Below are 72089 nucleotides of genomic sequence, written 5' to 3' on the forward strand. Positions count from 1 at the left end.
GAGTCTCCAAACTACAGAAAACAAAATAAGTATGTGTTGTGGCGAAACACCAAAGGCTGAATCAATATTTTCCCACTGACAGTAGCTGATAACCATCTCAGCAACAATGTGACTTCATTAGGATTAACAGTGAAACTGTGGCCAGTTGTATACTCTGTGTCTGTATCCACCCCCTGATGTAAGCTGTGTTAGTATTTTCTCTTGAGTGAATGTTACTTACGAAGTGCATAAGGAATGCCAAATACCATTTTGTCTTATGCTAGTTATAAGCAACCCTGCTCTAGGAAAACTGCAGGACAACCAGATGTATGTAGTTTCCCAATAGGATTCACACCTGCACCCAGATATCCACTTACAAGCACACACACACTAACATACAGAGAGAGAGAGAGAGAGAGAGATAAACCACACCGACAGTGTGGATTAGGAACTGGATTTCCTAACCATTTCTGCTGTCATTCTCACACACTTTATGTAATTTCTATGTAAAATTATATTATGTTGTCCTACTGAGACAATAATTACTTTTTGCTCGTCTTTAATTTGAACTAAATTGCCAGCACAAATTACTTCATGTAGGGCTATTTCTGCAGGTCAAAGGTGTTTTTTAAAAGTAATATGTTATGGCACAAGCAATCAGAAAATAGTTGTGCTCATATGTCTTTTTCTACTGTAAACAGCAAATGTAACAAGAAATACATTTTTTTTTGAATGTCTGTGATAAGAGTGGCCATTGTAAACATGTTGTAAATATGACAACTTGAAGGCTCCAGATTCTTGCTTGCCAATTGTCCAAGGAGAGGGTTGACCGCTACACTGGCTAGGTCTAGTGGTTCAGAAAAAAACACTGCACATGGCAGATTTATCAGCATAGTACATTTGACACCCATTGATAGACCAGAAAACAACAGTGGTGACATCCTCCAATAGACCAGAATAAATCCACAGTCCCACCCATTTGAACAGAAAAGTGAATGTATCAGCCAGGGATTTTGAAAGCCACATATAAAGATGTGTTGTTTCCTGTATGACTCAAGAAAGATCGAAACTACCTCAAACTAAATTCATTTAGCAATGTCGAGTATTTTACATATGATGTTTAAGGGTCTACTATATCACAGCCATGTATGAAGAAGTAATTATGGCCAGATCGGTGAAACTGCTGCGTCTGGGCTGACAATATTAGTTTGTATAATCTTTAAAAAAAAAAAGAAGAAGAAAACCTGAATACTGAATACTCATAATGACATATGCAACTGATTGAAATGTTGAAATGGCCAGCAACAGTGTTCTACTCTAAAGTGTATGATGCCTTTCTTTTTTGTAGAAATCTGCAGCAAAACCACCTTTCTATGTACAGTACCTGTATATTTTGGATGAACCTGTTTGATGACACATACCGCATAGCACAGTGCATGCCCTGCTTGTTGAAATGTGTGCTGAAGTAATCTGAATGTGTTTGATAAAAAGGATCTGTGTATGAAGTCTGTGAAGCTTCATTTGGACGCAGGTCTTGGATAGACTACAGACTTGTATATAGTGTGTTTTTCCTTTCTATTCTAGCTTGGGTTCTAATGTGTTCTATGTAAATGGGTTTTCCATTTTTATCCTAGCTTTTGTTCTAATATGTTCTATGTATAAGCTTCTATAAGGATTCTGTACTCTATTAATGATGTTCATGGAACAGAAGAGGGACAGTGCTTTGTTTAACTCACCGACTACGTTGACTGTTTCTGTAGATTGTGGCATCTTTGTACTGTGTGTGAGTGTGTGTGTGTGTGTGTGTGCGTGTGCGTGTGCGTGTGCGTGTGTGTGTGTGTGTGTGTGTGTGTGTGTGTGTGAGCGAGTGAGTGAGTATATTTGTGTGTGTGTGTGTGTCTTGAAATATATGGCCACGTACTGTATGTCTGTGTATATGTGCATCTGTGCATTTGTCTTTTTATATGTGTGAATGTATGAAGTGTGTGTGTGCCTTAGAACATATTTGTGAGAAGGGTCCCTGCTGGCCATTTGGGTGCCCCGAGCGGAGTTTGCCTCCTCCAGCATTACACATTATAATAGTTATCATATTTTTAATAATATTGAAGCTCTTCGCCTAATCAATATAAACCAATAACACAAAAACAAATCACACAAATGTGAATGCAAAAAACAACAAAGGCAAATAAATATATGAGGCCTGTACCTTACAGGTAATATATATTCTCTACTTTATTCACTTGAAATTGTCTGTTTTTAAATATTCAAATAAAAAGAAATGTCGCCACCCTGCTGCAGTATGATGGTGTATTAATTAATGATGTATTGTCACTTTAAGATATTTGGTTTAGGCCATGTTCTCATGCTGTGTTTGATTGGGACATAGTTGAAGTGATGTGAATATCATACCAAAAAAGAGCGTTTGCACTAAACGAAATTGAGCGAAATTAAATCTGAAGCAGGGTAGACTGATGTGTGGGCTTGCAAACGGACTAACTTAAATGCTAGATAGCGTTAGCTTTTTGCCCAAAAGACTAGGCTTGTAACATTAAATGTAGCCTATAAAATCTTCTAATGTAAGTTTTCTAACATTAGCATAATTACTTTTTTTCTCATTGTGCGTCACTGTGCGGGTTGGCAGGTGCAATCAAAACAAACCACAGGGGATCGAGGGGGGGGGAACCAAGATCCTTCATGTTATTATTTCAGTGAAATATTTAGTGTATAGCCTAGAGTCGTTGAATGGTGTTATAGTTTGAAAAGTAGATAGAAGCATATGGTTACTCATTTACATTTTTATATATTTTTTTTGTGCCCCTTACTGCACCTGGTGTCCTACGCACAGCACGTGCTCTGCCTCCCTGTTTGTGTGTGTGTGTTAATTTGTGTAAATGTGTATGTATGTGTGTGTGTGTGTGTGTGTGTAATGTCACAGAAAAGCTGCCAGAGTCCAGGGATATCTGAAATGGGTTGCAGTTCAATAAAGCTCTGAAGGAAGCAATTTTATTTTCAGATGAGTAATGTTTTTTTATCCCGCCGTGTTGCATTTAGATCTGCTCTCCTCCATGGTCAAATCAGCAGCCACACAGCCTACAGTGAAGGAAAAAACCTTGGACTGGATTATTTGTGTGATGAAAATTCTGCCCTCTTTTGTCAGCGTTCCCCTTAGGGCATTAAATCACCTGGCTGCATTCACTCACTCTTCATGCTAACATATGCCTCTCTGCGCAGCTACATCTTTCATTTTCTGTCAATACGCTTACCAAGAGAATCCCACCTGGCCATCACTAATTAAAAAGACAACAACCGGTCATTTACAGAAACAGTGACCTGGGTTTTTGTAATATCCGGATTCAATTTTGAGGTCGCTGACCCCACCCTACCGTCCCCATAGGTCCTGAGATAAGGTATGCCTAGAAAATCTAACTGATGGCCTCCTGCATTGTCTTCTCTCACAGGGGAAAGGAGCTAATTAAACGTCTGAGTGGTTAGAAGGAGTTCCTATCTCCCAGAGGGACTCCTTCTAGATTGAGATCCAAATGCTCCCTTTGTCAGACAATGAAGTCATTATTGGCAGCACTGAAGAAGCATGCAGCTGTGTTGATAAACCCCTGTGCTGCTGTTAGAACTAAATGAGTTCCTGTGTCATCATTGATTTTTTTGACCCTCTCTCTCTCTTTCTCTAACACAAAGAGGTTTCGAGGACATCTTCCAACCATTTTGTTTATGAAAACAGAGGGCAAGAGGGCAATCTTTGAAGCAACAAAGGTGTTGAGCGCAGGTCTATACAAACTACGTCAGCACAGAGACCTTGAGTGTACCCTTTTTTATTCTATTATTCACAGGTCAATGCTGACTCTAGACATGAACGGATTAAGAAACCACGGGCCCCTGGGCCTGGACATGTTAAATGGCCCCCTCCCTTCGCGAAAAATAATAATTGTGCGCTCGCAAAACACGCACGCACACACAAACACCATTAGGCGTATATATATATTTTACCAACAATGTGTTGGATTTAACGGTCGAATTAGATACTTTGGCTATTGTATTGGGAAAGTAAACAGGTCAAAGTTTACCTTCGGTGCACTGCCCTGCTATTGTTTCTGACATTGCATGTGACAGGGCAACAGCCGAGTGATTCTTTTCCAAATTGAAACTGATTAAGACCTACCTGAGCAGCATGGGCAGGAGAGGCTGAATGGGCTGGCTATCCTGTCCATTGAAAGAGCAAATCATGCATTACCACTTTTATGTTTGAAAGGCGTCGTTCGGCAAGTGTACCGTACTGTGCTCAGTCAGTTTGTAGGTCTTGACGTTCAGATTCTGCGCCTAAAAAAGCTATATATCGTATCGTCTCGTCACATGATCAAATAGAGACTTGACATTGACGAACAAGATACATATTACCCAGCAATCATCATTGCATATCTGTATATGACAAAAATAACAAATTAAATACGAAATTATTCATTGAATTGAATCGACTTTTTAATAGTTTCTAAAATGTATGCACGATAAGCATATAATTGTGTTATAGATTGCTACTGACGATTTCCCCATAAAAATTATGAAATCCATGACAGAGACAAGTTTGCCATTTTGAGGGAATATATACCATAAGGGATTAGTGCTTGACAATAAAATAAAGTATCCTTGATCACTGTCGCATTAAACTTGCAACACTTTGAACTTCCAAATGTTCGGAAAAATTTACAAAGCAGTGTCTGCTTTTTGCCTACGAACCTTCCACGCTGGCTGCATTGTCTATAGTTACGCCCCTGGCGCACATGCATATTTTCTAACACAGCACAGGTACACTCAAATGAACAAAATACACATTTTTCAACCACAAATAAGAGATACATAACAGCGACTTCACGCAGAGGGTCTGGCTTAGGGGCCCCCTGAGCTCATGGGCCCCTGGGCCTGGGCCCGGTAGGCCCGTTCGTTAATCCATCCCTGACTCTAGATGATGATGTACTTTTCTCACTGGTTAGGTACTGCTCTTATAATGTAATTGTCACAACCTCTGCTGCACGCTCCTCTGTTCTTGAGTTTAGTTCTCACTTGTAGCCAATGTGTTAATTAAGTTTAGTTCTCACCTGTAGCCATTGTATTCACTGAGCTCCTACTATGTAAGTCTTGGGCTTTTCCTTTGTCTTTGTGTGTAATTGCTTGTGATCAGCAAGACGTTCTGTGTTCTCCAGTCCTGTGAACTTTGCCTTGTTTGCCCATCGTGGCACTTTGATTTATCTCAGTAAAACACGCCTTGAGCGTTTGCATCCTATTTCTTGTTTCAAGTCTCCAGTTTGTGACAGTAATATGCGTTTCTCCCTGGTAAGGTACTGCTCCTATAATCTAATATGCGTTTCTCCCTGGTAAGGTACTGCTCCTATAATCTAATATGCGTTTCTCCCTGGTTAGGTACTGCTCCTATAATCTAATATGCGTTTCTCACTGGTTAGGTACTGCTCCTATAATCTAATATGCGTTTCTCACTGGTTAGGTACTGCTCTTATAATCTAATATGCGTTTCTCACTGGTTAGGTACTGCTTCTACTGGTTAGGTACCGCTCTTATAATTTAACACGTGGGAGACCAAGGCCTGTTAGACTCTTTACTGGAAGGTAGTCTGACATGCCTTGATTTTTTTTGTATATTTCACCTACGTAACTAAAAACATTGACGCAAAAGTGGCATATATGATTTTATTCAAGAAGACGTCAGCAATAACATGAGAGTAAAAGGAATGTAGTAAAATCTTTTTCTATTTTAAATCGAATGTAAACATGCCCTTACAAAAACCTACTTTCAGAGGTGCTCAGACTTTGTACAAAAAGACATTGTAAAGATTTCGGGCCAAGACTTTTGAACATACATAGCTATACATAGGCGATTTTAGCAATCTGAAAGTGTGTGTGGTTTCACTACTAAATATTAGTGATTTCAGAGTTACCTTTTCTTCTCCAAAACCAGTGTCCCTACACAAATAATATTGATGAGGTCGGTGTAAGCACACCTGGGACTGCTTATGGCCCATCTGTCAAAGATAATGGCTAACAGGTAATGGCCCTGGAATGTATTTGTGGCTATCTGCCCCCCACAGGTTTTCTTGCCACGTCATGACCCAATAGCGATCGCTGAATTACCATTCCCTTATCATATAAATAGCCCTCATTTACTTATGGGTGGGTCATTAGGAGCTGAAACCTCACTCAGAGACTGAAATGTGCAATAGTATAGTTATATTCTCCTTACAAAGTGCTAATTTCTTACTGTATATATTTCACAAGTAGAAGATTCAAGGTTTCTTGGGGTGGTCTATAGGACAAAAACGCATAGAGCTTTAAAGGCAATTCCCTACAAGACCACAATATTGGCGTCCTCCAAGGACTAATATGCTACACTACAATATCATGCTATCATGAAACAGACTCAGGTCTTTTAGTGCTGTACAATAAGACTCATACTGGCAGTAAATTCTTTATTGAACAATGCAGAAGGCTGAATATCTTTCTTGCTTTTTTTTAAGGCAGCATGAGCTTCTAGAAAACAGTACTAACACATATAATTAAGACCTTTGTCAGGTTTTTAATGGCACACACACGACACCCTGGAACACACACGTGCATATATAGAGGCGACACAGGACACACACACACACGTAGGTAGGCCTGAGGTCGCGGTGAATTTATTTTCTGCATTTTTCCCATCCTGGACCGTCCTTTCTCAAGGATCCCCCAGGAGCAGTGGGCAGCTTGTAGCGCCCGGGGACCAAGTGAAGTGAACTGTCCATCTTTGGTCAGGGATGGACATGTGTTCTGTTATTTTGCATGTTTTTTCTGTTGGGGTTCTTAGTGGAGGAAACCCCTTGTGAACACGGGGAGAACATGCAAACTCCACACAGAAAGGCCCGGGAGATAGCCCACCTGAGCTCTGAAGGTCTGGGGAGGACCTGCCCCCCAGAGCCAACAGCGCCCCATGCGGGAATCGAACCCATGACCTTCTTGCTGTGAGGCGGCAGTGCAAGCAACTTAGCCACCGTGCCACATATCTGTCTGTGTAGTGGCATGGTAGGTCACCCTTTGATCCATGTGCACAGGTTTTGGCTCATTTGGCCGCCATGGCCTGGTTCAGACAGCACCTAGATGACCAGACAGTCCAGTCTTCCACACCATCACTATGACACTTCAGTAATATGGCCACTTCAACAACAGCCAACTCATTGGTGCACTTGTCAAGGAAAACGACATCAAACGAACTCGCACAGTAGCCACACAATAGTGGTGCAACAAAATGGATATTTTGACTGTGCCCTCTGTAGAAAGTATGGTTATGAAGGATGAGTGTGTCATTTTGATAATGTGTCAGCCATTGGAAACCTACTGTATTGAGGAAAGAAAGACGAAATCAGAGGTCTTCTGCTCCAGTAAACTCCTCACTGCCTCCTATACGATTACCTCACTGCCTCCTACACGATTTTTAATAGCAGGACACACAGTGTGCTACTGAACAGTAATGCCAATCTACGGAGGTGAATTGAAAAGTTTTATCTTGATCAAGTATCAAAAATAGGAAAGGAGTGAACCTATGTGGCTTTTTAAATGTCAAGAGGCACAGGAGGGGGCTCCTCTTGTGGGACGTGCCTTCCTTGAAGATCTTCTGGTGTCTATATTTGTCGGCTCGTTAGAGCATGGTACAGATGTGACCTGATACTGTCCACTCGACCTCATTTCAAAGACTGTCCACTTGGCATGGCTTTTGATATGGAAAGTGTGTCATAAACTTCTACTTGACTACTGTGTGTTCAGAGATGGGCATTTCAGTTTAGGGCTATTTGACATCTTGTATGTATTTTATCTCGTTGTGTATGTTATAAAAATAAGATGTGATATGTATTAACATACTTTTGGATCCGTATTTCTGTATTTTACATTATCACATATTATTATATTTTACTTTTTTTTTTTTTTTTTTAAAGGTCTAATCTGATGGATTTTACTGCCATTATTTGCTAGCATGTATTATCACTACATATCAAAACAGGTTACAGGTGTATATTAGTACACACACACACACATGCACACACACACACACACACACACACAGACACACAGAAAAAAAATTCCTTTGGTGTATTATAAACTTTACCTTCTTGATAAGTATGTGTGTGTGTGTGTGTGTGTGTGTGTGTATGTCCATGTGTGTGTGGTGATGGACCTGTGAAGCCTTAACTTTCATCTCCGGGCTGCCCTCGATAGTCAATGTCTGACTTTTGATGTGGCTAAGCAACCTTGACTAATTGTTGGCAAACCTAGCCAGCTAAGTTGGCAGACCCCTGCCAGAGCTTCACTGTGAACAGAGTGTATGTCCGTGTGTGTGTGTGTGTGTGTGTGTGTGTGTGTGTGTGTGTGTGTGTGTGTGTGTGTGTGTGTGTGTGTGTGTGTGTGTGTGTGTGTGTGTGTGTGTATGTCCGTGTGTGTGTGTGTGTGTGTGTGTATGTCCGTGTGTGTGTGTGTGTGTGTGTGTGTGTGTGTGTGTGTGTGTGTGTGTGGGTGTGTGTGTGAGCAAGATGACAGAGCAAGATGAGACACTTGGGCCATGTGAACATCTGGCAGGGGTTTAGCCTGTTGGAGACTGAGGCCATGTAATCAGTACTGTCTAAACCATGCTATGGGATCTCTGATGAAGGCTATTCATCTTCAGAGCCATTAGATCTGGATGAACAGGTTTTTAAGCCCCAGTGACACCACAGTCTGGTTCTGGCCCAAATCAGTTAGGCCTTACCAAGCATACAAAATAGAAGCAAAATTAAAACCATTATTTACTTAGTCTTCTTGCTGACCACTATAATGGGCCTGGAAACCGAAATGCTCCAGTAGGGAGTTGTTGGTAGGGTATGCTCATTGTCAAGGCAACTTTAATATCTCTATTCTGTGGCCTTGGAGCTGCCATTAAAATGTCCCTATAAATTCCAATCATTTCAACTATAAATGCAAGGGCGACCAAGGTAACTTTTCTTTGCATATTTGCACAGAAATGGAATAACAGTGGCAGACCGTGTCTTTATCTGAAGGTTTGCCTTTTTGATGTATGCCCTGGGTAGTGGTGATCATCTTTAGTTATACACTGGGAAATATATTAACCTCCTCATGCTATTGGTTGGGGACTTTCCACAGCAGCCAAACCTCTCTCACTGTCACATGTACAAGTACTCATACCCAACAACCTAGCCAAAGTATTATAACAACAGGGCGTATTACAACCATCATACCTTAACTATTCTTAACAAGAACCACAATAAAGATACCTTCATGAACATTTCACTGGGGTTGTCAAGTGGGCACCTTCTTGTGTGAGTGTTTTGTTGAATTAGGCCCACAAGCCTCCAGAATGCCTAACAGTGGTGTCTGGCTCAAGCAGATGGACCTTCCCGTGTGTGCCACATTCTGCTTAAGTTTTTTCTTGCCCATCGCCATTGTGCTTGTTCTAAGGGGGTTCAGGCCCTGGGCTCTGTAAATTGTCCAAACGCCAGTCTCGTTAGACTATGGCATGCTATGGTGGGAGGGTTGGTGGGGGGACCCCATCAGGAGTACAAACTCAGGGTAGGGTAAGGGGAGGGGATGAGGGTGGATGAGCTCCTAAGATTATGATGGTCTCATAGCAGTCACTATGTGTATGTGCCTGGTGTCCACTTTTCTGCCCCTCTTGCACAAACGAAATGCGACTGTCCATGTCATTAACCAGCAAAGAGTTACACTGAATTTGCTTATTCTCAAACAAACCTGCTAATGATTTAAAAAACGTTATTATGTCTCCATGCAATACGACCCTGGGTCTAGCTAGTCTTACAGTATAGCTATCATGTTAGCCATGAAATGTCACTTCAGAGAGCATTATGACTATGAAAGCATTCTACTGTGACATCAATAGGACACAGGAGATGTAGACTGCAAGAGATTACTGCAACGTTCACTTAAAGATGGGTACCTTAGTCTTACATGTTCATTCCTATGTAGAGTACCAGTGACGATAACAATATTTTTTTTCATCAGTCAGCTCACATAAGTTGAAATCAGTAATTAACTGAATCATTTACATTTACTAAATGAGTCTTTGGTGCATAAATCCTAGAGCTATTTCAAGTTTATGCTTTTCGTGATACAGCATTGTGCTGTTGAGGATGTATTTGATGTCAGAATTGTTCTAGACATGAAACTCTGTAACTTATGCTTTTGCCCTATGGGATGAAACAGCTTCCTCTATTTTTAGGCCACTAGCTGTGCCAGCTAAAGATGATAGGTAATGCAATCCTCCTTTATTTGAGAACATTGAGGGAATAGAGATGCTCTTCCTAGCATAAGGGCATTACTCTGTGCAACAGGCATTCCCTGCCCACCACTGTATATCTGTCAATGGCTTCAGCTGCAGACTGTCAGATGCTGGTACAGTTCTACTATTTTACTGACTGCTGGCAGAAGGGCTACAATACCTTAACAATAAAAAGAAAACCTACATAAAATGTATAAAAAACATTTGCCTGTGGAACTGTAACCAGCATGATCTCATGAGCTGCTCTGATATGGTTTTTACAGTAAAACAGTAAGATATTCGCAAAAAAAATCCCTAGCTAAAACTGTTAGGTGAAAATTCACCCTAGTTACCTCAGGACTCCGGAGCTGCATATAAGTATATTTATTAGACAAACAACATTTGCAATCGAGCTCACCCCCAGATAAGGCTGAAAGTGAAGCAATATTAAACACATCGCACAAGGTTTATATAGACAGAAGTTTAGCGTTCAGCAGGGATAACCACGTGGTGGATTTCTGACGTCCGAGGCAAGGATGGAAGTTTTGCACAAGGTCAGGAGAAGCACAGTTCAACCCTTCTTATCACTTCTGGTCTAAACATGCTCTTGTACATATGCAGACTAAGTGGCACCTAATAATCTAAGTTACACACACGCAGAAACACAGAAAAGCCATGTTCCTGCTTACATAAGCACATGATTCATACAAGGAATATATTAATACAAGGCACTTGATTCATATATTCTTAATGAACAATGCTTGGAAATTATCTCCATCAAAAACATAAGGTCTATTCAGATAAATGGGGTGAAGCTGCTTACAGTGCTAAAATAAAAAATAAAAAAAACCTTCACAAACAGATATTTGAAACCTTTGGATTCAGCAAGGCGAGGGCTAATACTACCTCTTATTGTTATTAGACATTGAACTCATTTAAGGGTCTGAAATTATTTCATCAGAAGAGATGGTTAAGTCTAATCTTGTTGATTGGTACGGTTCCATTTCCTGAGTACAGTTAGTCTGCAATAATAATCTCTTAAATTAATGCAGCATGACTTTGTGTGTCTTTGACTACCAAGGCACACCTTACTTTGAAACTTCTCTCAAAATGTAGAGATTTTAAGAGATGATGAGGACAAATAAACAGAATATTATGCCTTAGTGCAGTGGTTGGATTTCTGAGGACATCTTTGTGAGTATTTCAAATTTGAAAAGATGTAAGAATTTTTCTGCTGATATGATCTGGTAATAATATCTAATTATTCTTTATAAGCTGCCCTTGCAGGTCTTCAAACAACACCTTTCAGTTAAGGCCATACTTTAAGATGTCACTACTATCAGAGGCTAATGATGAAGGTGATCAAAACAAATAAACTCACCATCATGTCTTTGTTCAGTTGTTGAATTTCTGGGAGAGGTGGTGGCATCCTCCCATAAGAGCTTCCATTAGACACCTGACCCTGACAGCAGGCCTAAATCCCCCTGCAGACACACCTGCGGAGGGCTGTATAAAAGCTCAGGTGAGATGGGTCTCACACACCGAGCCCCAGTGAAGGAGCCGTCCACAGCATCTCCACACACTAAAGCAACATGGACCTCAGAGCCTCCATCTCCCTTCTTGTGCTGCTGCTTGGCCTGTCCAAGGCTCTGCCTGTCATGGTAAGAATGCCTGAAATATTCAAAACTCTATCTTTAAATACTAATTGTTTGTTTGTACCGTTTCATCTTCACCTTTTGGATTTTATCTGTCTCTAGGAGGACGGTGATGAAAATGAGATTTTATTTGAGGAGCCTGACAGTGTGGACATAACTACACAGATTCTGGCAACCAATAATGGTCTGTTTCTCATTATTTAAACAATTTAACTGCTTAATTAAAATTATCGTTGGCATAAACTTACAGTGTCACTAGAATAACTTAAAAAATGACATTTCATCTTTCAGCTTCCAGTGAGTTTCTAATGGAAGGAGATCTTGTTGTGCCAAGAACCAGGAATGCTCTGGCCTGCTGGAACAACCAATGCTTATGGAGGAAGTCTTCTAATGGGAAAGTTGAGGTCCCCTACACAGTCAACTCTCAGTTTTGTAAGTATTTGTTGTATTTTTTAATATGCAATATATATATTTCAAAGCACCCCCATTGAGCATTGGTGCTTACTGTTTGTTGTGCTTTTCAGCATCCTCTGATAAGAGGAAAATTCAAAATGCCATGACAACCTTCAACAGTCGAACCTGTGTTCAGTTTGTAGCTCGCTCGACTCAGAGTGACTACATCAGCATTGAGAACAGAGATGGGTGAGTTTGTCGACTGTAGAGTGTTGAAAATGTCTACGTCCACATACACCTGCTTCCTGGAGCATAGCTTTTCTCTCTTAAATGTAAATCCCACACTAATGATCTTGCTGGTAACACTTTATGTAAAGATCCAATGTAATGACACCAGTGAAGACCACTACTAAATGAATACCAGTTTGGCATTACCTGCAGAATTACTACTAATATTCATTAAAGTCAAAGTCAAAGTCAAAGAGTTTATTGTCGCATACACCAAATTGCTTCAGTGCAGCGAAATTCTTAGGACTTGGCCAGCAATATCTACGCAGTAGACAGTAGACAGTAGATACAGATAACAAAGTGACATCGTAACGTATACCAAAAATAACATTTAACACTATAACACTATAACATATAACATATAACACTATAACATATAACATTAACAAGTAACAACAACACAAGAAGAGCTAGCAGCAGTTTAAAGTGTGAGGAATATTAAATTAAGTTAAAAATTAAAAATTGTGCAAATATATGTAGGAAGTGTGGTTGTATGAATGGGGGAGCAGAAAGTGAATGGTGATGGCGTTCAGTGGATCAAAGTTGCTGATTCAGAAGCCTTACAGCCTGGGGGAAAAAGCTGTTTGTAAGTCTGGTAGTCCGTGTTCGGATGCTCTGGTAGCGTCTACCAGATGGCAGCAATGTGAATATTCCATAGCCTGGGTGGCTGTGGTCCTTTACAATGTTCCGTGCTTTTCTCAGGCATCTAGTGTTATAGATGCCTTGCACGGAGGGGAGATGGCTGCCGGTGATAAGCTCCGCTGTCTTCACCACCCTCTGCAGGGCCTTGCGATCGGCAGCGGAGCAGCTACCATACCAGGCAGTGATGCAGCCTGAGAGGATGCTCTCGATGGTGCATCTGTAGAAGTTTATTAGAGTTTTAGCAGACATGCCAAACTTGGTGAGTCTCCTCAAGAAGTATAGCCGCTTTTGGGCAGTTTTGACTGCCGAGCCTGCTTGCATGGACCAGGTTAGGTCGTCCTTGATGTACACACCGAGGAATTTGAAGAGGAAGTGGAGACTGTCTCCACTGCAGCTCCCTCGATGTGTACGGGGTCGTGACCCCCCCTCTGCAGCTTCCTGAAATCCACGATCATCTCCTTGGTTTTGCAGACGTTGAGAGACAAGTTGTTGTCTTGGCACCATGCTACCAAGCCCCTTACCTCATCTCTATAGGCGGTCTCATCGTTGTTAGAGATGAGACCCAGGATGGTAGTGTCGTCTGCAAACTTCAGGATGATGTTAGAACTGTGTGTTGCCACACAGTCCTGCGTGTACAGGGAGTACAGGAGGGGACTGAGTACGCAGCCCTGGGGGGCCCCGGTACTCAGGGTCAGTGAGGAGGAGGTGTGATTGCCCATTCTCACCACCTGGGGTCTGCTCGTCAGGAAGTCCAGGATCCAGTTGAACAGGGGTGTTTTAAGACCCAGGCTCCTGAGCTTCGGGACGAGCTTGGCAGGCACAATAGTGTTGAATGCTGAGCTGTAATCCATGAACAGCATCCTCACATATGTGTTGCCCTTTTCCAGGTGGGAAAGGGTGGTGTGCGCTGTTAGGGCAATGGCATCATCTGTTGATCTGTTTGGGCGGTATGCAAACTGAAAAGGGTCCAGGGTGTTCGGAAGGGTAGAGCAGATGTGGGTCTCTGTCTGGTATCAGTATTAATGCTGATTAGTGTGTGACTGACTGGTAATTAGTAACATAATGTCATTAAACACATCCTGGTTGTAAAGCATAATTCTGTGAACAAATGAAAGCAAACTTACAGTAATTAATACATACACTAATATAAGTTAATGACACCCTGTTGTAACTGTTGCTGTCATTGTTCCGCCCATCTTTCTCAGGTGCTTCTCCAGCCTTGGGAGGACAGGAGGTAAACAGGTGGTCTCCCTCCAAAAGAGAGGTTGTGTTTACCACGGCATCATCCAGCATGAACTCAACCATGCTCTGGGCTTCTACCATGAGCAAACCAGGAGTGACAGAGACCAGTATGTGAAAATCAACTGGAATTACATCAACCCACGTAAGCCATATTACTTAAGCTTAATTCTCTCTCAGAAGAATTCAAATGAACACCGACTATATCTAAAATAATTCTTCATGAGAGATAGTCATGTTTTTTAAAGCTCTTATTTGTCTGTATTTTGGCAGGAATGGTTTACAACTTCCAGAAACAACGCACCAACAACCTGAACACTCCATATGACTACTCTTCTGTGATGCATTATGGGAGGTAAGAAAATGGGACCCACTGAATAAAACGTATTCATCAAGAGCTGTTTTACCTGTTTACATTACTAAATAAAAATATGTTTTACAAAACTTTTACAAATCACTGTTCAAATGTCCTTCTGTAGAACTGCTTTCACAGTCCAGAATGGAAGGGAGACAATCACTCCAATTCCAAACGGAAATGTGCAAATTGGACAGAGACAGGGAATGTCTACCACTGACATCCTGAGGATCAACAAACTCTATGGATGCTGTGAGTATGACCTCCTGTATGATATGGTGAAACATCATATAACTTTGAGATTGCTGAAATGATGAGTACTGCAATCCAATTCTGACAATCCTCTCCTCTTCCAAACAGAACCAAACCCAAACTGATGCTGTCCCAGTCTGGTACCACCACATGACGTCTTGATCACAGAACACAATGTGACAGATGAATATGTATATGTCTTGTGAGCATCACTACTGTCATATTGATATTACTGGAAAATAAAATGACTGAAAAGAACTCATTGTCTTGTTGTTGCTCTACTATTTTCATGCAATATGGCAAAATAATCTATTTCCAGAATCAGAAACATATCCTCTCAGTATCCTTCTTTAAAAGAACAGCCGCACAACAGTTCACATTAACAAATATGAGCCAAAATGTCAACAAGTTATGGAACTAAGAGAGCATGCATGTATATGTGGGCCCAGTTCAGATTTTCTGTGGGCAGAGTCATACAAAATCTAAACGGAGCCCCAGTGGGGTCTCTGTGGAATCGTCCACAAGGGCTTATCCATGGAAATCCCACACAGGTCCATTGTGGATTGGGCCATGATGGGCCCTCAGGATCATTAGTCAATGTGCCCCCAGTATAGGTTGACTATTAGCATGTCTGTGCTGTGGGTTTGCCCATGTTCGCTTCTGTGGGTCGACTATAGGACATGGGACCCTCATGAGAGCTAACTTACGGAGCTTCCATATGGGTTCAGTGGGGGTTTGCCCATGATGGGCTCTCCGTAGCATCTTTAACATGGGAACAGGAATAGGCGCAGAGTGTGGGCACAATATGGGAAGCGTCCAGTAGACTATGCCCTTACGAGACAGGGCAGTTTTTTTTTCTAAAACTAGCATGCTAACTGGCTAACAGCCAACAGACTTGCCTTGCAAACACCATCAGGAGTGCTGAAACTGATCAAAGTTATCTAACGCCTTTAACTGATGCATTTTGGCAATATATTTAAATATACCTAAAAAAAACCTGGAAAAACCCTACACTATCACCATAAATTGGCATTAAACTGACAATATGAAATACCGTGCAAATGTTTGCCTGAAGCCAACATCATGATAGTGTTTATGTTTACACTATAAATGATAAAAATAATAAAAAAAACTCTTCCTTCATGTGATCTACATGGAGAGGAAGTATCGTTCTATGGTGGTGCAGTGGGCTAAAACACAATAGTGCTCCACAAAATACAGGATTTGATCAGAACTACAGAAATCAGAGTACACAATATTCACTGTCTAGCTCACATAAGACAATTAATTCATCATGTCTTCCACTTTCACAATAATAATATGTATCATTGACTTTTTCTCATTGGTACTTAAAAAACATTACACATAAAAGATGATATACGAATATGAACATAACATGTAAAATCAAATATTTTTTAAAGGCTTTTTCACATACTGTAACACATTTGTGTGATATGAATTTAGTTAACAATGACATTTAATAGGTTAGAAGACCTACAGATACTGCACTTTAATTGTAAGCAATCTTACATGAACAAGTGTATTCTAAATGCCAGGGCATGACTGATAATTGAAAGAAAGTTACATTGAAGATTTCATTTCCCACTTTTAAAGAACCTCGGAAAAAGTTCCACAATTCTCAGAAATCGTTTGAAAAGACCCTTATTGGGAGAATAATTTAATTCTGTCTCATGCCGTGTGTGCTTACCTTAGTCTGCATACTACATCTTATTCATATGAGACATTGCACTCATTTAAGGGTCTGAAATAATTTAGTCAGAAGAGACAGTTAAGTCTAATCATGTTGATTGGTACGGTTCCATTTCCTGAGTACAGTTAGTCTGCAGTAATAATCTCTTAAACTAATGCAGCATGGCTTTGTGTGTCTTTGACTACCAAGGCACACCTTACTTTGACACTTGTCTCAAAATGTAGAGATTTTAAGAGATGATGAAGACAAATAAACAGAATATTATGCCTTAGTGCAGTGGTTGGATTTCTGAGACATCTTTGTGAGTATTTCAAATTTTAAAAGATGTAAGAATTTTCTGCTGATATTTTCTGGTAATAATATCTAATTATTCATTATAAGCTGCCCTTGCATGTCTTCAAACAACACCTCTCAGTTAACGGCCATGCTTCAAGATGTCACTACTGTCAGAGGCTAACGCCATCTTAGAAGGTGATCAAAACAAATAAGCTCAACATCATGTCTTTGTTCAGTTGTTGAATTTCTGGGAGAGGTGGTGGCATCCTCCCATAAGAGCTTCCATTAGACACCTGACCCTGACAGCAGGCCTAAACCCCCCTGCAGACACACCTGTGGAGGGCTGTATAAAAGCACAGGTGAGATGGGTCTCACACACCGAGCCCCAGTGAAGGAGCCGTCCACAGCATCTCCACACACTAAAGCAACATGGACCTCAGAGCCTCCATCTCCCTTCTTGTGCTGCTGCTTGGCCTGTCCAAGGCTCTGCCTGTCATGGTAAGAATGCCTGTGATATTCAGAACTCTATCTTTAAATACTAATTGTGGGTTTGTACCCTTTTATTTGAACATTTTGATTTTTATTTGTTCTCAGGAGGACAGTGATGAAAATGAAATTTTTCTAGAGGAGTCTGACAGTGTGGACTTAACTACACAGATTCTGTCAACCAATAATGGTCTGTTTCTCATTATTTAAACTATTTAACTGCTTCATTTAAATGATCGTTTGCATAGTCTTACAGTGTCACTAGAATAACTTTAAAAATGACATTTCATCTTTTAGCCTCCAGTGAGCTTCTAGTGGAAGGAGATCTTGTTGTGCCAAGAACCAGGAATGCTATGGCTTGCTGGAACAACCAATGCTTATGGAAGAAGTCTTCTAATGGAAAAGTTGAGGTCCCCTACACAGTCAACTCTCAGTTTTGTAAGTATTTGTTGTATTTTTTAATATGCAATATATATATTTCAAAGCACCCCCATTGAGCATTGGTGCTTAATGTTTGTTGTGCTTTTCAGCATCCTCTGATAAGAGTAAAATTCAAAATGCCATGGCAACCTTCAACAGAAAAACCTGTGTTCAGTTTGTTGCTCGCTCAACTCAGAGGGACTACATCAGCATTGAGAACAGAGATGGGTGAGTTTGTCTACTGCAGTGTCCTGACAATGTCACAAATCCCTCAAATGTCCACTTACACCTTCCTGCCTTCAACATGGTAAATCCCACACTAATTAGGATGCTGGTAACACTTTATTTCAAGGTTCAATTCAATAACAGCAATGAAGACCACCATTAAGGCCACTAGTCAACTAATACTGCAAGGCATTAACTGCAGAAGTACAACTAAATATTCATGGCTGGTGATGGGTATATCAATGGCCATTAGCGATATGAATAATGTTAGTTAAGACATCCTAGGTGTAAAGAATATGTTTGTAAACATAGATAAGAACAAACTTTAGTATTGAATAAAAATTGTGATGTATCAATTCCGAGGTACATGGGTTGTTCGTAACATTTAATACATAAACTAATGTTAGAAAATGGAAACCCTATTGTAATTGTTATTTTCATGGTAACACTTTATTTGGATAGTCCACCTACAGAAACTTCACAGATGATTTGATGAAATTCAGTCTTTTTCTAATTGTTCATTGAACATCACCTTCACCAAACCCAATCCCTAACCCTATTCTTGACCATAAATTGTTGTTTGTACAGATTTCCAGCAGACTATCCAAATAACGTGTGACCCATTATTTCTCCCATCTTTCTCAGGTGCTTCTCCAGCCTTGGGAGGACAGGAGGCAAACAGGTGGTCTCCCTCCAAAAGAGAGGTTGTGTTTACCACGGCATCATCCAGCATGAACTCAACCATGCTCTGGGCTTCTACCATGAGCAAACCAGGAGTGACAGAGACCAGTATGTGAAAATCAACTGGAATTACATCAACTCACGTAAGCTGCATTCCCTACCTTCAATTCTTACTCAGACCGACAGAAATTAATGTAGACCTTGAGACCCTTCTCCTTGTTTTGGCAGGAATGACTTACAACTTCAAGAAACAACGCACCAACAACCTGAACACTCCATATGACTACTCTTCTGTGATGCATTATGGGAGGTAAGAAAATGGGACCCACTGAATAAAACGTATTCATCAAGAGCTGTTTTACCTGTTTACATTACTAAATAAAAAATATGTTTTACAAAACTTTTACCAATCACTGTCCACATCTCCTCCTGTAGAACTGCTTTCACAGTCCAGAATGGAAAGGAGACAATCACTCCAATTCCAAACCCAAATGTGCGAATTGGACAGAGACAGGGAATGTCCACCACTGACATCCTGAGGGTCAACAAACTCTATGGATGCTGTGAGTATGACCTCCTGTATGATATGGTGAAACATCATATAACTTTGAGATTGCTGAAATGATGAGTACTGCAATCCAATTCTGACAATCCTCTCCTCTTCCAAACAGAACCAAACCCAAACTGATGCTGTCCCAGTCTGGTACCACCACATGACGTCTTGATCACAGAACACAATGTGACAGATGAATATGTATATGTCTTGTGAGCATCACTACTGTCATATTGATATTACTGGAAAATAAAATGACTGAAAATAACTCATTGTCTTGTTGTTGCTCTACTATTTTCATGCAATATGGCAAAATAATCTATTTCCAGAATCAGAAACATATCCTCTCAGTATCCTTCTTTAAAAGAACAGCCGCACAACAGTTCACATTAACAAATATGAGCCAAAATGTCAACAAGTTATGGAACTAAGAGAGCACGCATGTATATGTGGGCCCAGTTCAGATTTTCTGTGGGCAGAGTCATACAAAATCTAAACGGAGCCCCAGTGGGTTCTCTGTGGAATCGTCCACAAGGGCTTATCCATGGAAATCCCACACAGGTCCATTGTGGGTTGGGCCATGATGGGCCCTCAGGATCATTAGTCAATGTGCCCCCAGTATAGGTTGACTATTAGCATGTCTGTGCTGTGGGTTTGCCCATGTTCGCTTCTGTGGGTCGACTATAGGACATGGGACCCTCATGAGAGCTAACTTACGGAGCTTCCATATGGGTTCAGTGGGGGTTTGCCCATGATGGGCTCTCCGTAGCATCTTTAACATGGGAACAGGAATAGGCGCAGAGTGTGGGCACAATATGGGAAGCGTCCAGTAGACTATGCCCTTACGAGACAGGGCAGTTTTTTTTCTAAAACTAGCATGCTAACTGGCTAACAGCCAACAGACTTGCCTTGCAAACACCATCAGGAGTGCTGAAACTAATCAAAGTTATCTAACGCCTTTAACTGATGCATTTTGGCAATATATTTAAATATACCTAAAAAAAACCTGGAAAAACCCTACACTATCACTATAAATTGGCATTAAACTGACAATATGAAATACCGTGCAAATGTTTGCCTGAAGCCAACATCATGATAGTGTTTATGTTTCTACTCTAAATAATAAAAATAATAAAAAACTCTTCCTTCATGTGATCTAGATGGAGAGGAAGTATCGTTCTATGGTGGTGCAAGGGGTAAAACACAATAGTGCTCCACAAAACACAGGATTTGATCAGAACTACAGAAATCAGAGTACACAATATTCACTGTCTAGCTCACATAAGACAATTAATTCATCATGTCTTCCACTTTCACAATAATAATATGTATCATTGACTTTTTCTCATTGGTACTTAAAAAACATTACACATAAAAGATGATATACGAATATGAATATAATATGTAAAATCAAATATTTTTTAAAGGCTTTTTCACATACTGTAACACATTTGTGTGATATGAATTTAGTTAACAATGACATTGAATAGGTTAGAAGACCTACAGATACTGCACTTTAATTGTAAGCAGTCTTACATGAACAGGTGTATTCTAAATGCCAGGGCATGACTGATAGTTGAAAGAAAGTTACATTGAAGATTTGATTTCCCACTTTTAAAGAACCTCGGAAAAAGTTCCACAATTCTCAGAAATCGTTTGAAAAGACCCTTATTGGGAGAATAATTTAATTCTGTCTCATGCCGTGTGTGCTTACCTTAGTCTGCATACTACATCTTATTCATATGAGACATTGCACTCATTTAAGGGTCTGAAATAATTTCGTCAGAAGAGACAGTTAAGTCTAATCATGTTGATTGGTACGGTTCCATTTCCTGAGTACAGTTAGTCTGCAGTAATAATCTCTTAAACTAATGCAGCATGGCTTTGTGTGTCTTTGACTACCAAGGCACACCTTACTTTGACACTTGTCTCAAAATGTAGAGATTTTAAGAGATGATGAAGACAAATAAACAGAATATTATGCCTTAGTGCAGTGGTTGGATTTCTGAAGACATCTTTGTGAGTATTTCAAATTTTAAAAGATGTACGAATTTTTCTGCTGATATTTTCTGGTAATAATATCTAATTAAGTAATTATTCATTATTAGCTGCCCTTGCATGTCTTCAAACAACACCTCTCAGTTAACGGCCATGCTTCAAGATGTCACTACTGTCAGAGGCTAACGCCATCTTAGAAGGTGATCAAAACAAATAAGCTCAACATCATGTCTTTGTTCAGTTGTTGAATTTCTGGGAGAGGTGGTGGCATCCTCCCATAAGAGCTTCCATTAGACACCTGACCCTGACAGCAGGCCTAAATCCCCCTGCAGACACACCTGTGGAGGGCTGTATAAAAGCTCAGGTGAGATGGGTCTCACACACCGAGCCCCAGTGAAGGAGCCGTCCACAGCATCTCCACACACTAAAGCAACATGGACCTCAGAGCCTCCATCTCCTTTCTTGTGCTGCTGCTTGGCCTGTCCAAGGCTCTGCCTGTCATGGTAAGAATGCCTGAGATATTCAGAACTCTATCTTTAAATACTAATTGTTTGTTTGTACCGTTTCATCTTCACCTTTTGGATTTTATCTGTCTCTAGGAGGACGGAGATGAAAATGAGATTTTTCTTTGAGGAGCCTGACAGTGTGGACATAACTACACAGATTCTGGCAACCAATAATGGTCTGTTTCTCATTATTTAAACTATTTAACTGCTTCATTTAAATGATCGTTTGCATACACTTACAGTGTCACTAGAATAACTTTAAAAATGACATTTCATCTTTTAGCCTCCAGTGAGCTTCTAGTGGAAGGAGATCTTGTTGTGCCAAGAACCAGGAATGCTATGGCTTGCTGGAACAACCAATGCTTATGGAAGAAGTCTTCTAATGGAAAAGTTGAGGTCCCCTACACAGTCAACTATCAGTTTTGTAAGTATTTGTTGTATTTTTTAATATGCAATATTTATATTTCAAAGCACCCCCATTGAGCATTGGTGCTTAATGTTTGTTGTGCTTTTCAGCATCCTCTGATAAGAGTAAAATTCAAAATGCCATGGCAACCTTCAACAGAAAAACCTGTGTACAGTTTGTTGCTCGCTCAACTCAGAGGGACTACATCAGCATTGAGAACAGAGATGGGTGAGTTTGTCTACTGCAGTGTCCTGACAATGTCACAAATCCCTCAAATGTCCACTTACACCTTCCTGCCTTCAACATGGTAAATCCCACACTAATTAGGATGCTGGTAACACTTTATTTCAAGGTTCAATTCAATAACAGCAATGAAGACCACCATTAAGGCCACTAGTCAACTAATACTGCAAGGCATTAACTGCAGAAGTACAACTAAATATTCATGGCTGGTGATGGGTATATCAATGGCCATTAGCGATATGAATAATGTTAGTTAAGACATCCTAGGTGTAAAGAATATGTTTGTAAACATAGATAAAAACAAACTTTAGTATTGAATAAAAATTGTGATGTATCAATTCCGAGGTACATGGGTTGTTCGTAACATTTAATACATAAACTAATGTTAGAAAATGGAAACCCTATTGTAATTGTTATTTTCATGGTAACACTTTATTTGGATAGTCCACCTACAGAAACTTCACAGATGATTTGATGAAATTCAGTCTTTCTAATTGTTCATTGAACATCACCTTCACCAAACCCAATCCCTAACCCTATTCTTAACCATAAATTGTAGTTTGTACAGATTTCCAGCAGACTATCCAAATAACGTGTGACCCATTATTTCTCCCATCTTTCTCAGGTGCTTCTCCAGCCTTGGGAGGACAGGAGGCAAACAGGTGGTCTCCCTCCAAAAGAGAGGTTGTGTTTACCACGGCATCATCCAGCATGAACTCAACCATGCTCTGGGCTTCTACCATGAGCAAACCAGGAGTGACAGAGACCAGTATGTGAAAATCAACTGGAATTACATCAACCCAGGTAAGCTGCATTCCCCACCTTCAATTCTTACTCAGACCGACAGAAATGAATGTAGACCTTGAGACCCTTCTCCTTGTTTTGGCAGGAAATGACTTACAACTTCAAGAAACAAACGCACCAACAACCTGAACACTCCATATGACTACTCTTCTGTGATGCATTATGGGAGGTAAGAAAATGGGAACCCACTGAATAAAACGTATTCATCAAGAGCTGTTTTACCTGTTTACATTACTAAATAAAAAATATGTTTTATAAAACTTTTACAAATCACTGTCCACATCTCCTTCCTGTAGAACTGCTTTCACAGTCCAGAATGGAAAGGAGACAATCACTCCAATTCCAAACCCAAATGTGCAAATTGGACAGAGACAGGGAATGTCCACCACTGACATCCTGAGGATCAACAAACTCTATGGATGCTGTGAGTATGACCTCCTGTATGATATGGTGAAACATCATATAACTTTGAGATTGCTGAAATGATGAGTACTGCAATCCAATTCTGACAATCCTCTCCTCTTCCAAACAGAACCAAACCCAAACTGATGCTGTCCCAGTCTGGTACCACCACATGACGTCTTGATCACAGAACACAATGTGACAGATGAATATGTATATGTCTTGTGAGCATCACTACTGTCATATTGATATTACTGGAAAATAAAATGACTGAAAATAACTCATTGTCTTGTTGTTGCTCTACTATTTTCATGCAATATGGCAAAATAATCTATTTCCAGAATCAGAAACATATCCTCTCAGTATCCTTCTTTAAAAGAACAGCCGCACAACAGTTCACATTAAGAAATATGAGCCAAAATGTCAACAAGTTATGGAACTAAGAGAGCAAGCATGTATATGTGGGCCCAGTTCAGATTTTCTGTGGGCAGAGTCATACAAATTCTATACGGAGCCCCAGTGGGGTCTCTGTGGAATTGTCCACAAGGGCTCATCCATGGAAATCCCACACAGGTCCATTGTGGGATGGGCCATGATGGGCCCTCAGGATCATTAGTCAATGTGGCCCAGTATAGGTTGACTATTAGCAATGTCTGTGCTGTGGGATTGCCCATGTTCGCTTCTGTGGGTCGACTATAGGACATGGGCCCTCATGAGAGCTAACTTACGGAGCTTCTATATGGGTTCAGTGGGGTTTTGCCCATGATGGGCTCTCCGTAGCATCTTTAACATGGGAACAGGAATAGGCGCAGAGTGTGGGCACAATATGGGAAGCGTCCAGTAGACTATGCCCTTACGAGACAGGGCAGTTTTTTTCTTCTAAAACTAGCATGCTAACTGGCTAACAGCCAACAGACTTGCCTTGCAAACACAGTCAGGAGTGCTGAAACTGATCAAAGTAATCTAACGCCTTTAACTGTTGCATTTTGGCAATATATTTATAAATGCATTAAAAACCTGTACAAACACTACACTATCACTATAAATTGGCATTAAACTGATAATCTGAAATACCGTGCAAATGTTTGTCTGAAGCTAACATCATGATAGTGTTTATGTTTCTTTTTCTGCAATAAATAATAATAATAATAATAATAATAATAAAAAACTCGTCCTTCTTCCCTCTTCCTTCATGTGGTCTATATGGAGAGGAAGTATCGTTCTATGGTGGTGCAGTGGGCTAAAACACAGTAGTGCTCCACAAAACACAGGATTTCATCAGAATTACAGAAATCAGAGTACACAATATTCACTGTCTAGCTCACATGGGACAATGAATTCAAGTCTTCCACTTTCACAATAATAATATGTATCATTGACCTTTTCTCATTGGTACTTAAAATACATTACACAGAAAAGATGATATACGAATATGAAAATAATATATAAAATCAAATATTTTTTAAAGGCTTTTTCACATACTGTAACACATTTGTGTGATATGAATTTAGTTAACAATGACATTGAATAGGTTAGAAGACCTACAGATACTGCACTTTAATTGTAAGCAATCTTACATGAACAGGTGTATTCTAAATGCCAGGGCATGACTGATAATTGAAAGAAAGTTACATTGAAGATTTGATTTCCCACTTTTAAAGAACCTCGGAAAAAGTTCCACAATTCTCAGAAATCGTTTGAAAAGACCCTTATTGGGAGAATAATTTAATTCTGTCTCATGCCGTGTGTGCTTACCTTAGTCTGCATACTACATCTTATTCATATGAGACATTGCACTCATTTAAGGGTCTGAAATAATTTCGTCAGAAGAGACAGTTAAGTCTAATCATGTTGATTGGTACGGTTCCATTTCCTGAGTACAGTTAGTCTGCAGTAATAATCTCTTAAACTAATGCAGCATGGCTTTGTGTGTCTTTGACTACCAAGGCACACCTTACTTTGACACTTCTCTAAAAATGTAGAGATTTTAAGAGATGATGAAGACAAATAAACAGAATATTATGCCTTAGTGCAGTGGTTGGATTTCTGAAGGACATCTTTGTGAGTATTTCAAATTTTAAAAGATGTAAGAATTTTCTCTGCAGATATTTTCTGGTAATAATATCTAATTAAGTAATTATTCATTATTAGCTGCCCTTGCATGTCTTCAAACAACACCTCTCAGTTAACGGCCATGTTTCAAGATGTCACTACTGTCAGAGGCTAACGCCATCTTAGAAGGTGATCAAAACAAATAAGCTCACCATCATGTCTTTGTTCAGTTGTTGAATTTCTGGGAGAGGTGGTGGCATCCTCCCATAAGAGCTTCCATTAGACACCTGACCCTGACAGCAGGCCTAAATCCCCTGCAGACACACCTGTGGAGGGCTGTATAAAAGCTCAGGTGAGATGGGTCTCACACACCGAGCCCCAGTGAAGGAGCCGTCCACAGCATCTCCACACACTAAAGCAACATGGACCTCAGAGCCTCCATCTCCCTTCTTGTGCTGCTGCTTGGCCTGTCCAAGGCTCTGCCTGTCATGGTAAGAATGCCTGTGATATTCAGAACTCTATCTTTAAATACTAATTGTGGGTTTGTACCCTTTTATTTGAACATTTTGGTTTTTATTTGTTCTCAGGAGGACAGTGATGAAAATGAAATTTTTTCTTAGAGGAGTCTGACAGTGTGGACTTAACTACACAGATTCTGTCAACCAATAATGGTCTGTTTCTCATTATTTAAACTATTTAACTGCTTCATTTAAATGATCGTTTGCATAGACTTACAGTGTCACTAGAATAACTTTAAAAATGACATTTCATCTTTTAGCCTCCAGTGAGCTTCTAGTGGAAGGAGATCTTGTTGTGCCAAGAACCAGGAATGCTATGGCTTGCTGGAACAACCAATGCTTATGGAAGAAGTCTTCTAATGGAAAAGTTGAGGTCCCCTACACAGTCAACTCTCAGTTTTGTAAGTATTTGTTGTATTTTTTTATATGCAATATATATATTTCAAAGCACCCCCATTGAGCATTGGTGCTTAATGTTTGTTGTGCTTTTCAGCATCCTCTGATAAGAGTAAAATTCAAAATGCCATGGCAACCTTCAACAGAAAAACCTGTGTACAGTTTGTTGCTCGCTCAACTCAGAGGGACTACATCAGCATTGAGAACAGAGATGGGTGAGTTTGTCTACTGCAGTGTCCTGACAATGTCACAAATCTCTCAAATGTCCACTTACACCTTCCTGCCTTCAACATGGTAAATCCCACACTAATTAGGATGCTGGTAACACTTTATTTCAAGGTTCAATTCAATAACAGCAATGAAGACCACCATTAAGGCCACTAGTCAACTAATACTGCAAGGCATTAACTGCAGAAGTACAACTAAATATTCATGGCTGGTGATGGGTATATCAATGGCCATTAGCGATATGAATAATGTTAGTTAAGACATCCTAGGTGTAAAGAATATGTTTGTAAACATAGATAAAAACAAACTTTAGTATTGAATAAAAATTGTGATGTATCAATTCCGAGGTACATGGGTTGTTCGTAACATTTAATACATAAACTAATGTTAGAAAATGGAAACCCTATTGTAATTGTTATTTTCATGGTAACACTTTATTTGGATAGTCCACCTACAGAAACTTCACAGATGATTTGATGAAATTCAGTCTTTCTAATTGTTCATTGAACATCACCTTCACCAAACCCAATCCCTAACCCTATTCTTAACCATAAATTGTAGTTTGTACAGATTTCCAGCAGACTATCCAAATAACGTGTGACCCATTATTTCTCCCATCTTTCTCAGGTGCTTCTCCAGCCTTGGGAGGACAGGAGGCAAACAGGTGGTCTCCCTCCAAAAGAGAGGTTGTGTTTACCACGGCATCATCCAGCATGAACTCAACCATGCTCTGGGCTTCTACCATGAGCAAACCAGGAGTGACAGAGACCAGTATGTGAAAATCAACTGGAATTACATCAACTCAGGTAGGCTGCATTCCCTACCTTCAATTCTTACTCAGACCGACAGTAATTAACACTACTGAGTCCGAGCCTGTTTTTCACTCTCTTAGGTAGTCTGCCATGCCTTGATATTTTAGTTTATTTCACCTAACTAAAAACATTGAGGCAAAAGTGGCATGTATGATTATATTCTAGAATACCTCAGCAATAATAACATGGGAATGAAAGGAATGTAGTAAAAAAAGATTGAATTTAAATCAAATCTAAACAAACCCTTCCAAAAACATACTTTCAGAGGTGCTCAGACTTTGTACAAAAAATACATTGTAAAGATTTTGGAGCAAGGCTTTTGAACTCTGAACTTTGTTAACACTACTGAGTCCGAGCCTGTTTTTCACTCTCTTAGGTAGTCTGCCATGCCTTGATATTTTGTTTATTTCACCTAACTAAAAACATTGAGGCAAAAGTGGCATGTATGATTATATTCTAAGAATACCTCAGCAATAATAACATGGGAATGAAAGGAATGTAGTAAAAAAGATTGAATTTAAATCAAATCTAAACAAACCCTTCCAAAAAACATACTTTCAGAGGTGCTCAGACTTTGTACAAAAAATACATTGTAAAGATTTTGGAGCAAGGCTTTTTGAACTCTGAACTTTGTAAACATAAGTGTTAGTTTTACAAAGGTGAGTTTAGCATTTAGAAAGTGTGTGTGGTTTCACTACTATATATTTATAATTTTAGAGTGACTGTACCTTTTCAAAACTAGTGTCCCTACAAATGCATATTGATGAGTTAGGTGTAAACACACCTGGGACACCTCAGACAAGAACAATGGCCCTTACTAATGGCCCTGGAATGTTCTTTGTGGCCCGTACCCCCCACAGGATTTCTTTGACACACCATGGCCCATAGAGATCCACTGAATTACCATACCCTTATCATATGAATAGCTGTCATTGGCTAATGGGCGGGGTCGTTAGGAGCTGAAACCTCACTCAGAGACTTGAAAGTGCAAGAGACTTAGTCCTATTCTCCTTTACAAAAGTGCTTATTTTATATATTTGTTTCAAACTGTGTAATTTGAAAAGAAAAGGGTTCAAGGTTTCTGTGGGGTGTAATTTCATGTCTTCCGACAAAAACTGGCTTGAGCTTTAAAAGCATTCCCCATTAAAACCACCATAATCCCTGCACCAGGGAGCGTGGACTCAGAGGGTAATGTAGACCTTGAGACCCTTCTCCTTGTTCTTGCAAGGAACGACTTACAACTTCAAGAAACAACGCACCAACAACCTGAACACTCCATAATGACTACTCTTCTGTGATGCATTATGGGAGGTAAGAAAATGGGACCCACTGAATAAAACGTATTCATCAAGAGCTGTTTTACCTGTTTACATTACAAATAAAAAATATGTTTTACAAAACTTTTACCAATCACTGTCCACATCTCCTCCTGTAGAACTGCTTTCACAGTCCAGAATGGAAAGGAGACAATCACTCCAATTCCAAACCCAAATGTGCGAATTGGACAGAGACAGGGAATGTCCACCACTGACATCCTGAGGGTCAACAAACTCTATGGATGCTGTGAGTATGACCTCCTGTATGATATGGTGAAACATCATATAACTTTGAGATTGCTGAAATGATGAGTACTGCAATCCAATTCTGACAATCCTCTCCTCTTCCAAACAGAACCAAACCCAAACTGATGCTGTCCCAGTCTGGTACCACCACATGACGTCTTGATCACAGAACACATGTGACAGATGAAAATGTATATGTCTTGTGAGCATCACTACTGTCATATTGATATTACTGGAAAATAAAATGACTGAAAATAACTCATTGTCTTGTTGTTGCTCTATCTATTTTCATGCAATATGGCAAAATAATACTATTTCCAGAATCAGAAACATATCCTCTCAGTATCCTTCTTTAAAAGAAACAGCCGCACAACAGTTCACATTAACAAATATGAGCCAAAATGTCACAATTATGGAACTAGAGAAGCATGCATGTATATGTGGGCCCAGTTCAGATTTTCTGTGGGCAGAGTCATACAAATCTAAACGGAGCCCAGTGGGGTTCTCTGTGGAATCGTCCACAAGGGCTTATCCATGGAAATCCCACACAGGTCCATTGTGGGATGGGCCATGATGGGCCCTCAGGATCATTAGTCAATGTGCCTCCAGTATAGGTTGACTATTAGCATGTCTGTGCTGTGGGTTTGCCCATGTTCGCTTCTGTGGGTCGACTATAGGACATGGGACCCTCATGAGAGCTAACTTACGGAGCTTCCATATGGGTTCAGTGGGGTTTGCCCATGATGGGCTCTCCGTAGCATCTTTAACATGGGAACAGGAATAGGCGCAGAGTGTGGGCACAATATGGGAAGCGTCCAGTAGACTATGCCCTTACGAGACAGGGCAGTTTTTTTTTCTAAAACTAGCATGCTAACTGGCTAACAGCCAACAGACTTGCCTTGCAAACACCATCAGGAGTGCTGAAACTGATCAAAGTTATCTAACGCCTTTAACTGATGCATTTTGGCAATATATTTAAATATACCTAAAAAAAACCTGGAAAAACCCTACACTATCACTATAAATTGGCATTAAACTGACAATATGAAATACCGTGCAAATGTTTGCCTGAAGCCAACATCATGATAGTGTTTATGTTTCTACTATAAATAATAAAATAATAAAAAAACTCTTCATGTGATCTACATGGAGAGGAAGTATCGTTCTATGGTGGTGCAGTGGGCTAAAACACAATAGTGCTCCACAAAATACAGGATTTGATCAGAAATTACAGAAATCAGAGTACACAATATTCCACTGTCTAGCTCACATAGGACAATGAATTCAAGTCTTCCACTTTCACAATAATAATATGTATCATTGACCTTTTCTCATTGGTACTTAAAATACATTACACAGAAAAGATGATATACGAATATGAAATAATATATAAATCAAATATTTTTTATACTTTTTTCGCATACTGTAACACATTTGTATGATATGAATTTAGTCAACAATGCCACTGAATAGGTTAGAAGGACCTACAGATAGTGCACTCTAATTGTAAGCAATCGTACATTAACAAGTTTATTCCAATGCCAGGGCATGACTGATAGTTGAAAGAAAGTTACATTGAAGATTTGATTTCCCACTTTTCCAGAACCTTGGAAAAAAGTTCCACAATTCTCAGAAATCGTTTGAAAAGACCGTTATTGGGAGAGTAATATAATTCTGTCTCATGCCGTGTGTGCTTACCTTAGTCTGCATACTACATCTTATTAATATAAGACATTGCACTCATTTAAGGGTCTTGAAATCATTTAATCAGAAAGAGATGGTTAAGTCTATCTTGTTGATTGGTACGGTTCCATTTCCTGAGTACAGTTAGTCTGCAGTAATAATCTCTTAAATGAATGCAGCATGGCTTTGTGTGTCTTTGACTACCAAGGCACACCTTACTTTGACACTTCTCTAAAAATGTAGAGATTTTAAGAGATGATGAAGACAAATAAACAGAATATTATGCCTTAGTGCAGTGGTTGGATTTTCTGAGGACATCTTTGTGAGTATTTCAAATTTTAAAAGATGTAAGAATTTCTCTGCAGATATTTTCTGGTAATAATATCTAGTTATTCTTTATAAGCTGCCCTTGCATGTCTTCAAACAACACCTCTCAGTTAAGGCCATGTTTCAAGATGTCACTAACTGTCAGAGGCTAACGCCATCTTCGAGGTGATCAAAACAAATAAACTCACCATCATGTCTTTGTTCAGTCGTTGAATTTCTGGGAAAGGTGGTGGTGTCCTCCATAAGAGCTTCCATTAGACACCTGACCCTCACAGCAGGCCTAAATCCCCCTGCAGACACACCTGTGGAGGGCTGTATAAAAGATCAGGTGAGATGGGTCTCACACACCGAGCCCCAGTGAAGGAGCCGTCTACAGCATCTCCACACACTGAAGCAACATGGACCTCAGAGCCTCCATCTCCCTTCTTGTGCTGCTGCTTGGCCTGTCCAAGGCTCTGCCTGTCATGGTAAGAATGCCTGAGATATTCAGAACTCTATCTTTAAATAGTAATTGTTTGTTTGTACCGTTTCATCTTCACCTTTTGGATTTTATCTGTCTCTAGGAGGACGGAGATGAAAATGAGATTTTCTTTGAGGAGCCTGACAGTGTGGACATAACTACACAGATTCTGGCAACCAATAATGGTCTGTTTCTCATTATTTAAACTATTTAACTGCTTCATTTAAATGATCGTTTGCATACACTTACAGTGTCACTAGAATAACTTTAAAAATGACATTTCATCTTTCAGCTTCCAGTGAGTTTCTAATGGAAGGAGATCTTGTTGTGCCAAGAACCAGGAATGCTCTGGCTTGCTGGAACAACAACTGCTTATGGAAGAAGTCTTCTAATGGGAAAGTTGAGGTCCCCTACACAGTCAACTCTCAGTTTTGTAAGTATTTGTTGTATTTTTTTAATATGCAATATATATATTTCAAAGCACCCCCATTGGTGCTTAATGTTTGTTGTGCTTTTCAGCATCCGCTGATCAGAGTAAAATTCAAAATGCCATGGCAACCTTCAACGTAGAACCTGTATTCAGTTTGTTGCTCGCTCGACTCAGAGTGACTACATCAGCATTGAGAACAGAGATGGGTGAGTTTGTCGACTGTAGAGTGTTGAAAATGTCTACGTCCACATACACCTGCTTCCTGGAGCATAGCTTTTCTCCCTTAAATGTAAATCCCACACTAATTATCTTGCTGGTAACACTTTTATGTAAAGATCCAATGTAATGACACCAGTGAAGACCACTACTAAATGAATACCAGTTTGGCATTACCTGCAGAATTACTACTAATATTCATTAATGCTGATTAGTGTGTGACTGACTGGTAATTAGTAACATAACGTCATTAAACACATCCTGGTTGTAAATCCTAATTCTGTGAACAAATGAAAGCAAACTTACAGTAATTAATACATACACTAATATAAGTTAATGACACCCTGTTGTAACTGTTGCTGTCATTGTTCCGCCCATCTTTCTCAGGTGCTTCTCCAGCCTTGGGAGGACAGGAGGCAAACAGGTGGTCTCCCTCCAAAAGAGCGGTTGTGTTTACCACGGCATCATCCAGCATGAACTCAACCATGCTCTGGGCTTCTACCATGAGCAAACCAGGAGTGACAGAGACCAGTATGTGAAAATCAACTGGAATTACATCAACCCAGGTAAGCTGCATTCCCCACCTTCAATTCTTACTCAGACCGACTGAAATGAATGAGACCTTGAGACCCTTCTCCTTGTTTGGCAGAAATGGTTTACAACTTCCAGAAACAAAAGACCAACAACCTGAACACTCCATATGACTACTCTTCTGTGATGCATTATGGGAGGTAAGAAAATGGGAACCACTGAATAAAACGTATTCACCAAGAGCTGTTTTACCTGTTCGCATTACTACATAAAAAATATGTTTTATAAAACTTTTACAAATCACTGTCCACATCTCCTTCTGTAGAACTGCTTTCACAGTCCAGAATGGAAAGGAGACAATCACTCCAATTCCAAACTCAAATGTTCAAATTGGACAGAGACAGGGAATGTCCACCACTGACATCCTGAGGATCAACAAACTCTATGGATGCTGTGAGTATGACCTCCTGTATGATATGGTGAAACATCATATAACTTTGAGATTTCTGAAATGATGAGTACTGCAATCCAATTCTGACAATTCTCTCCTCTTCCAAACAGAACCAAACCCAAACTGATGCTGTCCCAGTCTGGTACCACCACATGACGTCTTGATCACAGAACACAATGTGACAGATGAATATGTATATGTCTTGTGAGCATCACCACTGTCATATTGATATTACTGGAAAATAAAATGACTGAAAATAACTCATTGTCTTGTTGTTGCTCTACTATTTTCATGCAATATGGCAAAATAATCTATTTCCAGAATCAGAAACATATCCTCTCAGTATCCTTCTTTAAAAGAACAGCCGCACAACAGTTCACATTAAGAAATATGAGCCAAAATGTCAACAAGTTATGGAACTAAGAGAGCAAGCATGTATATGTGGGCCCAGTTCAGATTTTCTGTGGGCAGAGTCATACAAAATTCTATACGGAGCCCCAGTGGGGTCTCTGTGGAATTGTCCACAAGGGCTCATCCATGGAAATCCCACACAGGTCCATTGTGGGATGGGCCATGATGGGCCCTCAGGATCATTAGTCAATGTGGCCCAGTATAGGTTGACTATTAGCATATGTCTGTGCTGTGGGATTGCCCATGTTCGCTTCTGTGGGTCGACTATAAGACATGGGCCCTTCATGAGAGCTAACTTACGGAGCTTCTATATGGGTTCAGTGGGGTTTTGCCCATGATGGGCTCTCCGTAGCATCTTCAACATGGGAACAGGAATAGGCGCAGAGTGTGGGCACAATATGGGAAGCGTCCAGTAGACTATGCCCTTACGAGACAGGGCAGTTTTTTTCTTCTAAAACTAGCATGCTAACTGGCTAACAGCCAACAGACTTGCCTTGCAAACACAGTCAGGAGTGCTGAAACTGATCAAAGTAATCTAACGCCTTTAACTGTTGCATTTTGGCAATATATTTATAAATGCATTAAAAACCTGTACAAACACTACACTATCACTATAAATTGGCATTAAACTGATAATCTGAAATACCGTGCAAATGTTTGTCTGAAGCTAACATCATGATAGTGTTTATGTTTCTTTTTCTGCAATAAATAATAATAATAATAATAATAATAATAATAAAAAACTCGTCCTTCTTCCCTCTTCCTTCATGTGGTCTATATGGAGAGGAAGTATGGTTCTATGGTGGTGCAGTGGGCTAAAACACAGTAGTGCTCCACAAAACACAGGATTTCATCAGAATTACAGAAATCAGAGTACACAATATTCACTGTCTAGCTCACATGGGACAATGAATTCAAGTCTTCCACTTTCACAATAATAATATGTATCATTGACCTTTTCTCATTGGTACTTAAAATACATTACACAGAAAAGATGATATACGAATATGAAAATAATATATAAAATCAAATATTTTTTTATACTTTTTCGCATACTGTAACACATTTGTATGATATGAATTTAGTCAACAATGCCACTGAATAGGTTAGAAGACCTACAGATACTGCACTCTAATTGTAAGCAGTCTTACATGAACAGGTGTATTCCAAATGCCAGGGCATGACTGATAATTGAAAGAAAGTTACATTGAAGATTTGATTTCCCACTTTTAAAGAACCTCGGAAAAAGTTCCACAATTCTCAGAAATCAAGTTTGAAAAGACCCTTATTGGGAGATAATTTAATTCTGTCTCATGCCGTGTGTGCTTACCTTAGTCTGCATACTACATCTTATTCATATGAGACATTGCACTCATTTAAGGGTCTGAAATAATTTCGTCAGAAGAGACAGTTAAGTCTAATCATGTTGATTGGTACGGTTCCATTTCCTGAGTACAGTTAGTCTGCAGTAATAATCTCTTAAACTAATGCAGCATGGCTTTGTGTGTCTTTGACTACCAAGGCACACCTTACTTTGACACTTGTCTCAAAATGTAGAGATTTTAAGAGATGATGAAGACAAATAAACAGAATATTATGCCTTAGTGCAGTGGTTGGATTTCTGAAGACATCTTTGTGAGTATTTCAAAATTTTAAAAGATGTACGAATTTTTCTGCTGATATTTTCTGGTAATAATATCTAATTAAGTATTATTCATTATTAGCTGCCCTTGCATGTCTTCAAACAACACCTCTCAGTTAACGGCCATGCTTCAAGATGTCACTACTGTCAGAGGCTAACGCCATCTTAGAAGGTGATCAAAACAAATAAGCTCAACATCATGTCTTTGTTCAGTTGTTGAATTTCTGGGAGAGGTGGTGGCATCCTCCCATAAGAGCTTCCATTAGACACCTGACCCTGACAGCAGGCCTAAATCCCCTTGCAGACACACCTGTGGAGGGCTGTATAAAAGCTCAGGTGAGATGGGTCTCACACACCGAGCCCCAGTGAAGGAGCCGTCCACAGCATCTCCACACACTAAAGCAACATGGACCTCAGAGCCTCCATCTCCCTTCTTGTGCTGCTGCTTGGCCTGTCCAAGGCTCTGCCTGTCATGGTAAGAATGCCTGTGATATTCAGAACTCTATCTTTAAATACTAATTGTGGGTTTGTACCCTTTTATTTGAACATTTTGGTTTTTATTTGTTCTCAGGAGGACAGTGATGAAAATGAAATTTTTCTAGAGGAGTCTGACAGTGTGGACTTAACTACACAGATTCTGTCAACCAATAATGGTCTGTTTCTCATTATTTAAACTATTTAACTGCTTCATTTAAATGATCGTTTGCATAGACTTACAGTGTCACTAGAATAACTTTAAAAATGACATTTCATCTTTTAGCCTCCAGTGAGCTTCTAGTGGAAGGAGATCTTGTTGTGCCAAGAACCAGGAATGCTATGGCTTGCTGGAACAACCAATGCTTATGGAAGAAGTCTTCTAATGGAAAAGTTGAGGTCCCCTACACAGTCAACTATCAGTTTTGTAAGTATTTGTTGTATTTTTTAATATGCAATATACATATATTTCAAAGCACCCCCATTGAGCATTGGTGCTTAATGTTTGTTGTGCTTTTCAGCATCCTCTGATAAGAGTAAAATTCAAAATGCCATGGCAACCTTCAACAGAAAAACCTGTGTTCAGTTTGTTGCTCGCTCAACTCAGAGGGACTACATCAGCATTGAGAACAGAGATGGGTGAGTTTGTCTACTGCAGTGTCCTGACAATGTCACAAATCCATCAAATGTCCACTTACACCTGCCTGCCTTCAACATGGTAAATCCCACACTAATTAGGATGCTGGTAACACTTTATTTCAAGGTTCAATTCAATAACAGCAATGAAGACCACCATTAAGGCCACTAGTCAACTAATACTGCAAGGCATTAACTGCAGAAGTACAACTAAATATTCATGGCTGGTGATGGGTATATCAATGGTCATTAGCGATATGAATAATGTTAGTTAAGACATCCTAGGTGTAAAGAATATGTTTGTAAACATAGATAAAAACAAACTTTAGTATTGAATAAAAATTGTGATGTATCAATTCCGAGGTACATGGGTTGTTCGTAACATTTAATACATAAACTAATGTTAGAAAATGGAAACCCTATTGTAATTGTTATTTTCATGGTAACACTTTATTTGGATAGTCCACCTACAGAAACTTCACAGATGATTTGATGAAATTCAGTCTTTCTAATTGTTCATTGAACATCACCTTCACCAAACCCAATCCCTAACCCTATTCTTAACCATAAATTGTAGTTTGTACAGATTTCCAGCAGACTATCCAAATAACGTGTGACCCATTATTTCTCCCATCTTTCTCAGGTGCTTCTCCAGCCTTGGGAGGACAGGAGGCAAACAGGTGGTCTCCCTCCAAAAGAGAGGTTGTGTTTACCACGGCATCATCCAGCATGAACTCAACCATGCTCTGGGCTTCTACCATGAGCAAACCAGGAGTGACAGAGACCAGTATGTGAAAATCAACTGGAATTACATCAACTCACGTAAGCTGCATTCCCTACCTTCAATTCTTACTCAGACCGACAGAAATTAATGTAGACCTTGAGACCCTTCTCCTTGTTTTGGCAGGAATGACTTACAACTTCAAGAAACAACGCACCAACAACCTGAACACTCCATATGACTACTCTTCTGTGATGCATTATGGGAGGTAAGAAAATGGGACCCACTGAATAAAACGTATTCATCAAGAGCTGTTTTACCTGTTTACATTACTAAATAAAAAATATGTTTTACAAAACTTTTACCAATCACTGTCCACATCTCCTCCTGTAGAACTGCTTTCACAGTCCAGAATGGAAAGGAGACAATCACTCCAATTCCAAACCCAAATGTGCGAATTGGACAGAGACAGGGAATGTCCACCACTGACATCCTGAGGGTCAACAAACTCTATGGATGCTGTGAGTATGACCTCCTGTATGATATGGTGAAACATCATATAACTTTGAGATTGCTGAAATGATGAGTACTGCAATCCAATTCTGACAATCCTCTCCTCTTCCAAACAGAACCAAACCCAAACTGATGCTGTCCCAGTCTGGTACCACCACATGACGTCTTGATCACAGAACACAATGTGACAGATGAATATGTATATGTCTTGTGAGCATCACTACTGTCATATTGATATTACTGGAAAATAAAATGACTGGAAATAACACATTGTCTTGTTGCTCTATTATTTTCATGCAATATGGCAAAATAATCTATTTCCAGAATCAGAACCATATCCTCTCAGTATCCTTCTTTAAAAGAACAGCCGCACAACAGTTCACATTAACACATATGAGCCAAAATGTCAACAAGTTATGGAACTAAGAGAGCACGCATGTATATGTGGGCCCAGTTCAGATTTTCTGTGGGCAGAGTCATACAAAATCTAAACGGAGCCCCAGTGGGTTCTCTGTGGAATCGTGCACAAGGGCTTATCCATGGAAATCCCACACAGGTCCATTGTGGGTTGGGCCATGATGGGCCCTCAGGATCATTAGTCAATGTGCCCCCAGTATAGGTTGACTATTAGCATGTCTGTGCTGTGGGTTTGCCCATGTTCGCTTCTGTGGGTCGACTATAGGACATGGGACCCTCATGAGAGCTAACTTACGGAGCTTCCATATGGGTTCAGTGGGGGTTTGCCCATGATGGGCTCTCCGTAGCATCTTTAACATGGGAACAGGAATTGGCGCAGAGTGTGGGCACAATATGGGAAGCGTCCAGTAGACTATGCCCTTACGAGACAGGGCAGTTTTTTTTTCTAAAACTAGCATGCTAACTGGCTAACAGCCAACAGACTTGCCTTGCAAACACCATCAGGAGTGCTGAAACTGATCAAAGTTATCTAACGCCTTTAACTGATGCATTTTGGCAATATATTTAAATATACCTAAAAAAAACCTGGAAAAACCCTACACTATCACTATAAATTGGCATTAAACTGACAATATGAAATGCCGTGCAAATGTTTGCCTGAAGCCAACATCATGATAGTGTTTATGTTTCTACTATAAATAATAAAAAACTCTTCCTTCATGTGATCTACATGGAGAGGAAGTATCGTTCTATGGTGGTGCAGTGGGCTAAAACACAATAGTGCTCCACAAAACACAGGATTTGATCAGAACTACAGAAATCAGAGTACACAATATTCACTGTCTAGCTCACATAAGACAATTAATTCATAATGTCTTCCACTTTCACAATAATAATATGTATCTGTGAAAGACCGCTCGCGCCGGCCATCTCACCATGTGGGATGTAGCCTGGTAGAATGGGGTTGCAGGCAGGAACACACGACGCAGGAGACAGTGGCTTCCATTAAAATAGCTATGTTTATTTACAGTTGGGTTTTTGTAAAACCCCAAAACATACAAACACAAACTGAACACACTAAAGCCTATACTAGACCAGGTACACCTCTGAGCATTCAGGTTTTGTCTAGTACCTGGTCCAAGCTCCATCCAGCATGTTCAGTCTGTCCTTCCCCTCAATGAAACAATGAGGTGCACCTTAAGTAAGGCCAGACTAAATGGTGGGGTCCAATTAAAAGGTAATTGGACCCCTCCACAGGGGTGGGGGAATCCGGACCTAACCATTCAGGTAGGGGAGTCCAGTCCTTCTTCCCTCCTGGACCACAGTGAGAAGGGGGAGGGACTTCACCTTTTCACAGTATCATTGACCTTTTCTCATTGATACTTAAAAAACATTACACATAAAAGATCATATACGAATATGAATATAACATGTAAAATCAAATATTTTTTAAAGGCTTTTTCACATACTGTAACACATTTGTGTGATATGAATTTAGTTAACAATGACATTGAATAGGTTAGAAGACCTACAGATACTGCACTTTAATTGTAAGCAATCTTACATGAACAAGTGTATTCTAAATGCCAGGGCATGACTGATAATTGAAAGAAAGTTACATTGAAGATTTGATTTCCCACTTTTAAAGAACCTCGGAAAAAGTTCCACAATTCTCAGAAATTGTTTGAAAAGACCCTTATTGGGAGAATAATTTAATTCTGTCTCATGCCGTGTGTGCTTACCTTAGTCTGCATACTACATCTTATTCATATGAGACATTGCACTCATTTAAGGGTCTGAAATAATTTTGTCAGAAGAGACAGTTAAGTCTAATCATGTTGATTGGTACGGTTCCATTTCCTGAGTACAGTTAGTCTGCGGTAATAATCTCTTCAACTAATGCAGCATGGCTTTGTGTGTCTTTGACTACCAAGGCACACCTTACTTTGACACTTGTCTCAAAATGTAGAGATTTTAAGAGATGATGAAGACAAATAAACAGAATATTATGCCTTAGTGCAGTGGTTGGATTTCTGAAGACATCTTTGTGAGTATTTCAAATTTTAAAAGATGTACGAATTTTTCTGCTGATATTTTCTGGTAATAATATCTAATTATTCATTATAAGCTGCCCTTGCATGTCTTCAAACAACACCTCTCAGTTAACGGCCATGCTTCAAGATGTCACTACTGTCAGAGGCTAACGCCATCTTAGAAGGTGATCAAAACAAATAAGCTCAACATCATGTCTTTGTTCAGTTGTTGAATTTCTGGGAGAGGTGGTGGCATCCTCCCATAAGAGCTTCCATTAGACACCTGACCCTGACAGCAGGCCTAAATCCCCTTGCAGACACACCTGTGGAGGGCTGTATAAAAGCTCAGGTGAGATGGGTCTCACACACCGAGCCCCAGTGAAGGAGCCGTCTACAGCATCTCCACACACTAAAGCAACATGGACCTCAGAGCCTCCATCTCCCTTCTTGTGCTGCTGCTTGGCCTGTCCAAGGCTCTGCCTGTCATGGTAAGAATGCCTGTGATATTCAGAACTCTATCTTTAAATACTAATTGTGGGTTTGTACCCTTTTATTTGAACATTTTGGTTTTTATTTGTTCTCAGGAGGACAGTGATGAAAATGAAAATTTTCTAGAGGAGTCTGACAGTGTGGACTTAACTACACAGATTCTGTCAACCAATAATGGTCTGTTTCTCATTATTTAAACTATTTAACTGCTTCATTTAAATTATCGTTTGCATAGACTTACAATGTCACTAGAATAACTTTAAAAATGACATTTTATCTTTTAGCCTCCAGTGAGCTTCTAGTGGAAGGAGATCTTGTTGTGCCAAGAACCAGGAATGCTATGGCTTGCTGGAACAACCAATGCTTATGGAAGAAGTCTTCTAATGGAAAAGTTGAAGTCCCCTACACAGTCAACTCTCAGTTTTGTAAGTATTTGTTGTATTTTTTAATATGCAATATATATATTTCAAAGCACCCCCATTGAGCATTGGTGCTTAATGTTTGTTGTGCTTTTCAGCATCCTCTGATAAGAGTAAAATTCAAAATGCCATGGCAACCTTCAACAGAAAAACCTGTGTACAGTTTGTTGCTCGCTCAACTCAGAGGGACTACATCAGCATTGAGAACAGAGATGGGTGAGTTTGTCTACTGCAGTGTCCTGACAATGTCACAAATCCCTCAAATGTCCACTTACACCTTCCTGCCTTCAACATGGTAAATCCCACACTAATTAGGATGCTGGTAACACTTTATTTCAAGGTTCAATTCAATAACAGCAATGAAGACCACCATTAAGGCCACTAGTCAACTAATACTGCAAGGCATTAACTGCAGAAGTACAACTAAATATTCATGGCTGGTGATGGGTATATCAATGGCCATTAGCGATATGAATAATGTTAGTTAAGACATCATAGGTGTAAAGAATATGTTTGTAAACATAGATAAAAACAAACTTTAGTATTGAATAAAAATTGTGATGTATCAATTCCGAGGTACATGGGTTGTTCGTAACATTTAATACATAAACTAATGTTAGAAAATGGAAACCCTATTGTAATTGTTATTTTCATGGTAACACTTTATTTGGATAGTCCACCTACAGAAACTTCACAGATGATTTGATGAAATTCAGTCTTTCTAATTGTTCATTGAACATCACCTTCACCAAACCCAATCCCTAACCCTATTCTTAACCATAAATTGTAGTTTGTACAGATTTCCAGCAGACTATCCAAATAACGTGTGACCCATTATTTCTCCCATCTTTCTCAGGTGCTTCTCCAGCCTTGGGAGGACAGGAGGCAAACAGGTGGTCTCCCTCCAAAAGAGAGGTTGTGTTTACCACGGCATCATCCAGCATGAACTCAACCATGCTCTGGGCTTCTACCATGAGCAAACCAGGAGTGACAGAGACCAGTATGTGAAAATCAACTGGAATTACATCAACTCACGTAAGCTGCATTCCCTACCTTCAATTCTTACTCAGACCGACAGAAATAAATGTAGACCTTGAGACCCTTCTCCTTGTTTTGGCAGGAATGACTTACAACTTCAAGAAACAACGCACCAACAACCTGAACACTCCATATGACTACTCTTCTGTGATGCATTATGGGAGGTAAGAAAATGGGACCCACTGAATAAAACGTATTCATCAAGAGCTGTTTTACCTGTTTACATTACTAAATAAAAAATATGTTTTACAAAACTTTTACCAATCACTGTCCACATCTCCTCCTGTAGAACTGCTTTCACGGTCCAGAATGGAAAGGAGACAATCACTCCAATTCCAAACCCAAATGTGCGAATTGGACAGAGACAGGGAATGTCCACCACTGACATCCTGAGGGTCAACAAACTCTATGGATGCTGTGAGTATGACCTCCTGTATGATATGGTGAAACATCATATAACTTTGAGATTGCTGAAATGATGAGTACTGCAATCCAATTCTGACAATCCTCTCCTCTTCCAAACAGAACCAAACCCAAACTGATGCTGTCCCAGTCTGGTACCACCACATGACGTCTTGATCACAGAACACAATGTGACAGATGAATATGTATATGTCTTGTGAGCATCACTACTGTCATATTGATATTACTGGAAAATAAAATGACTGAAAAGAACTCATTGTCTTGTTGTTGCTCTACTATTTTCATGCAATATGGCAAAATAATCAGAAACATATCCTCTCAGTATCCTTCTTTAAAAGAACAGCCGCACAACAGTTCACATTAACAAATATGAGCCAAAATGTCAACAAGTTATGGAACTAAGAGAGCACGCATGTATATGTGGGCCCAGTTCAGATTTTCTGTGGGCAGAGTCATACAAAATCTAAACGGAGCCCCAGTGGGTTCTCTGTGGAATCGTGCACAAGGGCTTATCCATGGAAATCCCACACAGGTCCATTGTGGGTTGGGCCATGATGGGCCCTCAGGATCATTAGTCAATGTGCCCCCAGTATAGGTTGACTATTAGCATGTCTGTGCTGTGGGTTTGCCCATGTTCGCTTCTGTGGGTCGACTATAGGACATGGGACCCTCATGAGAGCTAACTTACGGAGCTTCCATATGGGTTCAGTGGGGGTTTGCCCATGATGGGCTCTCCGTAGCATCTTTAACATGGGAGCAGGAATAGGCGCAGAGTGTGGGCACAATATGGGAAGCGTCCAGTAGACTATGCCCTTACGAGACAGGGCAGTTTTTTTTTTCTAAAACTAGCATGCTAACTGGCTAACAGCCAACAGACTTGCCTTGCAAACACCATCAGGAGTGCTGAAACTGATCAAAGTTATCTAACGCTTTTAACTGATGCATTTTGGCAATATATTTAAATATACCTAAAAAAAACCTGTACAAACCCTACATTATCACTATAAATTGGCATTAAACTGACAATATGAAATACCGTGCAAATGTTTGCCTGAAGCCAACATCATGATAGTGTTTATTTTTCAACTATAAATAATAAAAATAATAAAAAACTCTTCCTTCATGTGATCTATATGGAGAGGAGGTATCGTTCTATGGTGGTGCAGTGGGCTAAAACACAGTAGTGCTCCACAAAACACAGGATTTGATCAGAACTACAGAAATCAGAGTACACAATATTCACTGTCTAGCTCACATAGGACAATTAATTCATCATGTCTTCCACTTTCACAATAATAATATGTATCATTGACCTTTTCTCATTGATACTTAAAAAACATTACACATAAAAGATCATACTCAAATACTTTTTAAAGGCTTTTTCACATACTGTAACACATTTGTGTGATATGAATTTAGTTAACAATGACATTGAATAGGTTAGAAGACCTACAGATACTGCACTTTAATTGTAAGCAATCTTACATGAACAGGTGTATTCTAAATGCCAGGGCATGACTGATAATTGAAAGAAAGTTACATTGAAGATTTGATTTCCCACTTTTAAAGAACCTCGGAAAAAGTTCCACAATTCTCAGAAATTGTTTGAAAAGACCCTTATTGGGAGAATAATGTAATTATGTCTCATGCCGTGTGTGCTTACCTTAGTCTGCATACTACATCTTATTCATATGAGACATTGCACTCATTTAAGGGTCTGAAATAATTTCGTCAGAAGAGACAGTTAAGTCTAATCATGTTGATTGGTACGGTTCCATTTCCTGAGTACAGTTAGTCTGCAGTAATAATCTCTTAAACTAATGCAGCATGGCTTTTTGTGTCTTTGACTACCAAGGCACACCTTACTTTGACACTTGTCTCAAAATGTAGAGATTTTAAGAGATGATGAAGACAAATAAACAGAATATTATGCCTTAGTGCAGTGGTTGGATTTCTGAAGACATCTTTGTGAGTATTTCAAATTTTAAAAGATGTACGAATTTTTCTGCTGATATTTTCTGGTAATAATATCTAATTAAGTAATTATTCATTATTAGCTGCCCTTGCATGTCTTCAAACAACACCTCTCAGTTAACGGCCATGCTTCAAGATGTCACTACTGTCAGAGGCTAACGCCATCTTAGAAGGTGATCAAAACAAATAAGCTCAACATCATGTCTTTGTTCAGTTGTTGAATTTCTGGGAGAGGTGGTGGCATCCTCCCATAAGAGCTTCCATTAGACACCTGACCCTGACAGCAGGCCTAAATCCCCTTGCAGACACACCTGTGGAGGGCTGTATAAAAGCTCAGGTGAGATGGGTCTCACACACCGAGCCCCAGTGAAGGAGCCGTCCACAGCATCTCCACACACTAAAGCAACATGGACCTCAGAGCCTCCATCTCCCTTCTTGTGCTGCTGCTTGGCCTGTCCAAGGCTCTGCCTGTCATGGTAAGAATGCCTGTGATATTCAGAACTCTATCTTTAAATACTAATTGTGGGTTTGTACCCTTTTATTTGAACATTTTGGTTTTTATTTGTTCTCAGGAGGACAGTGATGAAAATGAAATTTTTCTAGAGGAGTCTGACAGTGTGGACTTAACTACACAGATTCTGTCAACCAATAATGGTCTGTTTCTCATTATTTAAACTATTTAACTGCTTCATTTAAATGATCGTTTGCATAGACTTACAGTGTCACTAGAATAACTTTAAAAATGACATTTCATCTTTTAGCCTCCAGTGAGCTTCTAGTGGAAGGAGATCTTGTTGTGCCAAGAACCAGGAATGCTATGGCTTGCTGGAACAACCAATGCTTATGGAAGAAGTCTTCTAATGGAAAAGTTGAGGTCCCCTACACAGTCAACTCTCAGTTTTGTAAGTATTTGTTGTATTTTTTAATATGCAATATATATATTTCAAAGCACCCCCATTGAGCATTGGTGCTTAATGTTTGTTGTGCTTTTCAGCATCCTCTGATAAGAGTAAAATTCAAAATGCCATGGCAACCTTCAACAGAAAAACCTGTGTACAGTTTGTTGCTCGCTCAACTCAGAGGGACTACATCAGCATTGAGAACAGAGATGGGTGAGTTTGTCTACTGCAGTGTCCTGACAATGTCACAAATCCCTCAAATGTCCACTTACACCTGCCTGCCTTCAACATGGTAAATCCCACACTAATTAGGATGCTGGTAACACTTTATTTCAAGGTTCAATTCAATAACAGCAATGAAGACCACCATTAAGGCCACTAGTCAACTAATACTGCAAGGCATTAACTGCAGAAGTACAACTAAATATTCATGGCTGGTGATGGGTATATCAATGGCCATTAGCGATATGAATAATGTTAGTTAAGACATCCTAGGTGTAAAGAATATGTTTGTAAACATAGATAAAAACAAACTTTAGTATTGAATAAAAATTGTGATGTATCAATTCCGAGGTACATGGGTTGTTCGTAACATTTAATACATAAACTAATGTTAGAAAATGGAAACCCTATTGTAATTGTTATTTTCATGGTAACACTTTATTTGGATAGTCCACCTACAGAAACTTCACAGATGATTTGATGAAATTCAGTCTTTCTAATTGTTCATTGAACATCACCTTCACCAAACCCAATCCCTAACCCTATTCTTAACCATAAATTGTAGTTTGTACAGATTTCCAGCAGACTATCCAAATAACGTGTGACCCATTATTTCTCCCATCTTTCTCAGGTGCTTCTCCAGCCTTGGGAGGACAGGAGGCAAACAGGTGGTCTCCCTCCAAAAGAGAGGTTGTGTTTACCACGGCATCATCCAGCATGAACTCAACCATGCTCTGGGCTTCTACCATGAGCAAACCAGGAGTGACAGAGACAAGTATGTGAAAATCAACTGGAATTACATCAACTCACGTAAGCTGCATTCCCTACCTTCAATTCTTACTCAGACCGACAGAAATGAATGTAGACCTTGAGACCCTTCTCCTTGTTTTGGCAGGAATGACTTACAACTTCAAGAAACAACGCACCAACAACCTGAACACTCCATATGACTACTCTTCTGTGATGCATTATGGGAGGTAAGAAAATGGGACCCACTGAATAAAACGTATTCATCAAGAGCTGTTTTACCTGTTTACATTACTAAATAAAAAATATGTTTTACAAAACTTTTACCAATCACTGTCCACATCTCCTCCTGTAGAACTGCTTTCACAGTCCAGAATGGAAAGGAGACAATCACTCCAATTCCAAACCCAAATGTGCGAATTGGACAGAGACAGGGAATGTCCACCACTGACATCCTGAGGGTCAACAAACTCTATGGATGCTGTGAGTATGACCTCCTGTATGATATGGTGAAACATCATATAACTTTGAGATTGCTGAAACGATGAGTACTGCAATCCAATTCTGACAATCCTCTCCTCTTCCAAACAGAACCAAACCCAAACTGATGCTGTCCCAGTCTGGTACCACCACATGACGTCTTGATCACAGAACACAATGTGACAGATGAATATGTATATGTCTTGTGAGCATCACTACTGTCATATTGATATTACTGGAAAATAAAATGACTGAAAATAACTCATTGTCTTGTTGTTGCTCTACTATTTTCATGCAATATGGCAAAATAATCTATTTCCAGAATCAGAAACATATCCTCTCAGTATCCTTCTTTAAAAGAACAGCCGCACAACAGTTCACATTAACAAATATGAGCCACAATGTCAACAAGTTATGGAACTAAGAGAGCACGCATGTATATGTGGGCCCAGTTCAGATTTTCTGTGGGCAGAGTCATACAAAATCTAAACGGAGCCCCAGTGGGTTCTCTGTGGAATCGTCCACAAGGGCTTATCCATGGAAATCCCACACAGGTCCATTGTGGGATGGGCCATGATGGGCCCTCAGGATCATTAGTCAATGTGCCTCCAGTATAGGTTGACTATTAGCATGTCTGTGCTGTGGGTTTGCCCATGTTCGCTTCTGTGGGTCGACTATAGGACATGGGACCCTCATGAGAGCTAACTTACGGAGCTTCCATATGGGTTCAGTGGGGGTTTGCCCATGATGGGCTCTCCGTAGCATCTTTAACATGGGAACAGGAATAGGCGTAGAGTGTGGGCACAATATGGGAAGCGTCCAGTAGACTATGCCCTTACGAGACAGGGCAGTTTTTTTCTTCTAAAACTAGAATGCTAACTGGCTAACAGCCAACAGACTTGCCTTGCAAACACCATCAGGAGTGCCTAAACTGATCAAAGTTATCTAACGCCTTAAGTTTCTCCTGGCAATATAGTATCTGAGAAATCAAGAGAGGCCTGTGTGGTGAGCATTTTGCACTCTACTCACAGTTTGGATTTCACACCAGCTTTTGCTGCGGTTCCTTCAGCTTTTTCTACGCCTGTCTGTGGGAGGCCAGGTGAGCCTCGGCTTCACTCCAATGATTGACACTTCAGTGGCAGCTGTTACTATTATTAATATGTTAGTAGTTAGTAGGGCTGAGTATTGCCAACTATCCTATGGTATGATACATATGATGACACATATATCATAATACGATATATATATTGCTTAGATATTCAGGCTTGAAATGCACTGGCAATGTCACTAATGAACCACACAGTTCTGATGGTTGCCGCATTGCACAATGAGGGACTGACTTTTGAATAAAGGTCTACAGGATAACATGATTTTTGACTACATAATCAATTTTAGAATTTGACCTGTAGGAGACCACCTGCATGAGGCCTGTCCTCAGTTGATGGCACGCTTTTAAAAAACCTGGATCGCAGCCCACACCGTATGTGTGCAAATTTAGAATGGACCATCCTGCACATTATCCACCTGTGCCAATTAAACCGGACTTTGGCTCACCATGTTAAATGTTGCATGTTGCATCCAACGGGGGAAGGTGCCTGCTCTGTGGAAAACATCCTGCCTCATCCCTGTTTCAAAGAAGCCACACCCCAGTGAGCTGAATGACTTCAGGCCAGTCGCTCTAACATCACACATCTGTAAGACCATGGAACGACTGCTACTGCACATCATCAGACCCCAGGTACGCCATGCACTTGACCCGCTGCAGTATGCCTACCAGGAGAAGGTGGGCGTGGAAGGTGCCATCGTCTACCTAATGCACAGGGCTCACTCTTATCTGGACAAGGGGAAAGGTGCTGTGAGAATCATGTTCTTTGATTTCTCCAGTGCCTTCAACACCATCCAGCCCCTCCGACTGAGTGACAAGCTCGTGCAGATGGGTGTGAACGCCCACCTGGTATCCTGGATCAATGACTACCTGACGGAGAGGCCACAGTTTGTCAGGCTGAAAGACTGCGTATCTGAGACTGTGCTGTGCAGCACCGGCGCTCCACAGGGGACTGTGCTCTCACCTGTCCTGTTTACCCTGTACCCATCAGACTTCACCTACAACACGGAGTCGTGCCACATCCAGAAGTTCTCTGATGACTCTGCTGTTGTGGGATGTATCAGGGATGGACAAGAGGGTGAGTACAGGAGCCTGGTGGACAACTTTGTGCAGTGGTGTAGGCATAACCACCTGCAGCTGAACACCACCAAGACCAAGGAGATGGTGGTGGATTTTAGGAGGTCTCAGCCTCCTTTGCTACCAGTCTCCATCGGGGGTTTCAGTGTGGAGGTGGTCAACACCTACAAGTACTTAGGAGTTCATCTGGACAGTAAACTGGACTGGTCAGCCAACATAGATGCCATCTTTAAGAAGGGCCAGAGCCGTCTCTACTTCCTGAGGAGGCTGAGGTCCTTCAATGTCTGCAACAAACTCCTGCGCATGTTTTACCAGTCTGTTGTTGCCAGCGTCCTTTTTTATGCTGTGGTGTGCTGGGGAGGCAGCATAAAGAAGAGGGATGCAGGGCGACTAGACAGGCTGGTGAGAAGGGCAGGAGCTGTTGTTGGCATGGAACTGGACTGCCTAACATCAGTGGCGGAGACAAGGACCCTGAGTAGGATGCTGACCATCTTGGACAATGACCACCACCCACTACATAGTACTCTTAACGGACAGAGGAGCATATTCAGTGACAGACTCCTGTCATTGTCATGCTCATCGGACAGGCTGAGGAAGTCCTTTGTCCCCAGGGCCATACAGCTTTACAACGCCACGCAGAAGGGGAGGGGGAGGGAGATGGACTTCTCTGCATGAGTCTACCTCAGTCTGCCCTCCTCTTCTCATCTCATTATATTCCATCCCACTGTCCATCTTTTTACTGGCTATACTAGCCCATTGCACAGACTGTATTATCCACGTATTTGCACTATCCACACAAGCACATGAACACTATCTCTCTGCACTCTTTGCACTACTTTCCTCGTGGACATCAACACTGTCACAATCAATGCACACTGTAATATAGGGCCAGACCTATCCTGTATCTGTATACACCCCACTCCCTGTGAACATGTTCTCCCTATGTGTATTGTTTTCTACTGTGATTTGTGTATGTATGTTTGTGAGTTAAGTTAAGTGTATAAGCTACTGGATGACCTAAATTTCCCTCGGGATTAATAAAGTATCAATCTATCTATCTATCTATATAAAAGACTTGCTCAGCAGTGCAAATGAACTACAGATTAGTCATTCTCAAACTGATGAAAGAGTATGCTGTTCTTGGCGAATTCCTTGATGAAAACGCCAAAGTTGGTTCCTTGGTTCAAGTTAGCTTGTTCAGAGTAAGAGACTTGTCGAAGACGGCTTAGCAAAAGAATACGTTTACGGCTTAGCGAAAGAATACGTTCACGTGTACTGAACCGAAATTCTGTTTTTGTGAGTGTTCAAATATCTGTGAAAGTCAAATGAAACAAATGACTCAGCTTCACTAACGCATGGTGTATTCCAGCCAATCAGGACCCTTAAGTGCTTATCAGCCAATTTTAACAGCCTTGCCAAGGTAGTACCCACAACGGGAGAGACTTCTCTCGATCTTTAGATTATTACTGGGTGTCATTTTAAGATACTGGATTGCTAAATTTTCTTTTTCGGGATCAATAAAGTATCATATGTGTCAGTCAAAATGACTGCACCAAAAATGTTAATATTAAAAAGAACCAAAACATAGTAAATAAAGAAGTGCTGTGTGGGGTATATGTTAAATCAAGTGCAATACAAACACTTATTTCAGGAAAATACCAATTATCAATTCACCAGATGAAGACAAAAAAAAAACAATGACAAAGATATGTGAAGCATGTTTTTATAGGCAACAAGTGTTATCATATTAATGTGTTAACATGTTATCATCCACAAATGAATTTTCATGGTATTTGCTAAATGAAGGATAGATAAACACATATGTCGTCGGTCAGGTGTTTGGCCTACATTATAATAAAATGACATTTGGAAATTATTTTTCAAGTGGTGTGCAAAGTAATTTTCAACTTGATGCCCTGTATGAAACTTGATGAACATGTCTGTGGCCAGGGTAGGGTAACACACACAGACAGACAGGATGCTTCATCTGGCTGCAAATAACTGTCTTGTGAGTGTGACTGTGTTGTTTTCAAATTGTGTGAACTGATCAAAAATTCAAGGAGACTGCTGGTCCCATAGGGGGGTTTAAATGTAGTTCACAGCCTATTGTGCCTGTCTAATGTGACCTCAACCCTGGCAGGGCAGATTGAAGCACTTTGATGATTGTATTTAAGTAACATGTGTCTAGCAAGCTATTGCTGGCTGTGAGCCTTCTGAAGTTTATATACTTTATTAGACTCATACTGGGGGCGACAGTGGTTCAGGAGGTAGAGAAGTCATTTAGTAATCAGAAGGTTGCTAGTTCGATTCCCACTGTCGAAGCGTCCTTGAGCAAGACACTGAACCCCTAATTGCTCCTGATGTGCAGTGTGCCATCAGTGTAGATGTAAAATGTATATACAAACTTGTAAGTCGCTTTGGATAAAAGCGTCTGCTAAATGTCATACCCTTATGGTTGTCAGGAGGCTTAATTACAGTTACTAATCAAAATGTTGGTGACTACAAAAGGGTTACATCCAAATATATTCTTTTCAGTAAAAATCTTTAAAGCTTATATGCAGAATATATCATTCATTATTTTGCTTGGCCATTCATTTGCCAGTATGCGCTCAAAGTTTGCGCATTGTTTTCGATTGGTTCTCTTCATTGAATTTACGCCGCCCCTCGTCTCCCATCAATCAAAAAGTAATCAAAAGTAATGTTATATGACTTTGATGAAGTAATAAATAGTTAGTTTACTTATTACATTTTCAAAAGTAACTTTCCCCACTCTGATGCTAGCAATATATGTAGGAGTCAAGCCGGTGTAGGGAGTCTCAATTTGTATTTGCCCTGGGAAGCACTATAGCCAGAACCACCACTGTGTAAATAATATATGTGTGTGTGTGTGTGTGTGTGTGTGTATGTGTGTGTGTGTGTGTGTGTGTGTGTGTGTGTGTGTGTGTGTGTGTGTGTGTGTGTGTGTGTTTAGCCTAGTATGTATGTCCTCTATTTGTGTATTTCTTCTAAAGAGAAATATCACAGACACATTCTAAATGCCATATTGTCAGGGAAGCACATGTGTGTTCTCAACATCACAGAAATACTGTAAGATGTGTGTGTGTGTGTGTGTGTGTGTGTGTGTGTGTGTGTGTGTGTGTGTGTGTGTGTGTAGCCTAGTATGTATGTGCTCACATAAATACTGTAAGACTGCTTTTTCCTTTCTGTTTGCTAGTTTCTCAAAATGATGGAATTACTTAGTGGGAATTACTATTCGGGAAAGAGGTAGTTGGCAAGATCAAGTGCAGCACCTGATTCCAAAGGCACTGAAGAACTGCAAACACTAGCTTGAAACATGACAGCTTCTTGCAGATGCAGTTATCTCATTTAGCCGAGAAAACAAATCTCTATCTCTGACAAAATAGAAGCTTGCCTTTTAAGACATCATAACATGGATGCCTGATAATTTCCTGCTCCGTAAAAGAGATAAAACTGAGGTTATGATTGTAGGCACTAAAAATTTCAGAACGAAGCCGAATCCAGCCATTTAGTCACACTTGATGGCATCTCAACAACATCCAACACAAGTGTCAAAGATCTTGGTGTAACTGTTGACCAAGACCTCTCATCTGACTCATATATATAAAACAGATCTCAAACACATAATTTTTTCATCTATGCAATATTTATTAACTCTAACTAGACTTAAAATATGAGTATGAATAACTAAAAATATGAACACCTGTACTTGCCTGTCTACATTGACTCCCTGCCAGTAGTAGAATAAACTATAAATGCTAAAATCTCTAAATGGTCTAGCTCCAAATTACCTCAAGGAATGAATTGTCCTCTACTGCCCACCAAGACCCCTTCGTTCCCAGAGTGCAGGTTTTCTTGTAATTCCTAGAGTATCAAAAAGCACAACAGGAGGCGGAGCCTATTGCTATCAAGCTCCTCTCCAGTGGAATAATCTTCTCCATCTCCATCCGAGAAATGGACCCCCTTTCCATCATTAAGTCTAATATGAAAACATTCCTCTTTAGTGCATACCTATAGTTGAGAATAATGCATTATATAGCATATTTAAAAACAACAGGAGTTGAACCAAAGTGCTGTCCAGTCCAGTCCAAAAGTGCTGTCAAAAAGGGTTGGTCTTTAAATTTGATTTAAAATTGTCAATGCTGGGACTGAAATTAATGTGGGACAGAAGGCTTCTCCAGACCCTGGCAGCAGCAACAGAAAAAGGGCTGGTCATCTTTAGGTTTTAAGGCACGAGTGGGAGAGGAGTTGCTGTGAGGACGACCTTAGTGACCTGGGGCCGAATATGGAATTAGCAGGGCAGTAATGCATATTATTATAAGGCAACGATAGTACAAGCGTTCTGATTGGCTAATGCGTGGTCATGCCTCCCCCGTATCGCCCGCTCAGGGGCCTCAGTGGGCAATACGGAATTGCGTATTGCCCTCAGACAACATTTTTCATGAGAAGACTTAAAAGCTCAAAAAAACAAAAAAAAAATTCTATTAACAATTACCATTTCTTTTCATTTACAAAATGAGCGAAAGTGAACACCCTGATAGTGAGGTTTACTAATCAGATGAACAAGAAATAGTTACAACTGGAGGTGGAGATGGAGATGAAAACAACAACAACAACAACAACAACAACAACGGCTAGGAGGAAATTGAGAACTTTCTAAAGAGCAGAAAAGTGCGAACACTGCGAGAATACATTACATTACATTTACATTTAGTCATTTAGCAGACGCTTTTATCCAAAGCGACGTACAAGCGACAGAACAATCAAGTTACGAGTAATAGAGACCTAGTGTAACAATAAATACTATTTTACATGAGAAATAGAAAAAAAGTGCAGGAATGTAACAGCTGTAAGTGCAAGTTAAGTACTAGTACAAGTGCAAATTAGGAAGGGAGGTGCTCTCTGAAGAGTTGGGTCTTCAAGAGCTTCTTAAAGGTAGAGAGGGACGCCCCTGCTCTGATAGTGCTAGGCAGCTCGTTCCAGCAACGTGGAACTACAAATGAGAATAGTCTAGATTGCCGTACTTGCACAGACAACAGTGCTAAACGACGCTCATTAGATGAGCGCAGCATCCTGGGGGTAACATTTGCCCTTACAAGAGCATTTAAGTAGGTGGGAGCAGAACCAGCAATCACTCTTAATATCAGAATATCAGAATATCCTCAGAATATCAACAGAATAGCCTCAGAATATCCACACAACATCCTCAAGGACGAGGAGTTTGAAACGTCCCGTAGTGTCTTGGCTGCCAAACGGAAACACCTGGTTGTTAAACATGGAAAAGGTAACAGACCAAACGCCACCCGGCCAATTACAGATGGAAACGAAGCAAAGTTGTTTGGGAGTGGCAGTGATGTGTTGTCTTGTCTTTGTTCGGTTAAAAGTCCAGCAGCTGCATTTTGAACTATTTGTAGTCAAGACTGGTTGGAATGGGTCAACCCTATATACAGAGAATTACAGAAGTCCAGCCGAGAGGCAAGAAAAGCATGGGTAACTGTTAAAAGGTAGATAAAAGGGCATACATTTGGCTATGGTACAGTTCTAAGACGACAAAAGCCGCACTTCACAACACTACTGACTTATTCGTTAAAATTCAGTGTCAAAGAAGAAGATTTGTGTCGAATATAATTACTTTAGTACGACAGAAACAGAAGGTATGAGAATCAATTCTATGAAGAATGCCTTGAAATGATCAAACAGCTTTAGTGGATTCTGTAATGATGGTACTTTGTCAGTCAATATTGCATTTTTCTACATCCCGTTCAATATATTGAAACAAATATTGACATGATCCTCACATCATTATGTCTAATGAGTAATGTCCTCAAGATCAGTGAAGGATACAGAGAGAACTGTGCCTCCCATAGAACTCCACAGCCGTGGCCTTCAGGCACTAATGCTAATTTATTTGATCAATGATTTGTTTTTCACTGAAACCAAATATACATGTTGAATGGATAAAGCTGACGTTGAAACGTAAAACAATGCTGCCTTAAGGAAGTAATTTGTAGCCTTACAAGTGCAATCATCCTCATGCCGTATTAGGTTCACAGACCAGCAGCCCACTGAAAATCTTTGAAATGACTCATGAGAAAAGTGATTGAAAGTCAGTGTGTTGAAGCTAAATGATGTTGGCATAGCTAGAGTGTTCCATTTAATCCTCTCACTGTGGATTAATTCGTGTATGCGCTTTGCAGAAATCTGATTGTTTCATCCCAAACAGAATATCCAGTTTTCCAGCTCGAGGAATTCCACTGTGCTGCACGCTTAAAAGAGCTGGCAAGATCCTCCCAAAACTCCTCCTGATTCACTAATGAGCTTATTCGTTGTTAAATCTCCTCGTGGTTCTGTTGAATTTCTTCCAACTCAGTGTAGTTGAGCCTTGACCTTTGACATTTTGTTCTGTCGATTACGCCTCCCCTTCTTTCACTCCTCTCCCCCCTTCTTGTTTTTCTTTCCTCTGGCCTACAGCGTACAGTGTGACTCTTAAGTGATCCAGCTCTGATGAAGCACCGTGTGAAGTCAAGGTAGAGTAGAGATATCGGCTTTGCATCACACTGGCACAGCAGGTCTCCAGAAAAACAAATGGTGTAGCTTGCATTACAAGACCCATAAATCATTCCCCTGCTGACATTTACTCTAAATTGCACCACTGCTTCATCCTACTCCCCACCTCCCAAAACCACCTTCTTTATCTGTGGCCTTCCAATAAAACACCCCTTCAAGTTATTCCCTGTTCATGTGAAAGATTAAAGGAAACATTTGAGATGTCGGGGGAACTCCTTAAACCCAGGTGTCTCCATCATCTGCCTGCTATAGAAACTGCTAATAATGACATCCTTACTGATGACCGGCACTGATATTTAGCTATGTACGGAAAGTTGTTTCATGTTCGGAGGCATGAATCTGCTTTCTTCAGAAAATGCGAATAACATAAATGTGTCATGTTTTGGTAGACAAATGTTTCGCCTGCTCTCTAGCTAAAGAGCCCCCAGAATTGGCAAATATCTTGAAAAGCCTGGAATCCCTCGAGCAGAAATTGAAATGATTCACTCTATTTACCCCATTTATTTTTACAAATAAACCTTGCAAGAAAGCATCTGGAAAAAACTGTATAGCGATGAAGAGAAACCAGAACAACCCTGCAGTCTGAAGTGCAACTTCAGATTAGTGCAACTTCAGTAGGAGGGGATGGCGACAGTGGTACAGGAGGTAGAGAAGTCGTTAAGTAATCAGAAGGTTGCTAGTTCGATTCCCTGTCGAAGCGTCCTTGAGCAAGACACTGAACCCCTAATTGCTCCTGATGTGCAGTGTGCCATCAGTGTAACAAATGTGTATACATTGTAAGTCGCACATATGTAAGTCGCTTTGGATAAAAGCGTCTGCTAAATGACTAAATGTAAATGAATACCCATTTTAAAAAGGAATATGAGATGTAATCGTGAGATCTACTAAGTCTGATATGACCTAATTACATGCGATTCTATACATATGGTTGTCCTCATGGACAAATAGATGGTACATGCAGTGCCTGAATACAGACAGGCTGTGTGCAGAGGTTGACAATTCAAGTATGCCAAATGTTGGCTTTGAACAAAAGGTCACAGGTCACACAATGCAAATGTGCCAAAGCCTCAATGTTTAAATTGAGACGGTTAAGAGTGCGGTTGCAAAATTCCGGGGGAAAATCAAAGTTGGAAACTTTCCATGGGAATTAACGGGAATATACAGGAATTAACGGGAATAAACTGGAAATTGTGGGGTTATTTATACTAACTGTATTTACCGTCATATGACAAAACATGACAAAACAACATTTTTTACCCCCCTCGGAAACATTTTGTTTTGTCATAAGCAGACATGCATGCAGACATTTCTAGGGAGGTAACTAAATATGAACTTGCAGAGGTGATGTAGAGAAGTGTATTTAGTACATATTTAAATTTAAACTTAGCCCAGATAAGAATTGTAAACTTTATAAGGGCCCTCCAAAATGGCATGCTGGGCATGTTTACTACAGTACAGTGTCGGTGGTCAGGCACCATTACATGACAACTTCAATGCCCTACATTGTGTAATGGGCCATGTGGGATGTTATTATCCAAGGGGGACAGATTAGGAAATTGAGAATGACAGAACGTCTAGTAGAGAACTCTTGAATCTTGTCACATACCTTTCAAGTGAAAGACGGATGTGATTCCGTGGTTGAAGCATCAAAGTAGATGAATATTTGCATTTGAATATTAAATATCTGCATAATTCAACAATTAGGGTGACCTTATTTGAAGCCCAAATTACAGTACACAACAAACAACCAAGAGACAAAACAAACAAAAGTGCGAAAGAACAAAGTCACACTTCTCCGAATCAAAGTGTTTGTTGGTGATCCCAACCAGGCTACTCTGTCTGAGTTAAAGTAAAGAGAGAATAATTGTGTGAGCACCAGTGGTGACAGGAGACAGCAGTGACACAGTGAGACCAGGAGGGCGAGGAACAGCAACCAGGAGGAGATAACAGTACTGACTAGCACAGCCGGGCACATAATTAAACATTAACGTCAGGGCCATGGGAGGGTGCCCTCTGTCTCCATTGTTCACTTTCCAAATATGGTGTTTGAGAGGGAATGTGTGTGAATGCTTGCTCGCTTGTGTGTGTGTATGTGTGAGTGTGTGTGAGTGTGAGTGAGAGTGAGAGTGAGAGTGTGTGAGTGTGTGAGTGTGTGTGTGAGTGTGTGTGAGTGTGAGTGTGAGTGTGTGTGTGTGTGTGTGTGTGTGTGTGTGTGTGAGTGTGAGTGTGTGTGTGTGTGTGTGAGTGTGTGTGTGTGTGTGTGTGTGTGAGTGTGTGTGTGTGTGAAGACTGCTTACTCGAAGCAGCCAGGACAGCCTTCTTGTACGTGAAACATTCATTCAGTGCTGTGTTCTGGAAAGCTGACACCTCATTTATTACACAGACGAAGCTCCTAATGTTTATGCAAGCAGAGAAGCCTCTCAATGTATCAGGAATGACATAATCACTGTTAGAGGGGTAATACAACAGAGGATGGAGTGTGGAAGTGGTGGAAGTGGGCTGTGGGGCTGACTACCAATGGAACCAAAAACTTAGGTCTTGTCAGAAAAAAACAATAATTTTTTTTTCCTTTGAAAGAGAAAGAGGTTGATAGCTTTGCAGATCATTTTGAATAAAACTCCAGGCTCCACTCCATGAAGATCACATCGTTATAGAAACAAAATAGTTTCACAAATTCTGTGAGTCATCAAAGTGCTGTCACCCTATGGAAACTTCCTCTAAGACACACTGAGCTCTTCAGCATTGCTCTCCTACAAGCTGACTTCCTGATCTTGACATGAGTTGATGAAGAATTGGAGCACTGCTGAGAAAAGAAACCTTGATCATCATAAAGTCACAGTTAGAGCAACTTATATGCTCTCACAACACCTCACATTTTATTTTGCCATGTTTATTTGAGAGTAAATGAGTAGAGGTTAATGCTTATGTCATGAAATCCAAACAACAGTTTCTACTGAGTTAACAATTCCATTTGAGGATGCAAATGATGAGAATGGGAAGTGTTCTGAGCACGTGAAGGAACATTGGGCCTCATTCTCGAACGCAGTTAAAAAGAATTTAAAATCTTCTGACATCCTCCATTTGTAGGTGTCCAAATTTTGCTATTGAATTTATCAAGAAACTCTGATGACATCAGTCCAACAGAGAAACAATGTGGAAAACAAAACCTTTCATTTGACCCTTCTAATTATTTAAACTCACTCAACACACCTAAGTATTTTAAATAATAAAGCATGCAATAGATCTTAGTAGCTTGCGAGATACTGACAAGTCACACACTATTAAAAAGTACTAGTTCATATTGAGAATGAAGTTGTAGAATGAAGACGTTGGAGGAAGCTGTACAATGTGGATGTGTTTTCTCCTCCTGAAGTCTTTGTCCTTGAACGGAATAGGCAAGGGCTCTATAAAACACTTGAACACCTGATGAATCAATGAATCAGTTCTGTTGTAGAGCCATGTTCCCATTATAGCCAGAAGACTTATTTAAACCAGACTGATTTAGGGAATCAGACCATTACAATAATGTCTCCCCTCCAGTATTTCTCTTTGTTTTATTAATTAAGTAAATGTTTGGACAGATTTGCCACAATCTTACTGTTTGCATCTATGGGGAACTTGGCAATTTTGACAGCACAATATATGGCCTGCATTAATTCATATTAATTCATCTCTGTAATCTTCACCAAAGTCTAACTATTAACCAACAACTAAAGTATTTAGAAATGTGTACATAAAGCTTTTTCTCTCCTTCTCTTCTTCTTTTGTTTTTTAGGTGCTGTAGTGGTTGGAGTCGAACCCCTCTAATCGATTTTCTCTTGGCATCCTTCTATCCACTCGTATATCTTGAAAAGCCATCCTAAATATTTCAGTGTTTTCCCTCCCTCTTTAAACTTGTATTAGTTTCCCAACTTGGCATGAGGAACTACTGGGAGAAATCAACAAAAGTGTATTCACTAACGGTCTTGGATGACAAAAGAAATTACCCAAAAGCACGACACAATATGCAAGATGTAACACCCCAAAACAACAAGCAAAAATGGGTTATTGACAAACAATCCAAAATAAACAGGCAAAAGTCACCAATCCAAGTCCAGGCAGACTGTGACAAAAGAAGGCAGAGAGAGGGTATCACAGAACTGGGGCTGACGGCCCGCATACACCAGGGACAAATCAGGAGAACGGTCCAGTGGAATGACTGACAGGCCGCTTAGGAGGACGGCTTGGCGTCATGACGGAGAGAAGGGACCAATTTAGGGGAACGTTCTGGAGATAGGAGACAAGGGCTGGGTGACTCAGGGCAGGCTCAAGAACAGAAACAGGCTCAGAAACAGAAACAGTCGCAGACTCAGGAACAGAAAAGTTGACTCGAGAACAGACTCAGGAACAGGTGTGGCATCGGCTGCCTCGGGATCAGGAACCAACTCAGGGACAAGAACCAACTTGGAAACAGGATCCACCTCAGCAGCCATCGCGGTAACAGGAACCATGAAAACAGGAACTTCCTCAGGAACTATCTCGGTAACAGGAACCATGGGAACAGGATCCACCTCAAATAAAGATAACTCCCCTTAAGGTCCTCTCAGGAGAGTTTAGTGTTGGCTGGGTGCATTATGGTCACGGATCATGAAAGAGAAGACCACAAACCATGACATGATAGGCAGATATCACAGCCCAAAAACACTGTTTATTTACAAACAGTCCAAAGCGAACAGGCAAAAGTAAAAAAAATCCAGGCAGAGTCTGTCACAAAAGAAGGCAGTCAGAGGCAGGCAGGTGGTCCAGACAGTTGGCAGAGACTAAATCAGACACAAAAATCAGGCATGGGTATAGGCAAACAGACAGGAAGACAAAATCCAACTTTCACGAGGCAACAACACAAAAAATAGGCAGAAGTCGTACATGAAAGAACCACTACAAAAAGCAGGCTAGACCGTAGCACAGAACGAAGTGAGAACAGGTGGAAAAGGGGTAACAGGTATGGGGCGGAGTTCGAGAACACATGGCAAAAAGTAAACAAACAGCACATGTGAAACGCTGACAGACAGGGGGAGACAAACACACAATGTTCATGCAGGAGTCCTGATACTAACTTTTGAGAAAGGAAACTATATTCTTTTGTAACTATGTATCTTTTGAATCATTGCATGAAAAGACTCCGGTGATGCTCCTTGTATGTTTATGATTACTAGAATTAAAGTTATCAAACATATAAGTACTGGCTTTCAATATGCTGTTACACACACATAATTGCTGCTCTCTGATGTTCTTAGTGGTGAAATGAAAATGTCACACAGCAGTAACACAACATACATGTGGAGATGTAATCAATTTGTTTTAATGCAAGTCTAAAATTTAAAAAACATCCTTGATATTTGAGGCTTATGATCCTGTTTTTACCTTCAACTGCAGTGAATAATGAAATTGTATTGATTTTTTTTGTCCATTTGCCGGTGTGGTGTTACCATAAAAAAACATGCAGGGCACCCTCCCATGGCCCTGACGTTAATGTTTAATTATGTGCCCGGCTGTGCTAGTCAGTACTGTTATCTCCTCCTGGTTGCTGTTCCTCGCCCTCCTGGTCTCACTGTGTCACTGCTGTCTCCTGTCACCATAAAAAAACATGTGCTGTACTGATGGTCAAAATGACTTATTTTGTTCAGTTCATTGACACAGTGTGAGTCATTGCTTGCTGGGTTGTTTGGTTGAGTCACCAGGATGGATTATTCCTCTGCTAAACCATTATTGGTGTGGATAGCCAAAACATCTGGTTGGTGGAGACTGATCTGTTACACACAGTCACTGATTTTCTATTGTTTGCTTAAGGTCAGCAGCAGAACAGGCATTGATAGTCAAGTGGTGTTAAAATGTTGAGTTGAACTTTTTAAACTTTGCGAGCAAAACGCAACACTCATCACTGTCAGTTTAGTATGTCCTAACAATGTTTCATGCATTCTGACCAATGCATCGGAAATGATGAAAACATAGTCGACAATCAAAACAGCAGAAATGATTCACTCCGCAACCAAACAGAACTTAATCTAAAATCACACCCCTCACTTCCGTGCTCCTGAAGCACTGTGCTGATTTGCTGAGATTGTTTCTTGCCTGGTACAAGCCACTATGTGTGTTTACCATTTATAGAACCAGGACTGTGTACAAACACTAGAGTTTTTTAGAATTGCAAACTGCACCCGTGTAGTGTGGATGCAAAGATGTCTTTGGTGTGGCCGTTTCCCTGGATCGGACTGCTCATACTAACACATTTGTTGTTCAGCATTTGCCTGGCGTTGCCATGTATGGAGGCTGTGATGTCTAGCATGATGGATGGAGCTGTCCATAAGGGAAGCTTGTGAGCAGATACATTCTGACATATAAATAGATATGATATGAGAAATGTGAGGACACTTTGAGACACTTGTCCTTTTACCTGGTAAGCTGTATGTTTGATGAATCCTCTTTGTGAGTCAATCTCTTCATTACCCATCTGTTATGCAAGAATCAGACTACTCAGATCAAAACAGGTTCTTCACAGTCTTAAGAGTGACTGTAGACGGCGCGCTGCTGATCCAGTTAACCGAAGAACCAACCAAAGTTAAATACAGGGGGGTTGTTTTATTGCCCTTTCACCCAAATAACTATAATGCTGAGTAATTATGCCAGGTTTCCAGTAGTAACTTCCTCATTCAAGGTTTTTCATTGGCTAATTTAGGATCACTTGGGAGTTACCCACCCCTGTGCGACCACGTTGTGATAATGACAACAAAATGAGGGTTGCAAGCTTTGTCTTTTTCATTCATCACTTGTCAACTTGACTCACGTGGTCATTTTTTAGGAACAGAATAATACTGAACATTCCTTTCATATATAAAGTTTGAAAGAGTCATAATGTACGACGCTAGAGGCAGGCTCTCTTTCAGACTGAGAATGCAACGGAAATACCGACTGCGCAGAACCTTTCATTGACTGAAAATCAGCCCCTTTCGTACCCCTCAAAGGTATATTCTCTACCAAACACCATAGTGACTATACACACTCTTAGTAATGTTAGCTGCTTCATTGGGCAGTTTGTGAAGCACAGAAACCAGAAAACGGTTCATAGGGCCTGTTGTCTTTTTCAGCTGCAGGCTGAGATCCCAGGAGATCACAACACCTTTTCAGATGACCTGGCTTCTTTTCCTGGTGCTGCTCCTGGCTGACTGCCTCCCATTTCACACTCTTCCCCTGTGACGAGCCACCTTTTGAACATGCACGGTGTCAGCAGGCTGGGAATAAGAGGCACTGAGTGAAAGGTGCAGTGATATAGCACAGCAGTTACTGTATGATGAGAGTGAAAGGTGCAGTGATATAGCACAGCAGTTATGATGAGAGTGAAAGGTGCAGTGGTATAGCACAGCAGTTATGATGGAATTGACAGTTAAGTACATTCATTTGAAAAGTCTGTGGTGTTTAAAGATGATCTTTATTAGGTTTGAGCACTTTGAGTTGTAAGCCCATCCTGACCTTATGTTGGCATAGTAAAGGTCAGAAGACTGCTGCTTGTGTGTTGGAGCTTACATATTTGGGATAATACTGCAGGACCCGTAGCTGACAAGATTGCAATTGTGAACATGTTTGATTAGATAAAACGCTGTAAATTATAATCCATATCCTCAAAGATGCACTCTTTTTCCAAAATAGTTGCTTTGGAGAGTTGCCTTTATTCACACAGGGAGAAGGCGCTAACTTTTTGGACATTACTTTGCAAGTCTTTCCTAGTTTTTATCGCCCAAGTAGCCTCATCTCATGGAAACTGAAAAGACTGTGTGATTCATTCGACATTCTGAAAAATCAAACAAAGTAATAACTTTTCTAGTTATTGATGTTTCTGCCCTTCCAAGACAGCCTATCTATTCTCTGTCAATATCAGGGGGAAATATCTAAAGAAAAACCAATGCCTTGTAGGGATGACCGGACATGTTCTATAAAATCAAATGTCAGCCCCGCTCTCTGGGTGCAGTGCAATCTGGATAATTTTCCACAACAAGAGAAATGGCTGTTTCATAATGTAAAAAGAAAAGAACACTGAAGGTGCGGTGTAAAGAATTTAGAGGGATCTATTAGCAGAAATGGAATATAGTACCTTTAAGAAAGCATCCCTGTTATTGATATTCTTCAGGTAACTAAACCGATCCAATGTTGCATCATCTCTGTGAGAGCAGCAACTGTACTGCCGTTGTACTTTGCATTGAATTTCTTTACTTTTACATACAGGTCTTATTAGAGGTTGAATGTCACACTTGTGCCAAGGCAGACCACAGCCTTAAACAAGAGACTGTTTTCACCCAGTTTCGAACTGCGAAACTTTCGCGTGTGAGGCGAATGTGATGACCACTACACTATGGAAACAGACAGGACAGATTATTGGCCTGTTTGGATCTTGAGAAATTAATGTCTTTGGCAACTCTAACAACGAGCACACTATGGATTGCTGCCACAGACAGCGTACTCACGAGGATGACAGATTCATTGTAAGACTACAGAATCTGGTAAAGTGGGCTTAGTGATGCAGTTGTGCCAAGGCAGACCACAGCCTTTAACAAGAGACCGGTCTGTACTGGGGTGTACTGGTCTGTACCGGTCTGTACCGGTCTGTACCGGTCTGTACCGGATCTGTACCGGTCTGTACTGGGATGTACTGGTCTGTACTGGGGTGTACTGGGTCTGTACTCGCGTTTACCGGTCTGTACCGGTCTGTACTGGTCTGTACTGGGGTGTACCGGTCTGTACTGGTCTGTACTGGGGTGTACTGGTCTGTACTGGTCTGTACTGGTCTGTACTAATCTGTACTGGGGTGTACTGGTCTGTACTGGTCTGTACTGGGGTGTACCGGTCTGTACTGGGGTGTACCGGTCTGTACTCGCGTTTACCGGTCTGTACTCGCGTTTACCGGTCTGTACTCGCGTTTACCGGTCTGTACTCGCGTTTACCGGTCTGTACTGGGGTGTACTGGTCTGTACTGGTCTGTACTGTGGTGTACTGGTCTGTACTGGGGTGTACTGGTCTGTACCGGTCTGTACTGGTCTGTACTGGGGTGTACTGGGGTGTACTGGTCTGTACCGGGTCTGTACTGGGGTGTACTGGGTCTGTACTGGGGTGTACTGGGGTGTACTGGGGTGTACTGGTCTGTACCGGTCTGTACTGGTCTGTACTGGGGTGTACTGGGGTGTACTGGTCTGTACCGGTCTGTACCGGGGTGTACTGGTCTGTACTGTGGTGTACTGGTCTGTACCGGGTCTGTACTGGGGTGTACTGGGTCTGTACTGGGGTGTACTGGGGTGTACCGGTCTGTACTCGCGTTTACCGGTCTGTACTGGGCTGTACTGGTCTGTACTGGGGTGTACTGGGGTGTACTGGGGTGTACTGGGGTGTAACGGTCTGTACCGGTCTGTACCGGGCTGTACCAGTCTGTACTGGGGTGTACTGGGGTGTACTGTGGTGTACTGGTCTGTACTGGTCTGTACTGTGGTGTACTGGTCTGTACCGGTCCAAATTCTTGGCTCGTTTGGGTCTGGAGACATTAATGTCTTTGGCAACTGTAACAATGAGCACACTATGGATTTCTGCCGCCGACCGCATACTAACGAGGATGACAGATTCATTGTAACACTACAGAATTTGGTTAAGTGGGCTTAATGACACACTTGTGCCAAGACAGACCACAGCCTTAAACAAGAGAGTTCCGAACTGGGGACCTTTTGTGTGTTAGGCGAACGTGATAACCACTACACTATTGAAACAGACAAGACTGCCCCTCGCCCTGTTTGGAACTGGAGACATCTGGTAAAGTGGGCTTAAAATAACTGAATTTGTTCAATAATAATTGAATCGAGTAGAAGCGCATTTCAATACACACATTTTGTTTTTGAGATGGAGCATATTGTTTGCTTACTCGTGTTATCTTAACTGTTGTTATGGTTTCAGATTCTAATCCACATTGTATCTTATAATAATAATAATTATAGTAATAATATATATATTTTAAGCGCCTTGAGAAAACAACAATTAAGTAAGTATGGTCAGCCATCATAGGAAGTTTAAGGGCAAACTTCAGTCTTACTGATTTGTGTTTCACTCTCAGTGCAATGTGAGGCTTTTTTATGCTGTGGGACATTAATTCCCACAAGTTTTTCTGTTAGGGATTTTGCTACAGTGTGTGCTGTAGATGGTGGGTGTAAAAGTCTCAAACAATGCTCAGCAGGCCTCATTTTTGATGATTTGTGGATGTTTCCCTCTATTATTATACAGTAATTTGACAAACATGCCCTCAAAATGGCAGGGTGTTTTAATATTTTACACTACGAGCAGTCTCCAGAAGCCACAAAAAGCTGCAGACATGTGGATAGAAAAAAACTGGCAGCTCAGATAATGTGTTTTGCCTGTCCCCGTCCTAGAGTGGATGTCATTAAAGACCAGACAGCAGTCCAATTACTGTTAAAACTATGTGAGTGTGGTGAGAGCAGTACAGGGACTATAATGGAGTTAGCACTGTAGCCAGACTACGCCACCCTGGGAATTCCACACCCAGGGAATGTTAAAGTGAATACCCACAACAAGATGATGATCAGGTTGATTGAAGGATAAAGGGGGGGGGGGGGCTGAAAAGGCTCACAGGGCAGACACTGGGGCAAAAACACAAGACAAGGTAAAAGCTAAAAAACTAAAACTCAAGAAAACACCAAGTATTGGACAGCGGGGGCTTACCTTAACTGGAGGTGTGCTCTGGGGCCCATACCAACCACACGTACACACAGCAAGAACAGTGACCTAGCAGTGAAACTGCTGTCAGAAAGGGCTGTGCCATCTGCAAAGACAAAGAAACAAATTACTATCATGAATTTATAGCCTGGATACATCTCTCTAACATCCGCTCTACCTGCTTTGTTCATGCTCACATTTATTCTCAAACCTACCTTTCCCACTGCTTCAAGGTTGTTAGAGTTGGGGGAAAAACACCCTTCTCCTTCAACTGCAATTACACCCTGGGTGTAACTCCCTGACCTCAGTGCTTACATGTCTACTCAGTTGCTCCCGAATCAGTGGCAGTGAAAAACACATATGCTCTCTCTCTCTCTCTCCCAAAATCTCCTTTTCCTGTACTCTCTTATATAAATAAAGGCACATAAAGGAGATATCATGAAAGTAGTTCAAGGCTGACGAGAAAATAAGAACCATCCATCAACCACATAGCTACTTACATGACTTGTCAGATGAACACTGGGGCCCTTAATGCACAGCCTGACACTGTTTACTGCGTGGCAGTGAACCATGGCAGCAGGACAAAGCTGCAGCCATGAAAACCAAAGGGCGTCCTGATCTAGCCGTCCGTCTTCAGCAACATGTCCACACAAGCTGACTTTGAAGTTTGTTAGGACGAAGTGAGAGAGACAATACGGAATCAGTCAGAGCTTTATCACAATATTTACTCACAGTTTTTTTTTTTTTTTTTTTGCTCCATGACCGGCATTTCTCAGACGCTAATGTGTGGCATTGCTCAGGGAGATAAGATGGTGTTTATGCAGCTTCGCCCTCCACCTTAACACACTCCAACAAATGCCTGGAAAATCAATCAAATGGAAATTTCTGGATTTTAAAAGGTTTATACCTGCAAATGCTTTGGTTAGTATATGATGTAATGTCATTACCAACTTCCACAACATGAATGAATCTCCTATGGTTACGATGGTAAAGAAATGTCCACATAGATGTCATGATGGCTATTCCTTCCAAACTACAGGGTAACACTCACAGTTGCTCGTCTGGTACTGATGTGCTGTAGACAGCTAATTCACAAGACCTGCACAGTCTGAAAGTTAGCAATTAGAACTCTGTGAATAAAGACCTTTTACACAGTGATGATTGATGAAGCGTTTGGTGAGTCCATGACAATAAATGTAAATGCAGTTGTACATTTAGAGCACATACACCAACAGCCAGTTTTATAGCAGGAGTCCAAGTTTAAAACAGATAGATATGGATGTCATACATGTGTTTATGAAACACTTTTGTATAATATATTCACTACTTTGTATGCAATGCCAAATGAAAATTATACTGCGCATTTTTTCGTAGGTCTAGGCTTCCTGATTTACTCAAGGTGATGAAACACAACCTCTTGTGACTCCTTACACACAATTTCAAAACATGCCAAAATTGAAAATGTTTTATTTCTCTGATGTACAGGCACTGTAAATACAAAAGGAATGCTTGCAGTGTGGGGTCATATAAAATGTACTAAACTGTAAGGGTGGCAAAGGGCAAAACACTTATAAATCTGTTAATGCCACAGAACACTGGGAAATATGACAGTACAAAAAGCATCCCTGTGTGGATCTGCAACTGAACCATTGAACAGTAGGACAGTACTAAGACTCTAATGGAACACTTCTGAAAACACCTATCTACAGCTCTTACTGCAAAAGTCCCGAAAACATTCTTCACAAATCTGCCTCAGAGCATTTCCAAAGGCCATTTCTTAAAAACAGTTGGAATGTATTTTGAGAGGGCAAACATTAACAAGCTGAGCAGTACTTTCCAGCTGACTGCGGTCTCGGTTCGAAACTCTAGATAAGGTCACAAATCTCTCCTTCAGGAGACCGAAATAATGAATTAGAAATAAATCTGTGAGGAAGTTGTTTGTCATCCTCCTACGTGGCTTTTCCAGTACATTATCTGGACTAGACTCCCCACGCTAGAAAATGATATCCAGGGACCCGAGGAGATACTCTGGGGTTAGAGACTGTAGGGCAGGAATTGGGGCCACCTGGACAGTGAAGAGGGTAGTTAAGGCAACAGTATCAGATGCCCAAGGACTGTGCCCCTTGCCTGTGTACTTATTGCCTGCCACACACATCACTATAGACAATTACTCTGCTAAGCACATAGTACTTCACGCTCATGGCCCCCTGTCTGTGGTATTGATACACAGGTGTATGCATCCATGAATTGATAGTTCAGGAGCTACATAGACAGAGCATCATTTGTTTTTTTTCCTGTATCTGCAATTCAGCATGAGTGAACAATGGGGTCCGTGAACCAGTCCATGGCAAGGTTCCTTGCCATGGAAAGAAAAAAGATCACCAAGCACCAAGCACCAAGCAAGTCAGTCTTTGGGGAGCGTCTTGCTCAGGCCCGGGGACAAGAGGATCTCCAAAGGCCCATCCCGCTCACAGATCGCTCACTGGCCAAAACGCACACACATTTAATCATAGACCTTTGCATGCCCCCCCCCCCCCCCCCCCCCCAGGGACTTGGTCATCTGTATCCTTTGACCCCCCCTCTTCGGGGCCTGCTTGAGGATACTGCATGGTAGATTGAATAAATATTTGGAAGCATTTGTCTTCCATCCTTTGAGCACCGTAATAGAAAATCAACACAGCAGGCAAACAATTCATCAATGCCAGGCAGGCAGGAGGTCGTATTCCATTAGTAAAGCAAGGGCTCTGCATACTGCACGTCCAATCAGTCAAGCTGCCAGAGCCACAGGAGTCAAGGCCTGCGCTTGCCGGGTGGAGAAAAAGGAGAAGATGATGAGGTGTTTGTGTGTTTAAGTGTGCTTATGCAGTACTGGTAAGTAGATCGTTTCCATGCCTACCAGCTTCAGAATGTCCAGATCACTATCGGCGTTCACAAGCACTCACAAGTGTATTAGGGCTCACGTGGATTCAGCTGTAATTAAAACTGTAGAAACAATTAGCTGAGCAGCCCACTGAAGTAATTGGCCTCAATGAAATCAATGTTCCCTTTCAATGTCCCTTTTGGGCTAATCAGCAACCTGACCAAGTGGATTAACTCAAAGAGTCAGCCTTTTTCTCAGCACACTATCCCAAAAATCCATTAACTAAGAAAAATGAAAGAAATATTGCTTGTATTAATGGAGGTTGTTTGAGGCTGTACTGTATATCTCCATATATGTATTCCAGTACTAAGCTTGAAAATGATGTGCTACAAGGCATATTCACCAAATGTAGTATAATATATAAAAAGGTCCACTGTTTAATTTGGATGGTAATAGTTATCACCTCATAAACAGAACAGCCACAGTATTTTCTATCTAAAAAAAAAATGCTTTCACTTAAAGTGAATGGAGTCTCAAGTGTCGTCGTTGTTCTCTTTTATAAGATCTGGCAACTGGGGCAGGTTCAGCTAAAAAAAAAGAGAGAGAGAAGTTTAAGCAACTTGCTTTATTAGAGGGGATTAAAATGATGGATATTTTCAGTAAAAAAAAGCAGACCTCTTTAAGTAGATCTCTGCCAGGGTGGTCTGGCCGTGATGCATGAAATTAGAGAACCTGGTCATGCTCTTTATCAGGCAGTAATGTTCCACAGTCCGATGACTGTTTCTACGAAAGGTCCAGTGGAACAGTGACTTGACCTGACTGGTTCTTATTTCATACTGTGAAGCTGCCAATTTTATGTTCAGTATAGAAATAATCCACTGTGTGTGTGTGTGTGTGTGTGTGTGTGTGTGTGTGTGTGTGTGTGTGTGTGTGTGTGTGTGTGTGTGTGTGTGTGTGTGTGTGTGTGTGTGTATGTACGTTATGCAACACCTTGTTCAATCTTATGTTCAGTATAGAAATAATCCACTGAGAATCCCATTATTTTGACATCAACAGTGAAAGTGGAGACCTTCAAATTCTGCAAATGGAAAAATAATAATTTGCAACAGGATTTTCTTTTGCTGGTAATGATATCCAGGTGTAATATTATGTGTCTGGTAAATCCCTCTGCCATGTAGTCCACTTTGACTTTGAATGTCTAATGGGGTTTGAGGGAGTTTAGCTCTGCTTAAAGCGCTGCTCCTCACAACAGGCATCCCCTTGGCAGCAAGTGAACTATGATATACACATGGACTACTCAGGCTAATCCGGATAAATTAGCAGGATAATTGGGCCATACTTTTCTTCTCCAAACCCAATTCCTCATTTACTGTGATTGTATTCACCTCTATATTCAACATGATGGACTTCATCTGAAGAACCACAATGAATCAGCAGGCAAACACGTTTACTAAAGTATAATAAATATATTGAACACAAATAAGCAACTAACTAGCGCTAAACCCATCATTTTATCCCCTAATTTGTTTTGCCTGGCCACAAGATTCATGCAAAAATATCATCTCTGTGGATTTCAGTTAGTTGGAATGTTATGTGAAGAGACAATAGCCTCATCAGTGTTCATTTATTAATTTTTTCGAGCGCATGTACACAGTCACCCCGACCATGTTGACAGTTATTTAGTTCAATTTTCATTGCCTGAAACAAATTGATACTGATGCTGGCATATTCACTGCACTGAGGCCGTCACACACTCTTAGATACAGGACCGAGATTCATACAGAGGCTTGAGCCTAAACAAAAACATCTGACAGCACAGGCCATGTTTGGCTCCCTCAAGGTTCCCCCTTTGACCCATCCTCCACCATACACAAGTCCGTTTGAGTCCAATTCCATTCCCGTCCTTTACGGTCCGGATGTAGGGTGTGAAGCCCCCCATCTTGGCCATGTCTGGGTGTTTGTTTGCACACAACACATGATTGCTGTGGATGAGAGCTGCTGATTAGTGGCTGTTAAATCACTGTAGTGCAATTGATTTGTGTTTTACAGTTCCTCTCCTGTGCCATGGTGGGCTAATGGGGTGCTGGGGATTAGTTGATGATGAAAAAATGTTGTCACCAAATGCATCAGTATGTGGAGAAGCTAGTATAATGTCATCCACATCACATGACCCAATGTTACCAGCAATGGAGAAACTGTCAGAGAAATAGCATTTCAAATCTGTATGAATTATTCAAGTGCTTTTCAGCAATCTTTGACAAATTACTCCTTATATTAGAAAACTTTGTCCCCAGAGAATTAAAAGCATTAGCTTTACTTTTACTTTAGGAGTAAAGTGTTTTCTAAACTACTAAATTGCATAGTATGTTAACTTTACCACAGCAAAACCATATGTCCTACTTTTATATCCAATTAATTTATTACATAAAATGCACTAACCATAAAAGAGGAGCATTTATCATTCAGTTTTTCCTCTCCTTTCCATTCAGCAAATAACAAAGCAACACCAATTCAGTGAATCACATTGGGAAGCATGATTAGGGGAAGTTTGAGAAATGATCTTTGGCTGACGTGGCTTTGTGTCGATGCACCATGCACCTAAAGAGCCTTCAGACGGATTAGTCGAAGGTAACGTCTTTAAAATCAGGGCCCAAACAGACAGCACTGTGATACCACTACTGGCAAACACTATA

The 72089-nt window shown here is 40.6% G+C and overlaps 4 protein-coding genes, 1 long non-coding RNA gene, 1 other non-coding gene and 3 pseudogenes across 6 annotated transcripts; all 9 read left to right on the forward strand.

The window, feature by feature from the left end:
• Nucleotides 1-11446: 11446 nt before the first annotated feature.
• On the forward strand, nucleotides 11447-15321 carry LOC116218356 (hatching enzyme 1.2-like). The gene is made up of 7 exons (XM_031559541.2): nucleotides 11447-11948; nucleotides 12054-12132; nucleotides 12240-12380; nucleotides 12473-12590; nucleotides 14477-14655; nucleotides 14784-14865; nucleotides 14990-15321. Exons 1-7 carry the CDS (start codon nucleotides 11886-11888, stop codon nucleotides 15177-15179), a joined length of 852 nt encoding a protein of 283 aa, XP_031415401.1. The 5' UTR covers nucleotides 11447-11885; the 3' UTR covers nucleotides 15180-15321.
• A 2164-nt stretch (nucleotides 15322-17485) lies between these two features.
• Nucleotides 17486-20975, forward strand: LOC105911044 (hatching enzyme 1.2-like). Its single transcript, XM_031559547.2, has 8 exons — nucleotides 17486-17602; nucleotides 17699-17780; nucleotides 17888-18028; nucleotides 18121-18238; nucleotides 18881-19059; nucleotides 19145-19226; nucleotides 19352-19479; nucleotides 19588-20975. Coding segments are annotated over exons 1-8 (801 nt in total). The 5' UTR covers nucleotides 17486-17533; the 3' UTR covers nucleotides 19590-20975.
• Nucleotides 20976-21901: 926 nt separating this feature from the next.
• On the forward strand, nucleotides 21902-24004 carry LOC105911035 (annotated as a pseudogene).
• A 2510-nt stretch (nucleotides 24005-26514) lies between these two features.
• LOC116218358 lies at nucleotides 26515-29562 on the forward strand (annotated as a pseudogene).
• Nucleotides 29563-31672: 2110 nt separating this feature from the next.
• Nucleotides 31673-33940, forward strand: LOC116218328 (annotated as a pseudogene).
• A 3088-nt stretch (nucleotides 33941-37028) lies between these two features.
• On the forward strand, nucleotides 37029-38101 carry LOC116218329. The gene is made up of 3 exons (XR_006151511.1): nucleotides 37029-37646; nucleotides 37772-37899; nucleotides 38008-38101. It is a non-coding gene; the product is annotated as an uncharacterized LOC116218329 (transcript).
• A 2349-nt stretch (nucleotides 38102-40450) lies between these two features.
• Nucleotides 40451-42933, forward strand: LOC116218357 (hatching enzyme 1.2-like). Its single transcript, XM_031559542.2, has 8 exons — nucleotides 40451-40823; nucleotides 40929-41007; nucleotides 41115-41255; nucleotides 41348-41465; nucleotides 42106-42284; nucleotides 42370-42451; nucleotides 42577-42704; nucleotides 42813-42933. Coding segments are annotated over exons 1-8 (792 nt in total). The 5' UTR covers nucleotides 40451-40760; the 3' UTR covers nucleotides 42815-42933.
• A 2158-nt stretch (nucleotides 42934-45091) lies between these two features.
• Nucleotides 45092-46677, forward strand: LOC122128625 (hatching enzyme 1.2-like). Its single transcript, XM_042702985.1, has 5 exons — nucleotides 45092-45160; nucleotides 45257-45338; nucleotides 45446-45586; nucleotides 45679-45796; nucleotides 46437-46677. Exons 1-5 carry the CDS (start codon nucleotides 45092-45094, stop codon nucleotides 46675-46677), a joined length of 651 nt encoding a protein of 216 aa, XP_042558919.1.
• Nucleotides 46678-46686: 9 nt separating this feature from the next.
• On the forward strand, nucleotides 46687-47412 carry LOC116218360. The gene is made up of 3 exons (XR_004162802.1): nucleotides 46687-46782; nucleotides 46908-47035; nucleotides 47144-47412. It is a non-coding gene; the product is annotated as an uncharacterized LOC116218360 (long non-coding RNA).
• The last annotated feature ends 24677 nt before the right edge of the window (nucleotides 47413-72089 follow it).

This window comes from Clupea harengus, chromosome 22 (genome assembly GCF_900700415.2).
Source record: "Clupea harengus chromosome 22, Ch_v2.0.2, whole genome shotgun sequence".
Lineage (NCBI taxonomy): Eukaryota > Metazoa > Chordata > Actinopteri > Clupeiformes > Clupeidae > Clupea > Clupea harengus.

What these genes read in the sequence shown, in the direction of transcription:
- LOC116218356 (XM_031559541.2), top strand. Translation starts at nt 11,886, where the DNA reads ATGGACCTCAGAGCCTCCATCTCCCTTCTTGTGCTGCTGCTTGGCCTG. An exon ending in GCCTGTCCAAGGCTCTGCCT is followed by an intron (nt 11,949 to 12,053) that starts GTCATGGTAAGA and finishes TGTCTCTAGGAG; the next exon opens with GACGGTGATGAAAATGAGAT. An exon ending in CACAGTCAACTCTCAGTTTT is followed by an intron (nt 12,381 to 12,472) that starts GTAAGTATTTGT and finishes TGTGCTTTTCAG; the next exon opens with CATCCTCTGATAAGAGGAAA.
- LOC122128625 (XM_042702985.1), top strand. Translation starts at nt 45,092, where the DNA reads ATGGACCTCAGAGCCTCCATCTCCCTTCTTGTGCTGCTGCTTGGCCTG. An exon ending in CCAAGGCTCTGCCTGTCATG is followed by an intron (nt 45,161 to 45,256) that starts GTAAGAATGCCT and finishes ATTTGTTCTCAG; the next exon opens with GAGGACAGTGATGAAAATGA. An exon ending in GATTCTGTCAACCAATAATG is followed by an intron (nt 45,339 to 45,445) that starts GTCTGTTTCTCA and finishes TTCATCTTTTAG; the next exon opens with CCTCCAGTGAGCTTCTAGTG.
- LOC105911044 (XM_031559547.2), top strand. Translation starts at nt 17,534, where the DNA reads ATGGACCTCAGAGCCTCCATCTCCCTTCTTGTGCTGCTGCTTGGCCTG. An exon ending in CACAGTCAACTCTCAGTTTT is followed by an intron (nt 18,029 to 18,120) that starts GTAAGTATTTGT and finishes TGTGCTTTTCAG; the next exon opens with CATCCTCTGATAAGAGTAAA. An exon ending in TCTGTGATGCATTATGGGAG is followed by an intron (nt 19,227 to 19,351) that starts GTAAGAAAATGG and finishes CTCCTCCTGTAG; the next exon opens with AACTGCTTTCACAGTCCAGA.
- LOC116218357 (XM_031559542.2), top strand. Translation starts at nt 40,761, where the DNA reads ATGGACCTCAGAGCCTCCATCTCCCTTCTTGTGCTGCTGCTTGGCCTG. An exon ending in GCCTGTCCAAGGCTCTGCCT is followed by an intron (nt 40,824 to 40,928) that starts GTCATGGTAAGA and finishes TGTTCTCAGGAG; the next exon opens with GACAGTGATGAAAATGAAAA. An exon ending in CACAGTCAACTCTCAGTTTT is followed by an intron (nt 41,256 to 41,347) that starts GTAAGTATTTGT and finishes TGTGCTTTTCAG; the next exon opens with CATCCTCTGATAAGAGTAAA.